The 72089-nt window shown below is 33.9% G+C and overlaps 1 protein-coding gene and 1 pseudogene across 1 annotated transcript; one reads left to right on the top strand and one right to left on the bottom strand.

Moving 5' to 3' along the window:
• Positions 1-36639: 36639 nt before the first annotated feature.
• On the bottom strand, positions 36640-40099 carry LOC111374111 (annotated as a pseudogene).
• A 21521-nt stretch (positions 40100-61620) lies between these two features.
• On the top strand, positions 61621-62715 carry LOC111374101. The gene is made up of 5 exons (XM_022996734.1): positions 61621-61758; positions 61879-62077; positions 62126-62325; positions 62421-62505; positions 62588-62715. Exons 1-5 carry the CDS (start codon positions 61621-61623, stop codon positions 62713-62715), a joined length of 750 nt encoding a protein of 249 aa, XP_022852502.1.
• The last annotated feature ends 9374 nt before the right edge of the window (positions 62716-72089 follow it).

Genomic DNA, 72089 nt, shown 5'->3' with positions numbered 1-72089 from the left:
TTTTCTTCTATTGAAATGGGATTCCAAGTAGAATTTTCTAGGTAGAGCTTTCGAGCAAGGAGAATTTTGGCTAAATTCTATCACTTTGGTTGATACTTTCTTAATTTTCTGAAAATTTGGCTTACTTTTAATATTTATCTTTGTTTATGGTTTAATATGCAATTTGTGCCTTGGGCATCAGTGAGTACTCTAGATAAAATTTCAATTCATAGCCTTTGCTTGCTCTCTCTTGACATCATAATTATATTTTCTACAATATTATCCCATTTTATATCGTGTTTTCAGTATATATGTTGGAATTGTAAAAGTTTTATCTCCATAATAGGAAAATATCACAGTTTTTACAATTTACAATAGTGCTCCGCTATCAATGTAGGATAGTTTAGTTTATTTATTTCCTTATAATATTCCTCAATATGGTAGGAATTACTTCTATATAAACAACACATTCTTTGTAACCAAATCATCGAATAAGAGATTCTTCTTTGACTAACATTATTTTTCTTTGTTATTTAGAATTTTTTGTTGTATCAGAGCGAAGTTACTGAATTTTCCTCTAAATTTACCAATATTGCACTTATAAACATAGCCATCATATCAGAAGGAGATCAAAATACCCAATGTTCCTGCAGCAAAAAAGGTTGAAGTTGCCTTAGACAATTTTTTCTTCATTCTTCATATCATCTTGGACCAACTTTAGTTACATAGCCCTTGAATGGAGATAATTATTCAATTTGGTGAAAATCAATGACCATTGCACTCAGTGCAAAGAATAAAATAGGCTTCATTAATAGCACAGTTGAGAAACTTTCAAAGGCTGTTAAAAAATTTTCTTCTTGGCAAAGGTAAAATGACATGGTGCTTTCATGGGTCCTAAACTTGATAGATCTAAATTTTGGGAACAGTGTGATCTACATAGAAAGTGCATCAGAAGTCTAGTACGATTTGAAGGAATGATTTTCCTAGTTCAATGCACCGAGAATTTTCTAGATTGAAAGGAAAATAGCATCCCTGAATCAAGGTGGCATGTCTGTTGCGACATACTTTTCAAAGCTCAAGGGCTTAAGGGGTGAGTTAGGCCCCTACAATGAAATACCAACTTGTCAATGTGAAGCAAAGGAAAATTGAGGAGAAAGAGCAAAGAAGTAAATTGATGCAGTTTTTAATGGGGCTCCATGTGTCTTATTCAGCTATTAGGGGCTAATTATAGCTGATGCAACCTCTTCCCCCTTTTAGTAGGGTTTACTCAATGGTCTTGTAGGAGGAAAAGCAATGTGAGTCGCTATTGTCAGAGAGCTAGTTATTGCAGTTGTACGAAAGTACAGCTCGAACACTTCTAGCCAACGGCAGAACAAAAGGAAGCAGCCCTATAGCTATTATCAAGACACTGATCATAGAGTCGATAGATGTTTTCACCTTCATTGGGTTTCCACCAACCAGGTCATAAATACCACAAGAAGAATGAAAAATGAGTTACCAAAGCAAACCTCACTCCTCAGGAGGCAGAAGTGGAACTTGAAGCTCCAATTTTCACTACAAAACAATATAAGTAGATTATGGCACTCATTCAAGATGGTAATGTACAGCCTAAAGCAAATTTAGCAGGTCAGAAACCAATTACATGTTTATCCTTTAATCATAAGTAGCATATGTCAAACTTTTGGATACTGGATAGTGGAGCCACTGACCACATCACCAATGCACAAACGTCACTATTAAATCTTTCTAAACCTGCTAGTTCTAGTGTTTTAATGCCCAATGGAACTGGACCTTTTGTCAAGTCAGAAGGCAATATGATACTAAACATAAATCTGGAAATATTTTGATTATATTATGTCCCTACCTTCAATTTCAACTTTTTGTCATTTAGCGAACTTACAAAAATGTTGAATTGTTTAGTCACTTTTTACCTTGATTTCTGTGTGATTCAAGACCTTGCAATGAGGAAGAGGATTGGTTTAAGGAGAATGTATAAAGGCCTGTACTATCTTCCAAGCCAAATACATAATGATAAATCAAGAATCCTCACCAACAACACTTCAGTCAGGTCAAATACCTGGCATCAAAGGCTTGGACACCCCTTTATACTACCCATGAAGTATCTTAATTTTTCAGTTCCAGAAATTGTTCACGACTTTAATAATGTTTGTTAAATTTGTTCTTTGGCAAAACAGAGTAGGTTACATTTCAATTTGAATACCATTTCAACCACTAAATTTTTTTGGGATGATTCATTGTCATATATGGGGTGCATTTAGATTTCCTTCGATTATAGGAGCCTCTTGTTTTTTAACCAATGTGGATGACTATTTAAGATTTACCTGGATATACTTTTGAAATACAAACCCAAAACACAGTTAATATCGAAATCCTTTTTTGCCTATGCTAAAACCCAACATCATAGTTAGGTTCTAAAATTGAGAGTCGATAATGCTCGGGAATTTTTTTCCATGTTAGAATTTTTTAATAATGAAGGGGTAATTTTTTAACATACTTATATTGGTACTCCACATCAAAATGGGATAGTGGACAGAAAACATAGGCTTCTTGTTAATGTGGCCAGGGCACTTAGATTTCAGGAAATTTACCTTTAAAATTTTGGGGTAAAATGTGCTACATGTAGTTTACTTGATCAATCGAGTGCCCACTCCCTTACTGAAAAATAAAATTCCCTTTGCAATCTTTTATCGAAAGCCACCCATATATAGCCATCTTAAAGTCTTTGGTTGTCTTTGTTTTGCTACAAACATAGTTCATGAACACAAGTTTGATACAAGAGTCAAAAGATGCATTTTTCTTAGTTTTCCACTAGGCCCTAAAGTATATAAAGTATATGATGTATAGAATAATAAACTCCTAGCATTTTTCTTGGTTTTCCACTAGGCCCTAATGTATATAAAGCATATGATATATAGATTAATAAACTCCTTTCCACTCAGGATGTTGTTTTTCATAAGAAAAAGTTTCCTTATCTAGCCATTCCGACTTTACAATCTAAGATGCCAGTCTTACCTTTGTCTTGTGAACACATCTCGGATCATATACCATTAGATATACCTGCTAACTGGCCCTCACCAATCTTCATTAGCTCGATCATCTTCTTTACCGTTTACAACAGCATCACTCAAATTACCTCTACAATAACCTAAAATTACAAATAGCCATCAAACACCACCAACTGATCAAAAAACCTTAAAAGATCTGAAAGGGTTCAAAGACCTTCATTTTGGCTAAGAGACTTCACGTTTTCACAGCTCTCGACAATCAACCCAAACCATGACTATTCATTCATAGCTAAGACACACAAAAGAACCAGGTATCCCATTTCTAACTATGTGTCCTATTCTAACTTTTTTACCTAAAAATAAGAGTTTAGTTGTCAACATTTCTCAAACAATTGAACCAACTAATTTTGCTCAAGCTGTACATGATCTGAATTGGAAGGTAGCATGGATACTGAAATTCAAGCCTTAGGGGACAATGGAACTTGGTCTTTAACGTCGTTGCATAAAGGCAAGAAATCAATTGGATGAGGCCCCCTGGGGCACAACTCAACTGGTGGATCAATCAACATTTGTCTTGCTTCCAGCGGTAGGGTGGAGGTTCGAATCCTGGTGGGAACCTGCGGCCAGATTTATTTGGTATGGAGCAATCACTTTGGAGGAGGATCTCTTGTGCGTAGAAGTGTACAGGCGGTGGGGGGAACCTGTGATCCAGTTGATGCATAACCCGCGATTTACCCCCTCCAAGGTTCTAGAGGCAAGGGTCTTGGGGGTCCAGGATTTAGTCTAGCGTAAGCTATGATACCTGGATATAAAAAAAAATAAAAAATCAATTGGATGTCGTTGGGCGCGTAAAATAAAATAAAAGGCAGACGGGAACATCAAAAGATACAAAGCTCGCTTAGTTGCTAAAAGATATAACCAAATAGAAGGCATGGACTACAGGGTAACTTTAACACCAGTTGCAAAACTCACAACTGTACGATGTTTATTAGCCATAGTTGCAGCCTATAAATGGTCTTTAAATCAAATTGATGTCCAAGATGTCTTTATTCATGGTGATCTTGAAGAGGAAGTCTACATGCTCCCACCACCCGATAACAATCGACATGGGAGACTCCATTAGTTTGTCAACTTCACGAATCTCTTTATGGAATAAAACAAGCTTCCGAAAATTGGTATTCTTAGTCTTTGGCTGTTATATGTAAAGCAGGTTTTAAACAATCTCTTGAAGATTATTTCCTATTCACAAAAGGTAACCAAAATTCGTTTACTGTTGTCTTTATTTGTGTAGATGATATGGTTATAGCAAGGAATGATGAACAAAAAATTGCAAAGTTAAAGAATTTTTTGAGCAATGATTTCAAGATAAAAGACTTTAGAAATTTGAGAGTTTTTCTCGGTAATGAAGTGGCACATTCTAGTAAAGGCATAAGCACAAAGAAAATATGAGCTAAATGTACTGGATGAAGAGGGACTATTGGGAACGACACAAGTAGTATATCCAATGGAACCAAAATCTTAAATTGAAGCCAATAGAAAGAAGCTTGTTGAAAAGTCCTCAATATGGAAGAATAGTTGAAAAATCATCTGCTTGACTGTCACGAGACCAGACATCCAATACTCGGTGAATTTTCTTAGTCAATTCATGAACCAACCAAGGAAACATCACTTGGATGTCGTATTTCATATGTTGAAATATATAAAGGAGGCATCTGGTCAAGTTCTTTTCTTCTCATCTCAAAATGATTTCCAAATCAAAGGATTTTGTTATTCAGATTAGGCATCTTGCCCGACCACCAAAAGACCATTTACAAGTTTTTGCATTTTCCTAGGAAATTCTCTTGTATCTTGGAAGATGAAGAAGCAAACTACAGTGTCAAGATCTTCGATAGAAGCACAATACAAGGAAATGGCTTTAGTAACGTGCGAACTGATGTGCCTAAGGTATTTGTTCAAAGATCTACATGTTAATCTTATAGAACTAGCAATACTCTTTTGTGATAATTAGGCACCATTACAAATTGCTGCAAACCCGGTATTTCATGAAATAACAAAACACATCGAACTAGACTGCCATATGGCTAGAGAGAAGATCAAAGCAGGTCTACTGGCAGTGCAGTTCGATAATTCATAGGACAAATAACCTATATGTTTACAAAATCTATTGGAAAGTCACTTTTCAAGAGACATATGAGCAAATTAGGCATTTCAAAAATTCATTCTCCAACCTGATGGGGAGTGTTAAAGTTTTATCTCCATAAATTATCAAATAAGAGATTCTTCTTTGATTAACATTATTCTTCTCTGTTATTCATAATTTTTCAATAATTGCTTTGATATTATTTATTGTATATAAATTAATTAGTTTTCAATGTTCATTAATGAAACTAGGTTCAAGATTAGGTAGCTAGGGAAGCTTTTCCCATTTATTCTATTTGTTTGATATTGTACGAGGAGGAAACACAAATCAGATCTCTTATTAACTATCAGGATATTGTGTCTGTTATCTTTTAATTTAAGTGTTTAATGGTTACTGTTAACCTCAGCTTTCGACTGGAAAATGTGGCCAATATGTCCCCACTTCATTCCCATTTATGTGTCAAGCTATTGTATAATTGGACAAACTATTTTGTGTATGTGGCCTTCATAAGAGGTGGGGAAGGAGGTAGCATAACTTCGTTTATCAAACCAGTCAATTTATATATGATTTTAGGTGTGGATGGAAAATAAATAAGGGCCACAAGTACGTATATAATAACCAAATTTGAAGAGAGAAAATATAATACCAAGCTAAGTCACTATTGAGGGTGTCAATTAGCACTACTAGTGAATGGCATCAAGCGTGAGCTTTTATAGCACAAGAAACGTAGTTGTCATCATTGGATGGATGACACATGACCTCATTTTAACGATCGATGCGTCAATCTCATATGCATCATTATTGTAGATTGAGGGCACGTTAAATGATTCTAAATAGTGCTTAGGTTTGCCATTTGAAAATAGACTAAAAAGTGATTAAGAGACTACAAAGTCTCGAATGTTATATTCTTAAGTTGGTTGGTATAGCTCACTTAAGAAACAAGTTATGGAGGCTCAGCCCATTTAAGGTAATGAAAGCCCAAGCCATAAGTTATTTAAAACCCCAAAGATTTAAGGCATTAGGTCAAAATAAATTTGATTATAAAGATTTAATGAATAATTGGGTTGCCATAATAGTCGTCTGCATGGTATTTCACATAGACAACCAACGTTTGAATCACCATGCATATATTTTTATGAAATATTTTATAAAAACCATTTGGAGTTAAAAACACCTCATTTTTGCACATTAAGAACAATTATATCATGTTAGTTGAATGGAATAATTGTTTTATTAGTGAACATTCATAAAGATAAGTTACAAATCATAATGAATAATTCATTTTCCTCTAATTTTCACCTTATAAACGTTTTATAACTTTTTTAATAAAAAATATTCTTATGGGCTTAAAACTCTTTAAATTCCTACTTAAAGACTATGTTTAACGTGGTTGATGATGATATAACTCTCCCATTAGTTTTTCACTATTTTTCCATACCTCTCATCAAATCTAAAATTTCTTTTAATTTTGCTCTTAAAAATCTATTTTTAGTTAAGTTAAGCTCAACGGGATAGCAAGGGTGTGAAGAAGAAATGTTTCTACACATTTTGTTCATTTATATTTCAATAAAATCGTGGTAGGTGAGGTGAAGTATTTACCTTTTTCGTTCACATATATATACATATACACACACACACACACAAACACACTTGTGATGTGTGTTAGAATTTTTGAAGCTATGAATAAAGAGGTTTATGTATGTTCATAACTGGGTTCTATGATCCTAAGCGATTCATCGAAATCATGAATTTGCTAGTATTCATCTGCATGAAATCACTTTGAGAGTGTGTGAGTGTGTGTGTGGTGTATGATCGAAATGGTGCACTAAGTGACATTAGTCTTATTGAGCTCGAAGCTCATGTCTTCTATGTTGACAAATTTTTTAGATTAAAGGATGGTTGGGATTCTTGTGGATTGCGGAGGATTCAAAAGGCGAAAGATGCTTCATTCATGTAATTAGTCACATTTGAAAAATTTATAATTCTTATTAGTTGTAAAACTTATGTTTAATTTCTAAAAGATGTTAGATTATCTTTAAGTTTTTTAAAAAACTTCTTAGTCCTTTGTCTTAATGTGAACATTGAAATTTAATTGTTTTAAATATACATGTAATTAAATTTACCAAAGAAGTTAAGATTAATCATAAGTCTTGTAAAAGATAATTGTCAGCATACCACCTGAACTTTGTTGCATCGTGTTTAGAGGTTGTCTTTGCTAAAGACTACAAGTAGATACCAAAATCTAGCAAAAACATTAATTTCTAGAGAGAAAATTTTAGAATGGCTTAGAATTTGACTTTCTTTTATGATCAAGTTAGTATGTTTTTTTTACGCACACTAGTGAAAGGTGCTCACGTAAAACACATAAACTGAACTAGCATTAGGGTTTGGTATCTCAGACGGTGCAGACTCAAGGAAGAAGGAAGCTTGGTTCGTTACATTTCATTCCTCCTGGTCATAGAGAATTGCGAGATGTAGCTACGCATTCCTTCCTGGATAGAATTCTTTGAATTTTTGGACAAAATTAGTGAGGTTTGAAATACCTATGAGTCCTCTATCTGTTGGTTTTGAAATCAAGTCAATTGAAGGTCAATGGGATAAGTGTGTTATGTTCAGTGTACCCAAGATTTTTTTTTTTTTGGTACATGTTTGAGTGTCCATTTTTGTGCCTAAATGATGTTAAAAAATCTGAAATTTTACTATGTTGTCACTCCTTAATCCTTTGTTTTAGTTTCATTATTTAATAAATCAAAGTTATCTACCTTAAATCATATGTTTCCAATAATTTTTAGAACTTGAAATAGAATGTAAAGGTAAACTACACAATAAAAAGGAGATTAAGAAAAATTTTAATTTAACCCGAATTTCCAAAAGAACAACACGTTGTTGTTTTTGTAACAATTTCAAATTTCAGGATTTTGATCGTTACAACTTAGTATCAGAGCCCAATGCTTTAAAATTGATTCTGTAGATATTATTAATGTATAATTTTTTTTTATTTATGTACTTACACGTGTAGATGTAATTTAAATGAAAACATATAGTACTAGCATGTTATGTGTTTAAAAATTTTAAATAAATTTGTTCAATACAAATTTTTTTATGTGTTAAAAAAAGTATTAAAAGAAAGATTGGATAAGGATTTAAATTTTCTTTGGTACTCCTCTTCCATATATATATAGGCTATGATAATTATCAGTGACAAATGGCTAGAAGAAGAAGAAGCAATCCAGTCAGTGCCTTAGAAATGACGATTAGTGTGTATTTGGATTTTTTTGAGTTTGATAAGTCCCTAGATTTAGAGGATCATGTGCAAAGTGTTCATGAGTGTTAGGTGACAGCTAATAATGTAGGCTATCAAATTAGCAATAAATAAGCCATTTGAAATTTATTGGATACATCAACACCTCGCGATGAGCGTATTGGCAAACTTTTATTAAAAGAAAGGGGATCGGTAATTCCATCGAGGAATAATAATGACAAAGAATATGTAGATTTTTTCCAATGCTTTTATAGAGTATTAGGAAACCTGTCGTGGGGAAATAATTTCACAATCTAGTTCAGATTTAGGAGTGACAACAGACGATGAGATGTGATCTAAGGAGGGTAAAAATTATCAAGTAATTGAGAAATGTCGAGATGAAGTTAAGAACAAGCATCTAGCTAAGTTCGAGACCTCAAAGAGCCAATAAAGCTGTCCAATTACTTGGTCAAGCTATGGAGTACAAAATGTTAGAGTTGACAAGTCAAACAACAACTTACATGCTGTTCATGAAGGCAAAATCATATTTGGTGTGTTGGATTCAAAGTTTTAGATGATATATGGAAAAACGAGCAGCATAGATTAAAATGGGCATTACTTTCAACTTGGGTGTTGAATTTTTGCCCATGAGTACAATCCCGAATTGTCACAAAGTTTTGCACATGAAAAAGTTAGAGTTGAAATATAAGCTATGGAACTGCATAGCTTTAAAGGCATGCGACCGCATAAAATGTTCCTGAGACAAAATTGAAGGCTGAATTTTGTTCTATGCGATCACATGACTTATAATTGTGCGATTGCATTGTAGAGTTTTGAGACATGAATTTTTCAATTTCGCGTAATCTTCTAATTAAGTTAAAACTCTAATTTTATGGTATTTTTTTGTAATATTTAGACTTCATTTTTGTGTCAACTAGGATTTCATGAGTTTAGCATAAATAGGTTCATTATTTCTCATTTAGAAAAGAGAGAGAGAGAGAGAGAGAGAGAGAGATTTCATTATGAAATTATAGAGATATTTCTTGAGAGTCTTTTTGCTTCAAAAATCCTTTGTTTTTGTTTGAACAAATTTTCGAACTTATCAAGAGTGAAATCTTGTGGCATTCATAATTTGGGTGAGATTCATAAACTGTGTAATCATGAGGTTACAAATCCATCGATTGTTGGTTGCTTGATTCATCATTTTTTGAGTTAAATCCAAAACCTCGCTACTGGCATTTTTGGGATCCGGTCTCAACCCCATTGTGGGTTTCATAGTCACCGTTGCTATGTAGGTTTGCATTACTTGGTATCAGAGATTAGGCTCCAAAATCAAGATTATATCCTTTTCATTTTGTTGAGTCCTTTTGTATTTTTTTCGTTTTCCATGTTTTCTTTTGTGTTCTTCGTGCTCTTCGTGTCTTCATTGTTTTTGAGTCTTTGATCCATAAAAGTCTCGTCATTTTTTCAAAAGTTGTTCTTGGGCTAATTTAGCATCCAAATCAACTTCTGTTTGTTTTGCTGGAATTGCAGTCAAATTTTCTATCAAAGGAGTCAAAAAAAAAAAAAAAGAAGAAGAAGAAGAAGTGTCAAAAAAGTCAAAAAAGACTTTTCATTATCAATTAATAGAGAGATTTCTCAAGAGGCTTTTTGCTTCAAAAATCCTTTGTTTTTTGTTTGAACAAATTTTCAAACTTATCAAGAGTGAAATCTTGTGGCGTTCACAATTCAGATGAGATTCATAAACTGTGTAATCAAGAGGTTGACAAATCCATCAATTGATGGTTGCTTGATTCATCATTTTTTGGGTTAAATCCAAAACCTTGCATATTGGCATTCTTGGGATCCGGTCTCAATCTTGTTATGGATTTCGTAGTCACCGTTGCTACAGAGGTTCGCATTAGTTGTATTGGAGCTTGGGCTCCAAAATCAAGATTACATCATTTTTGTTTTGTTAAGTCCTTTTGTTTTTTTTTTTTCATTTTCAGTGTTTTCTTTTGTGTTCTTCATGGCTTTCATTGTTTTTGAGTCTTTGATCTATAAAAGTCCTATCAATTTTTCAAAAGTTATTTTTGGGCTAATTTAGCATCCAAATCAATTTATGTTTGTTTTACTGAAATTGTAGTCAAATTTTCCATCAAAGAAGTCAAAAAAGGGTCGGGGAAAAAAAGAAGAATTTTGTAAAAAGAAAGTCAAAGTCAAACAAAGACTTTTCATTATGAACTAACAGAGAGAGAGGCTTTTTGCTTCAAAAATCTTTTGTTTTTGTATGAACAAACTTTTGAGCTTATCAAGAGTGAAATCTTGTGTTATTCACATTTCGGGTAAGATTTATAAACTATGTAATCAAGAGGTCAACAAATCCATCGATTGTTGGTTGCTTGATTCATCATTTTTTGGGTTAAATTCAAAAGCTTTCTTATTGGCATTCTTGGGATCCAATCACAATCTCCTTGTGGGTTTTATAGTCACCGTTGATACGTGGGTTCGTATCAGTTGGTATCAGAGCTTGGGCTACAAAATCAAAGTTGTGTCCCTTTTTATTTCTATTGAGTCATTGTTTATTGTTTTTCATTGTTGTTCGTGTTTTTCAATTGTTTTGAGTCTTTGATCCATAAAAATCCCATCAAAATTTCAAAAGTTGTTTTTGGGCTAATTTAACATCCAAATCAACTTCTATTTGATTTGCTAGAATCATATTCGAATTTTCTATTGAATGAGTTAAAAAAAGAGATAAGAAAAAAGAGTAAAAAAGGGTTAAAAAAAAAAAGAACGCCAATAAGCAAGTTTTTGGATTTAACCCAAAAAATAATGAATCAAGCAACCAACAATCGATGGATTTGTCGACCTCTTGATTACACAGTTTATGAATCTTACACAGATTGATAAGTTAAAAAAAAATTCAAACAAGAACAAAGGATTCTTGAAGCAAAATGCCTTTTGAGAACTCTCTCTAGTAATTCATCATGAAAAGTCTTTTTTTACATTCAGAAATAATGAACCTATTTATGCTAAACTCATGAAACCCTAGTTGACATGAAAATGAAGCCTAAAGATTACAAAAGATACCATAAAATTAGAGTTTTAACTTAATTAGAAGATTATGGGAAATTGGAAAATTTACGTCTCAAAACTCTACTATGTGGTCATACAATTACAAGCCATGCAGTCGCATAGAACAAAATTCAGCCTCCGATTTTATCTCAAGAACATGCTCTGCGGTCGCATATCTTTAAAGCTATGCAGTCACATAGCTTAAATTTCAACTCCAACTTTTTCATGTGTAGAATTTCATGCCCATTCCAGATTATACTCATCGGCAAAAATTCGACAAGAGAGTTGAAAGTTATGCTCGTTTTAATCCACGCTACTCGTTTTTCTATGTATCGTCCAAAATTTTGAATCCAACACATCAAACATGATATCGTCTTTATAAACATGTAAGTTGTTGTTTAGCTTGTCAACTTCAACATTTTGTACTCCATAGCTTGATCAAGTAATTGACGGCTTTACTGGCTCTTCGAGGTAGCTCAATTCTTGGTCTTAACTTCATCTCAACATTCCTCAAGTTGATATTTTCTATCCCCATTGGATCACATCATCCCATTTCCCTTCGAAAGGATCCGACCTCAAATCCGTTCCCAAGTTATAGCCCTTGTCTCTAATCATGGCAAGCACATGGAATGGTCTGTTTCCTCTCGGATGCAATTTGGAATTCTTCTGAATTCCTATCCACCTATTTTGTATGTAAACCAGTCACCATCACCTAGGTCAAAATGTTACGCTTCAACGGTTTTCTCCTATAAGTTTGTGATGCTTCAAGAACAATCTCATTTAGAAAGTCATCGTGCGTCCCCCATATCCTCTGCTGCCTTAGTATTTGTAGTAATGACACTACACATGGATTTATTTATCCCTTCATATCACATTTATCTTTCAATCCTCTACCTATGAACTCTTTCCATTGCCTTTGAAACTCCATCGTCTCCCAAGGGACCACAAAGTCAACCTCCGGTAATAAAGAGATTTCCAAACTTTGGTATTCATCTAAAAGTTGATGCTCAATACCCAGATTATATGGTATCCCAATAGGCTTGCCTTCATGGACCAAGTCTTTGAAATCCTATAAGAAATAATTAACAAAGCTAGGGAGGAAATTGTTAGTTCTTACTAAAGCCCTCGCAACTTCACTCTATTTTTCATGTAAGCTCACCCTGACTTTTCTTCTCTTTGAAGACAATATTTCTTTTTCGTCTTGTGGCTTCACCTTTCATTTAGCCACTTATCCACTCTTGTTTTTATTCTCTATTTCTTCTCTCCTATAGCTCTAATATTTTTTTCTCAAACTCATCCACCTTAGTATTTTCTCTCTTGCTCTCTTGTTGTGGAATATCTATCTCACTCTTTTCTCTCATTCTTTCATCTTTCTTACTTTTTAATTTGAGTTGATCTTCATACGCCTATTGTGGTGTCAGCGATGGAAGAATAACAGGTATCCCATCATTAGTAAAACTATACCCATTTTTTGTTCCATCATATTTCGTTTTCCTATCATACTGCCACGGCCTTCCCAACAAAATGTGACAAGTATGCATAGAAACTAGATCGTACAACACTTTATCGTGGTACCTTCCAAGTGAGAAACTTATCAAGACTTGCCAAACTACCCTAACCTCTTCATATTTATCTAACCATTGTAATTTCTAAGGTTTAGGATGTTCCATCATATTCAATCCTAATTTCTCCACAACCTTAGTGCTAACAATATTAGTGCAACGACCTCCTTCAGTAATTGAACTACATAGCTTGTTTTGACAAGGCACATAGTTTGAAAGATCTTCTCCCACTGCTCCACATCACCCACTTTGATCGATGTATTGATAGCATCCATCACAACAAGTGTTTCTTCCATGATCGGGCTATCAACTTCATCTTATTTTCTAGGATCATCTCTGAACTCCCTTTCACACTTATCAGTAGAAGTCCAAGAAATAAAATGAAATTAGGCTATTTTTTTAACGATCTAGTACCACGAGCCTAACCCATTTAAGAAACGAGTTATGGAAGCTCAATCCATTTAAGATTATAAAAGTACAAGCCATAAATTAATTAAAAGTCCAACAATTTAAGAGATTAAGTGTAAATAAATTTGATTACAAAGATTTAATGAATAACTGGGTTGCCACAATAGTCATCTACATGGTGTTTCATATAGGCAACTCAGGTTCGAATCACCATGTATATATTTTTATAAAATATTCTACAAAATTATTTTTTAGTTAAAAACTCCTCATTTTGCACATTAAGAACAATTATATAAAGTTAATTGGATGAACTAATTATTTTATTATTGGACATTGATAAAGATAGGTTACAAAACATATGAATGGTTTATTTTCCTTTATTTTTATTATGTAAATATTTTTATAAAACTTTTTATGTGACTTATTTTTTTATGGCTTAAAAACTCTTTAAATTCTTAGTTAAAGACTAAATTTAACAAATTTAGTGATAATACATCTCCCCCATTTAGTTTTTCATTAAAAAGAAATGTTACAAGAAGAGGAATGTCACTTTTTTCAATACACCCCTCCTCAAATCTCAATTTACTATTGTTTTCTATCAAAAAAATATATTTCATGTCAAGTTAAGCTTAAGGGAATAACAAGGGTGAGAAGGAGAAAGGCTTTTTACACATTTTGTTCTTTTATATTCAAGAAAATTCAAGGTAAGTAGAGGCACTAGTGTTATTTCGTTTTCAAATTTGATTTTTTGTTAAAAGTTTGAATGAAATGGTACTTTCGGTTGGTGCTTTGGTACTACTATAGTTTGAATGACTATTCTCCGATTCTATGTGTTATGATAATGCTATAGAAATCGAAGTTTCATGAAAATATATCTACATGTTACAGTATGAATCTACAAATCGAATTATATAATTTAATAACGAAATACACCGATGATATCTATTGAGTTTCAAACTCATAGATTAATTCCCTTTCTATAGGTTGATTTGATGTGCTTGGGTTGTGGATGGTGGTAGATGGAGATGCAACATGTCATGGAGAAGCCAGTGATTTAATGTTTTTAATTCGATTATGAAATGTTTATGTTTTCTTTTGAATAGATTTCTATAGATGTCGTATGTGGAACTATATTCTACAACGATGAATAAGTTATGTTTAAAAGTAGATATGTGTGCTAGAAATAACTTATGAAACACCGTTGATTTTAAAAATTTGTAACTCAATCGGTATTCAAAATTTTTGATAATACCAGTGGCATTTGATGGCAACATAGGTTAGCTATTGAATAAACTTGGAATCATGTCATTCCGATGTTGGTAGAATTTTATGCCACTTAAAAGTAAACTGCATTGAATAGTATTGCTATTTTCAGCTTTTGCCCTTGGTTTCAAAAAATTCAAAACTCAATTGTTACTTGAATTTTTGGATGAAACCAATGGCATTTTATAGTGTCATGGATTAGCTACTAAATAAACTCAAAATCATGTAATTCCGATGTCTGCGGAATTTTATATGTCATTTTAAGTGAACTACACTGATTTACCTTCCAACCGAGTTGCTGTGAGGTTTTAAAAAATAATTTAATAACTCATATTGCCGACGGAAGTCAATTTTTAGATATATCATAGTATAAGGAGTTTCATACTTTACATTAAATTTTCATGAAGTTTAGGAGTCGATAGCTATGCAAACGAATTTATTTTGACAATTGCCGCTTGAAATATAATGCAAGACAACAATATTTGATCTTATATCCTGCCTTTAATGTTCACGTCAACAATAGACACATGCATGAAAATCATTCCAAAGACATTTTTGAAATTGTTTCCTTTAGTATTAATTTGTGTCATCCAAAAAAAATGATAAATATAAATATATAACACTTAAATAAATTCTTAAATTAAATATTTATGCTTCCCACTAAAAATATAGCTAATTATTAAATTTATGGCCAAAGTAAAGTTAAACTAGTGACGTTCCGGATCATGCAGGTCAGGGTGTTACAGCGTAGTATCAGAGCACAGTTTAGTCGATTCTATAGACTTGTCCTTTTTTAAATATGTTATTTTAAATACAAATAGGAAATTTAAAGATAAGAAAAATGAAATATCTAAGGCAGTCCATGGCATCTCATGTTCACCAATCGATCTCATCCTACGACCTAGGTATACGAAGTTAAAATCTTTATTACGAAAAATATTATGATTCAATTGTTATGTTTCCATGTTTTACTAAGTTTCACATTTTTCTTTATGTATATCTTTTATGTAAAGGTGAAAGTAATTTGAAGAAAATTTGTTATTTAAAGGATATGTATAGAATTTAAGTTGTGGATCACAAATGACTAACGAGAAATAAAATTCTCGGAGAAGGAATAATATTAGTCAATAGGATATAGATATCTGACCTTGCCTAGATTTTGAGGTAGACAAATCCTTAGACCTTGAAAACTATATACGAAGCCTATACTAGCATTTGCAAAAAGAAAAAAATAATAATAATAAAAATTCTGGTCAAGTTGATGAGTAATTCCCTATTTTTTTCAAGAATTTTGGTAATGGTAAATGAAATTAATGAGAGATATTATATCTTATTTCAAGGAAAATATCTCGAGCAAACCAGAACAATCTGATAAGGGACCTCCTGCAAGAAGTTCAAGATCTTACCAGGCTGAATCAGAATCTAGCTCCACCTTCATCACCAGCTCGTATTACTCTCCCGACTCATGCCTTGGCAATTGATTATTTTGAAAGCATAAGCCCACTACCTTCGATGGAGCATTTGTTCCACTATTAGTTGAGGAATGGCTTTTTAAGCTAGAAAGAATTTTCCAACTCATAGACTGCACTGACGCTCAAAAGGTCTAGTGTGCGAAGTTTATGTTTACCTATGATGCAAGTCATTGGTGGGATTCGATGTCCCGAACTAGGACCCCGGAGCAGCAATTGGTGATGATTTGGGAACAATTCAAGGAGAAAACAATGGACAAGTATTTTCCTCAACCTCTAAGGGATTTCAAGGAGATCGAATTCCTTCAACTCAAGTAGGGTAATATGTCCCTGACTGATTATGAGTGAAAATTCGATCAACTCTCAAGATATGCTCCATACCTGGTTGACAGGAAAAATTAAGAAGACTTGAAGGTTCGAACAAGGGTTAAACCCAAAGCTAAGCATGATTCTAATGCCACATCGTTTTATATCATACCGTGAGATGCTGGAACTAGCTCATGCTATTTGGTATTAGAGGACAAATGCTGAGCAACACTATTAATTGTATAACTAACAAGATAAAAGGACAGGTTGGAAAGAGAAAATAGAACGATCAAGACAAAGGAAAAGGAAAAGGCAAATGGCAAAATAAGAAGGCTAATATCAGAGCTAGTACAGTAAGACCATAGTAACTACAGTTGTGACTTGTCCTAAGTGTGGTAAGTCTTATCATGGTGAATGCTTGTATGGAAAGAATGCCTATTTTTAGTACGGTAAGTCAGGACATATTGATAAGGATTGTCCCATATTTACTCAAAAGAAGGATGATAACAGTGATCAAAACAAAAAGGGAAAAGCATGAGTTTTTACAATGACTCAGAAGGATGCACAGGAGAACTCAAACGTGATAGCATGTATTTTAATGATAGTTGATACACTTGCTTATGTATTGCTTGATTCAGTGGTTACTCACTCTTTTGTATCGACATTTTTCATTGCTAAATATAGTATTAGTTGTAATAAGTCAGAGAGTAGACTAGACGCTAGCATCCCCTCAGGGAAAACACTGAACACAAATCAGTTCTCTAGGTTAGTGAATCTTGAAATTGATAGGAAAGCACTAGAAGCTGATTTGTACGTGATAGATATGAAAGATTTTGAATTAATTTTGGGCATGGATTGGTTATGATATAATTATGCAACCATTGTCTTTTCGAGAACCAGGAGAAGAACAATTTTCTTTCCTTGGAATAAAGACAAAACCCCATCTCCAACTAATATCGACCTTACAACCCGAGAAAATATTGGGAAAAGAAACATCTCAAGGGTTCTAGTTAACATCTGAGGAGAAACTCAGATATGATAAAGGTTGAGGATGTACCACTAGTACAAGAATTTATAGACATGTTTCGAGAAGATCTACCTTGTATTCCACCAGATAGACAAATGAAATTCACAATAGATCTAGTTCTAGGAGCGGTATAAAAATTCAGCTACAAGAAATGTTAGATAGTGGCATTATTTGACCAAGTTTATCTCCACGGAGTGCACCTGTCTTGTTCTTAAAGAAAAAATATGAAAGTATGAGGATGTGTGTTGATTATAAGGAGTTGAACCATTTGACCATCAAGAATTAGTATCCTCTTTCGAGAATCAAGGATTCGTTCGATCAATTGAAAGGAACTAAGGTATTTTCCAAGATCGATGTACGATCTAGACATCATTATTTGAGGGTTAAGGCAAGTAATGTACCCAAGACAGCTTTCAGAACTCATTATGGACATTACAAGTTCGGAGTCATGCCATTCGGTTTGACAAATGCTCAAGAAGTGTTTATGGATACAATGAATCGCATATTGTATCAGTATTTAGATCAATTTGTCATAGTCTTCATTGATGACATATTATATACTCCAAGAATAAAGATCAAAATGAGGAACATCTTAGAATAGCACTAGAAATATTAAGCAAGGAAAAGTTATGCGCCAAATTTAAAAAGTGCAAATTTTGGCTTGAGGAAGTTGGATTCCTTGGTCATGTAGTTACTGTCCAAGGGAATGAAGTAGATCCAATGAAGTTGGAAGCAATAACTAATTTGAAGAAATAGACTAATGCTGGTGAAGTTCAAAGTTTTCTGGGATTGATTGGGTACTATTGTAGATTTATAAAAGGATTCTCCAAAATAGTTGGACCAATGACACAATTGATAAGGAAAGGAGTAAAGTTTTTAGGAGCCAAAGCAACGATTTGTTATGGCACCTGTGTTAACCGTACCTGAAAGCTTGAAAGGATTTGTTATATATAGTGATGCATCTAAACAAGCTTTGGGATGTGTACTAATGTAGCATGGAAAAGTGATTGCCTATGCATCACTGTAATTGAAGCAACATGAGCAGAACTACCTGACACATGATCTAGAACTTGCGACGATAGTACATGCACTAAAGATATGGCACCATTACTTATATGGAGGAAAGTACGACATTTACACAGATCATAAAAGTCTCAAATACTTCTTCACACAGAAGGAATTGAATATGAGATAGAGATGATGGTTGGAGTTAGTAAATTATTATGATTGTACTATTCATTACCATCCCAGTAAGGCCAACGTTGTTGTCAATGCTCTAATTAGGAAGTCGATGGAACAGTTGGCATCATTACCTACTACTCAAATAGGGTTAATTAAAGACTTGGAGAATTTAAGAATTGAAGTGATTACCACACCAGAACAAGTCACTGCTCGTTTAGCAACTTTGGTGGTTCAACCTACTCTTAGAGATCGGATTATAGAAGTATAGAGTAAAGACCCATTCTTGTAAAAGATCAAGAGCGAGATTGGTACTGATAAGAGAAAAGATTTTGGAATAGCTTTGGATTGGACGTTGATGTTTAAATGAAGAATTTGTGTACCTAAGGATGAAATTTTGAGGAAAGGGATATTAGAGAGGGCTCATTTCACCCCATACACTGCACATCCTGGTGGCACAAAAATGTATCGAGACCTTCGAGATACATTTTGGTTGAGAAATATGAAAAGAAGTATAGGTCTATTTGTGAAAAAATGCATAGTGTGTCAACAAGTTAAAGCAAAACATCAAAGACTGACAGGCTTGTGAAATACATTGTACATACCTGAATAGAAGTGGGAGAATATCGCTATGGATTTTGGGGTAGGATTTCCAAAGTTAGCAAGAGGACGCAATGCTATATGGGTAATAGTGGATTGTCTAACAAAGTCCGCCCATTTTCTTCCGATAAAATGACATTTAGTCTAGATCGGTTGGCGCAATTGCACATTAGAGAGATTGTAAGATTACATGGTGTTTCCATATCTATTGTCTCTAATAGAGATCTGAAGTTTACGTCAAAGTTTCGGAAGAGCTTACAAGGAGTTATGGGAACAAAATCGCATTTAAGTACGGCATATCACCCTAATGTTGGGAATTTACTTAAACATACACAGAGAAAATAAAAACAATTTCAATTCACATCAGGATTCATCTTTGTATTAGATAGGAATCGTGATAAAAGTTATACCTTTTCTTAGATCTGCAAACTCCTTTGCGTTATCTTTGTTTCAGCAATTTGGATTTGCCTCCCACAACTGTCCAATTATCCAGCCTCCAATGAATTCCACACAGAGAACAGATTGCAGCTACAGGGTTTTCTCCTCTTGTGCTAGCAAGAATTATGAGAAATCTCTACGGATTGAAAACACTAGCCATGTATTTATATAAGCCCAAACGGGCTTGACCTGGTCCGGTGCAATTTTAATTAATCCATTTAATTAAATCCTGTTCGTGAATTAATTAATCCAATTAATTAGTTCTGGCCTATAAATAACCAACACAATTAATTAATTAATTCAACAATTGTTAAATTAATTAATTGACAAATTACAATCTTCCAATTCTCTTTTACATGGAACCCATTAGGTTCCTGACCATGATGCCTAACGATGTGAAATATTATTTTGATCCAATCAAAATTGATAAATTAAAACATCCTTTTAATTTATCAGCAATTCACACTGGATGTCCCAGATTGACATCTAGCAATGTATCAGGGCAATACATGAGACGGGAAATGTTACGTGGTATGATAAAACCAAACATTTTCGTTTACCATGAAATTATAATCCATTCGTCAATATGATCCGATCAATTATGAGATATAGAAGTGTGTCAATCTCGAATATTGATCATATCTTTTATTCTACTATTAAGTCAATATGAGTCGAAAACTTCTTTTCAACTTAATTGAATGAAATGCAGATCACAATCTCTTACTAGCTAAGAGTGATGATTCCTCTATTGGTCATTTACAACCTTCATATGGTTCTTGACATACCCGAACGATGTCATATTAGCGAACTTGGCAGAGCAACATCCAACAGCATCAAAGCATGACCGTCCTTATACAAGGTACTATGACGACCTTAAGTCAAAGAACCAATTCCACTATCAAACGTTAGAGATTAACCACTAACACTCAGATAGTTATCCATGTAGAATCTCTTAGCGGGTCTCCAATGTTTTGTTCTATAACAAAACATCCACGCGTTTATTTAAGTATCACCACTCTTTAGCTTGTGAGATCAGCTATTTACTTCATAAATTAGAAATACTACACGTGATGGTCTATCCATAATAACGATATCTGTATCTTGTTATTACTTATAACCACAAATTATTTAAAATTCAATCATACGTAATTTGCATCTCACAATCACAACTCCTTGTGATTACCAAATTATTGAAACTTGAATCTCTGGACTCCATTATTTAACATTATTAATCAGAATATTAATTTAAATAAATAATATGTTTTGCTAAAAATAAATGCATTAAATATATTAAAAGTGTTTACAACCGGAATCTGTTGGATCTAAGGCACAACACTTACACCTCAATCCAATGGTCAGTCTAAAAGGATCATTCAAACTTTGGAAGATATGCTAAAGGCCTGTATTCTAAATCTAGGAAGTGATTGGGAATTGTATCTACCGTTGGTGGAATTTGCATATAATAATATTTTTCCAAGCAACTATTGGAATTGTACCATATGATTCTCTATGGTAAAAGATGTAGATCGCCCGTTCATTAGGATGAAGTCGAAGAAAAGAGAGTTTTGGGATCAGAGATCATTGAAAGGATAGTCGAAGCCATTGATAAGATTTGTACTAGGACAAATACAACGCAAGATAGATAAAAAAAAGCTATGCAGATACCCGAAAAAAAGACTAGGAGTTTCAAGTTGGAGATAAAGTCTTTTTAAAAATGGAACCAATAAAGGGTATACTTAGGTTCTGCAAGAAAGGTAAACTATGACCTCATTATATCGAACCTTTTGAAATACTTGACAAGGTTGGAAATGTGGCTTATCGATTAGCTTTGTCGCCTGAACTATCAACAGTTCACAACGTATTTCATATATCAATGATCAAGAAGTATATGCATGATCTTGATCACGTGGTCAATTATTAATTCCTAGAAATACATAAAGATTTATCTTATGAGGAATTGTCAATTAAAATACTGGATTGAAAGGTACATAAATTATGGAACAAGGAGGTTCAACTGGTCAAATTGCAATGGAATAATCATGGAGTACAAGAATCTACTTGGGAAAGAGAAGAAAAAGTTAAAGACAAATATGTGACACTCATTGCCAATCCAGAAGGTAAATTTCGAGGACGAAATTTTGTTTAAGGTGTAAGGAATGTAGAAGCCCGAGAAATAAAATGAAATTAGGCTATTTTTTGTGATGATCTGGCACCATGAGCTTAGCCCATTTAAGAAACGAGTTATGGAAGTTCAATCCATTTAAGATTCTGAAAGCCCAAGTCATAAGTTAATTAAAAGCCCAACAATTTAAGATATTAAGTTTAAGTAAATTTGATTATAAAGATTTAATAAATAGCTGGGGTGCCACAATGGTCATCTACATGGTATTTCATATAGGCAACTCAGATTCGAATCACTTTGTAGATGTTTTTATAAAGTATTCCGCAAATTTATTTTTTAGTTAAAAACTCCTCATTTTTCACATTAAGAACGATTATATCAAGTTAATTGGATGAAATACTTATTTTATTTTTGGGCATTGATAAAGATAGGTTACAAAACAAATAAAAGGTTTTTTAGTTTCCTTTATTTTTATTATGTAAATGTTGTTATAAAACTTTTATACAAATTATTTTTGTGGCTTAAAAACTTTTTATATTCTTAGTTAAAAATAAAATTTGACAAATTTAATGATAATACAACTCTCCCAATTAGTTTTTCATTAAAAATGAAGGTTACAAGAAGATGAATGTCACTTTTTCCCTATACCCCTCCTCAAATCCAAATTTACTTTTATTTTCTCTAAAAAAAAATATGTATTTCATATCAAGTTAAACTTAAGGGAATAATAAGGGTGCGAAGAAGAAAGACTTTTTACACATTTTGTTCTTTTATATCCAAGAAAATTTAAGGTAGATAGAGGTGCAAGTACTATTTCGTTTTCAAATTTGATTTTTGGTTAAAAGTTTGAATGAAATGATACCTCCGGGTACAGTTTTTTTTTTAAAGAACGTGTTTGCTTTTATTATGTATTAAAATTTCAATAATCTACATTTTGTTGCTACATTCCTACAGAACACCAATTCTATCATACTCCATCCTTTCATGGCTTCAAGAATTAAAGACAATAATCCAAGAACAAGAAAAGAGGAAAAAGGAAAAGTAACAAAGAAAACGACATTAACTAATTTAGTGAATGGAACATATGAATCTTCTGCTGGTTCAGTGATAGGTACAATAGTTAGGGCTGTACATGCAGCTCTCAGCATATCTTACTAGGTTTTCGGGTTGAGGTAGACGAGTCGCCAGTCCAAGATTATAAGCTTTCTCGACTACTCTAGCGGCGATTTGAGCTTAAATCTTTGGGATTTCGAGAAAAGAGGGTATATTAGTCCGTTCTCTAAGTTTTCTTGACTAACCTACTCGGCTAATGCTTCCGAGGCTACCAGGAGCATATCATCGTGGACACGGATAGTGTTCATGAAATATTTTCTTTCAGTTAAAATCACCGCAAGTGTACGGTTCGTTAACAAGTAATAAAGTGGATTTTTAGAGTCCGAATATCGTCCCACAAAGATTGAATAGCTCAATTTTGCCTAGTGTAGCCTTAACCAAAACGAAATTACTCAATATGAATATCTACCTAAATAAACCCTAATTTTAGAAAGAAAGCCCTAATTATGCAAAATTGAAGATTGGAATGAATTCAAGTATGCAAAACGATATTTTAATGAATTAAAATGCAAATTTTATGTTAGAGTGCGAATTGGTTGTATTCAATGGAAATTAAAAACACTAGGATCACGATTTCCCATGCAATTATCACCTTAACCCTAATTTCATAATGTGACAATACACTTAAATTATTGACGAATCAATCCTCCTAATCTATCCAATACTCTCTCTCAAGATGTATCGAACCTAATTTTTACATACTACCGGCCTATATTTCTATGACAAGTGCATATATAAAAATGCATGCGGTCTTGTGAACACTGAAAACTTCGCATAAGGCATAGCGGTATACTTCTATCCCCTATCGGACCCTACAATGATTTATATTATGTCGAACATATTCCAATTCTCTCGAATGCAAGAATAAGCCACCTAAACTCATACAATTACGGGCCCTTCATTGCGGGAACAAAAATTGCATATAAATCATTCAAAACAATCAAAACGTGTCTTTAATGTCAAATTGTAAAACTAGAAAATTAAAGATCAAATCACATGGTACATCGATCTTCTAGTACATGAAAATCTAACCTAGTATTGATAAACTATAAGAATACATCAGATCTTGAAGTAAGAACATCACCGGATTATGAATACTTGATAAATCTTGAAAATCCTTGTGCAATTCTTCATCACTTGTGCTCAAAATCCTCTCCAATATGTGGTTTCTTGCCTCCCAATGCATTCTCTTTTGAAATATGACGGCTCTAGGTTTTTATATCGCGTCCTAATCAAGTTCCAAAAGAATTATAATGCAAAAAGAAAACTGCAGAATCAGCCCCCCGAATATACCTATGCGATCGCATAGGCTTATGGAAATTGGCGTTTTAATTCCCTACCTTGGTATTCGCGACCGCATAGGAGTTTCTACTATGTGACCGTATAGTATAACAAACTTTCAAGTTATGTCATGTTGGTCCTCAAACTTCATTCCTTCACTTCTTGACCTCCTCTCGTGTTTCTAGTTGTTCCAATATTCCATTATGATTTCCAATTGGTATTTTGCTCGATTAATTGCTTGATGTGTCCATCGGATCAACTTTCAGATAATTGTACTTTGGTCCCTGAACTTTTACTTTGATTCATTTTGGTCCTCTTTGCTTCTTTTTCTCATGAATTCCATCAAGTCCATCATTATACCCTACAATCCAACAATTGAATGAATTTAAGCCACAATTAAATTATTTTGCTCGTAATTTGGTCGTGTTTGTGCATTAAATAAGTGCACAAAAACGCATTTATCAAATCCCCCAAACTTGAACTGTTGTTTGTCCTCAAACAAGATAGTGACTTAAATCTCAACAAATATGGCTTAATAACCTACCTTATCTCAAGATTGGAATTCAGTAATTAACATAGAAAATAGTTTCAATAATGCGAGAATAGAATTTACCTTTACTTGTCGGGTGCAAAACTCATCGTATGTGTCTGTGTACTCATACCAACATAGTCAACTCAAGATTGGTTCAATCCTAATCCCAAAATGGTCAAATATGTCCTTACTTCACTTGAGAGATGCACAACCCTCCAAACTTATCCTTTTCACTCAATTATCCCGGGGTTGTGTTTTAAAGTTAAGGCTTTAGGTAATGGTAGTCCTTACTCTCTCTTTGTTTGGATAGCTCCTACTATTACAGGTTCGCATGTCAACAAGTGAAGGCTCTCCTAGATTTGATTGCTTTAACACTTTAGATTAAACTAAGTTACTTATCTTGCCTTGAAGGTGCGATTCTTATCGACCGAATGTCCAAGGGCTTTATTCATACCATCATATTCTGTAAATTTTTTTATTTTTTTTATTTTATCATCTTCACATTTGCTTTCTATATAACCCCTGTAGTGAGCTTTAAGCCGATGACTCCCAAAACAGTTGGCTTTAGGGCACCAGGTTTCAAACCCTTACAGGCTTACTCACTCGAGTTATAAAGGCTCGATCAGATGACTTTTTACTGACCTCTTTCCCTCTTGCTTTCTATATGACCCCTGTAACGAGCTTTAGGTCGATGTCTCCCAAACCAGTTGGCTTTAGGGTACCAAATTTTGAGATATCCTTAAAGGCTTACTTGCTCTAGTCATAAAGTCTTGGAAAGGTGTCAAATTTTCTTAACCTAGATTTATGCCCCTTTATTTTTTTAGACATTTGGTTTCTAAAATTAAGCTCCAAATTAAGACTTTCTCCCAGTCTTCATCTCATTTGTCTAGGCAATCCACACAGTGTAATTCATACATGGAGCCCCCACTTATCTCAATATTCCCCTATAATTGTTAAACCTTCTCCAAACTATGCATTAAGGCATTTTGGTTTATGGATCTACATTATGGTTAAATCTAGTCGAGGATTTCTGGTTTCTTCTGCGTTATTCAAACCCAATCACTTACCCAACATTTATGGTATGAGTGGCGTGCATATGGAATGTCAAGTATTTCCCCAACAAGTATCAGTTAATTAAATTATGCACTATATTCACAGTTCCTAACACATACCTAGTCCAATAATCACATTATTGTCGGCAAGGCTATCAAACCCACATAGGCATGCAATGAACCAAATATAGTATATTAATGCAATAATCACTCGTCAAGCACACAATGTTCAACCAGTGTCACGAAATTGAAAATTTACATTACATGCCGATAATTGTGTTTTCAAAAGTAAAAGGGTCACGTTCAAAATACGCCACCAACCCCTGAACTTATACATTACATTGTCCTCAATGTGAAAATAAAGGTTTCAAAAGTCATATTTTGAAGACAATTGCAAATTAAGTTAGCACATGAGTGAAATAAACTCCCCTGATCAATATGGAGATGGTGGTAGGAAAATGTTTCCTGCTGTAATACCATCTAGAGGTGGAGGTAGGTGCGCTAAAATCTCTCTCATCATTACTGACTGCTGCGCCATCTCCTCTTAGATTCCACCAACACGTGTCTCCATTCAGTCCAAACGTTCCCAAGTCTCATTCACTCACAACTGGATGCCATCCACCCGGCTCACATACATACTCAGTCGATCGTTCATAGTTTCCATCTCCCTAATGGCTGCCTCTGAATCCAAGTGAGCAACTCGTGCCATATCAATGCCGATGCGGATGTCACATCGAACTATCTGCATGTTAGTTGTCAAAGCCCCCATAGCTTGCTGGAGCCCCTGTATGTCGCGGCTGGTTTCCGTGGTGGTGGTGCTTGTGGCATCTCTTGATCTACTAGCACCTGACCCTACTCTTCCTACTGCCTGCAGCGCTCATTCTCTTGCTTTTCCATGTGCTTTATCCTAGTTCTGTCTTGAGCTTCCAGTGTACTGTGCTTTATAGGAGGGCTGGGTTTTGCAGGTACCTCTCCTTGTGCGATATTGATGCCAGAAGCCATGCATATTCCAGAGATGAGGCTGGGAAAAATCATTGAACTGTGCCTGTCTCCCAGAGTACCCACATGATGGATATTATTATAGTAGAGAGCGGCGAGATCACCTTATTTCCTCGCATTAAGTGATAGATGAACCTGGCTATGGGATCTGTGAATGTGGTCCTATGCAATTTTGGTTCAATGTTATGGCACATAAACAGCCACAAGATGGCTATAGACGGTGTCAACTCAATCTGGTGTCATACAGTGGTGGGGAGTGGCCAAATATTTTGTCGCCCCAATAGGATTTATGCCACTTCATTCCAATTGAAATCGTCTGGGATGGGGGTTATGTTGGCTCACATGAGCTTATAGTAGTCATGAATAACCTCTGGCGAGAACATAATCCACTTTCCCCTGTCTGGTGCAAGTGGTCGGACCCTGGTGTGTCGATTTCTGCATTGAAATTTGCGTAGAATTCTCCCACCAATGATTCATAGATCCGATGTGGTTGCGCCACTACCTTTGCCCACCCACAGTTATCCACCAATGTGATCAACTCAAAAATTTGGAAAATCCTCTAATTTAACCGCCCACTCTGGTGTTACTATCCATCGGCTGACAATGTTTTCATAGCGGGCTGCTGTCTCAAAATTTAAAAATCTTTGTATCCCGCCTTCAAGAACTCGACTACGGGCTGTTCCAAAAGATGATCCAACTTTTTCTTTCCCTTTTGAGGTTCATTTTGGAGGCATCCTGCAAAGTTGTAAAATAGCATTCATTAAATTTCTTGTTGAAAAAAATGATAAATGGAATGAGATCAGTAAATGATGTATTTCACAAATCCCCCAAACTTGCTTCAACATGCATGTTTAACACATTGGTGTGCAATATTCAAAACATGAAATTCAAGATAGTAGAAATATTGCGCCAATAAGAAAAACTAGCAAAATGTGGCCCAAACATACACATTTATGAAATTTTGATCCGTGATCGAGTGCGCACTTTCAACCTCGGGCATCGTTGAGAAATATCGAATTTTTCTCAAGCAATCTCCAGGCATAGGGAAGAATTCAATGAGGTCTAGCACATACTCAATTTTCAAATCAATTGGATGTCGTTTGGTGCGTCAAATGATAGTGTAAATTAGGGGACGTAGGGTGCCGTGACCTAGCCATGTGCCTATGTGTTGCCAAAATGAATATGGATGTTTTTCAAGGCCTTTCATGAGATATCACATTGTTCGATTACTATTAATATCAATTGTGATGCATGACAGGGATAAAGTTCTCTAAATTGCATGAATCTCATCACTTTGGCATTTAATCAAACATATCGCGTGCACTATGATATGTTTCCTATTTTGTCTTTTGAGGTGTTATTATGTATCTCCCACATTCACATGTTGATCCAAAACATAACATAACACTCATTCTTCATCAATTAATGAAAGTTGAGATAATGCAAATCTCAAAATTTGAAAGTTGTAGAGTAGAGTGTAGGGCACTTACCTTGAAATCTTGTGTAGAATTGTAGGATTGGGAGTCCTTACTCACTTTAATGCGTGATGGATCATGATTTGTGTGTGGTTTTTGTGTTGATTTCGTGGGTTGAGGGATTGGGAGTAATGTATGTGCTTGTGCGTGCGTGGGTGCTAGAGCTACGCAAAGAGGGAGGGAAGGGAAGTGATTGAGAGTGAACCGGTCATGGCTTAAATCCATGACCGATTCACTACTATGCAGCAAAATAGTTATATCTTATGTGGTCGTATAGTGATAGAGTTTTCCCCAATTTTTTTTCGGTTGGTGTAGATGCGACCGCATAGACGCCATGTCTATGTAGACTCTGTTGACATGCCTGGATGATCGATTACCTAACTAAAAATGCAGGCGTGAATGTTTCCTAAGCTAATGCAAATGATGATTAAACGAAATAAAGAATACAGTGGGTTGCCTTCCATTTAGCGCTAGTTTGTAGTCTGTAGCTCGAATCCTCCACTTCTGCTTCAATTAGGCATTTCGAGTTGGACGATGGACTTTTGTTTTGAGAAGTCCCTGCCCCAGTAGTGTTTCAGCCTTTGCTCATTAACTGTGAATGTTTCTTTTGTTTTATGGCTAACCTGTATAGCTCCATATGGCAAAACTTTAGTGACAGTGTAGGGTCCCAACCACCTTGATCTTAATTTTTTGGGGAAAAGCTTGAGCCTCGAGTTATATAACAGGACTTTCTGCCCTATCTCGAAATCTCGTTTCTGAATGTGTAGATCATGCCACCTATTGGTGCGTTCTTTGATAAGCTTCGAGTTTTCATATGCTTCCATTCTTAATTCATCTAACTCCTTGAGTTGCAATAAAGCTTTTCACCGGCGGCTTTCAAATCCATGTTCAATTATTTCATAGCCCAGTATGCCCAGTATTCTATTTCCAGTGGAAGGTGGCATGCTTTTCCAAAGATTAGGCGGAATGGAGACATGCCTATCGGTGTCTTGAATTCTGTCCTATATGCCCACAATGCATCATCCAAATTTTTTTACCAGTCTTTTCGGGATGAATTTACTGTGACCTCTAATATTCTCTTCAGTTGTCGATTGGACACTTCGACTTGCCCACTGGTTTGTGGATGATATGGGGTTGCAATGCGGTGTTTAATTCCATATTTACTCAATAATTGCTCAAATTGGCGATTACAAAAATGTTTGCCCTCATCACTGATTATTGCCTGCGTTGTGCCATATCTGGTAAAGATGTATTTCTTCAAGAACCCAATTACCATTTTCGTGTCGTTCATTGGCAATGTAACTGCCTTCACCCATTTTGACACATAATCAACAGCTACCAAGATGTATTGATTTGAAAATGATGGGGAAAATGATCCCATAAAATCTATTCCCCAGACGTTAAATATCTCTACTTCCAATATGCTGCTCAGTGGCATCTCATTCCTTCTTGAGATGTTCCCAGTGCGTTGACATCTATCATACCTCTTAACATATTCAAAGGTGTCTCTAAACAATGTAGGCCAATAGAACCCTGACTGTAAAATCTTAGCTGCAGTCTTTGAAGCCCCTATATGTCCCGCATAAGTAGATGAATGACAATGCTCAAGAATTTCAGGTACTTCATCTTCAGGTTTACATCTTCTCACAAACTGATATGCCCCTCGTCTATAAAGAATAGGATCGTCCCAAAAATAATATTTTAGTTCAGCAAATAACTTCTTCTTCTGGTGACTCAAGTAATCTGGCGATGGGATTGACCTAGCTAAATAATTGACGATGTCTACATACCATGGGGCTTCTTCTGCACTGAACAACTGGTCGTCTGGAAAAATTACGTTGATTTCCACTGACGTTTCTGGCTCTTCTTATTCTAATCTCGATAGATGATCTACTACCACATTTTCACTGGCCTTCTTATCTCAAATTTCAATGTCGAATTCTTGTAACAGTAATACCCAGTGGATTAGCCTCGGCTTCGCATCCTTCTTTGTTATTAGATACTTCAATGCAGCATGATCTATGTAGACTATGACCTCAAACCCTACGAGATATGATCTGAATTTGTCAAAGGCGTAGACCACCACCAAGAGCTCCTTCTCAGTGGTCGCGTAGTTGATCTGGGCATCATTCAATGTTCAGCTTGCAAAATATATTACATGGAAAATCTTGTTCTTTCGCTGTCCCAATACTGCACGTACGGCATGATCCCTAGCATCGCACATTAACTCGAAAGACAACTCCCAAGCAGGTGCTACAATTACCGACATTGACGTGAGTTGCTCCATCAAAGTGTTGAAAGCTTTCAGACATTCCTCATTAAATTCGAAGGGCAGGTCTTTCATTAGCAGGTTGCAGAGGGGCTTGGTGATTTTTGAAAAATCTTTTATAAATCTCCAGTAGAATCTAGAATGTCCCAAGAAGCTGCGAACCCCTTTAACTGATGTTGGTGGTGGTAACTTTTCAATAACTTGAATCTTTGCTTTGCCCACCTCAATTCCTTTTGCTGAGACCCGATGCCCAAGTACGATCCCCTTTTCACCATGAAGTGGCATTTTTCCCAATTTAATACTAAATTGGTTTCCCTGCATCTTTCTAATACCATATTCAAGTGTTCCAAACACTCGTCAAACGAAGACCTAAAGACCGAGAAGTCATCCATAAATATCTCAATAAATTTCTCTACCATGTCTGAGAAAATTGCCATCATGCAACGTTGAAAAGTGGCAAGGGTGTTCCAAATGCCAAAGGACGTCCTGTGGTCTGCAAAAGTACAGTAAGGGCACGTGAATGTACTTTTCTCTTGATCGTCTAGTGCCACTGGTATCTGACTGTAACTCGAATACCCATCGAGGAAGCAGTAATGTGAGTGGCCTATCAATCTCTCTGACATTTGGTCTATAAACGGAAGGAAAAAGTGATCATTCCTTGTTGCTGCATTAAGTTTGTGGTAATCAATGCAAACCCTCCATCCTGTAACTGTTTTGGTTGGTATCAACTCATTCTTCTCATTGGGCACTACCGTTATTCCTCCTTTCTTTGGTACCACCTGAACTCGGCTAGTCCATGCACTATCTGATATCAGATATATGATTCCAGCATCAAAAAGTTTGAGTGCCTCTGCTTTGACCACTTCTTTCATATTTGGGTTCAACCTTCGCTGACTTTCTATGGTTGGCCAGAAATTCTCTTCCATGAGAATCTTATGCATGCACAGTAAGAGGCTAATCCCTTTGATATTTGCTATGGTCCATCAAATTGCTGTCTTATTCTTCCTGAGCACCCTAAGGAGTTTCTCTTCTTCCACTTCGCTGACTGTGTTTGAAATGATTACAGAGAGTGTACAAGATTCCCCCAAGTAAGCATATCTAAGGTGTGGTGGTAACTGCTTGAGTTCTAATTTTGGTGGCTGTTGAATGGATGGTAGTGGTTTCGTAGGTCCTGTTCCAAGCTCCTCAAAATGGCTTTTTTGCGTATAAGGTGGGTTGATGTCCAGAAACCTTGCACACATTTCTATCTCTATTGAATCAGACTACATTGACTGCGAATGTTCAATGCAAGCTTCATATACATCTGATGGGTTGTGTAGCAAAAAGGAGTCTTGGATCACCTTATCAATCATGAGGATTTGGAAAAGTTATCTGTCTCTGCAAGTAGTTTCATTGCCTTGAAGACATTAAACGAGATCTACTCTTATCCTAATCTCAATATCAGTTGCCCGTGTTGAACGTTGATCAAGGCTCTTCCTGTTGCCAAAAATGGTCTACCTAGTATCAATGGAATATCCTTGTCTTCTTCCATGTCCAAGATTAGGAAATTCACAGGGAATATGAATCTTTCCACCCGAACAAGCACATCTTGAATTATTCTCCTGGGACGTGTTAACGATCTATCAGCTAGCTGGAGCGTTACAGTAGTCACCTTAGCCTCTCCCAAGCCAAATTTCCTAATAATAGATAGAGGCATTAAATTAATACTTGCACCAAGATCGCACAAAGCTTTATCAAAATGAACTTCACCAATAGTGCAAGGAACAGTAAAACTCTTTGGATCTTTCAATTTTTGTGGGAGCTTTTTCTGAATTCTGGCGCTGCATTCCTCTATTAGCATTACTATTTCGTGATCCCCTAGCTTACGTTTATTTGATAATATGTCCTTCAGGAATTTTGCATAGCTACGTATCTGGAATAATGCATCGACGAGTAGGATGTTGATGTGGAGTTTCTTAAAAACTTCAATAAATCTCTTGTATTGCTACTCTAACTTCTGCTTTTTCAGCCTCTGTGGAAAAGGTATGGGAGGTTCGCGAGGGTTTTTGTCCGCTTTTTCGGCTGGGGTGGATTCCTCCATCTGTTCATCATGATCTATAGGTTCTTCTATAGTAGGGAACTCTATTTCTTGATTTGCACCTGGCCTTTTTACATGGATTTCTGGTAGCTGCTTTCCAGTCTGAGTTGTAATTGCCTTAGCATGCTCCTTCGAGTTTATTTCCGTGTTACTTGGCAAGTTTCTCAGTACTCTGCCAGTCAATGCTATGGTTAATTGTCCCACCTGAGTTTCCAAATTTTTGATAGTTGCATTTTAGTTCTAAAGTGTAGCTTCAGCCTTCTCCATTAATTTTCCTATCATTTCTTCCAAATGAGGTTTTTTCTCTTACTGTTGAAATTGTCCATGTGGCTTGTTTTAATTCTGGTTGCTCCAAGAGAAATTGGGATGCTTCTTCCAACTTGGATTAAATGTTTCCCCATATTTGTTATTTTGTTGCCACTGTCCCCATTGAGCACAATCTACCTGCTCCACTCCTTGTACCAAGATTGGACATTCTGCTGTTACATGCTCAACTCCACATTCTTCACAACTGGCCTTTTTCGACTGTGCTGCATTAGCTGATTGTGTCATGTTTTTATCTTGTGAAATAATGAATCAATTTTTGCTGACAAGGCGAAATAGACGTCCACTTCATAAACCCCCCCCCCCCGGTGTCTTCTTCTGAACTGCTCATTCTAATGTCCACATAGCTGAAGTGGTGGCCATGGTCTCGAAAAGTTTCAGTGCCTCATCAATTATCTTTGTGGACAATAATCCATTTGATGATGAGTCAACCAAGCTTTTAAATGCTGGAAGGAATCATGCATAGAAGTATTAGACTTGAAGTCCCTTGCTAATCCCATGTGTGGACACTTTCGCAGTATATTCTTGTACCAATTCCAGGTTTCATCGAAATTTTTCGAGTCGCCTTGATGAAAAATAGAGATGTCGTTCTTGAGCTTCACGATCTTAGCACGTGGGAAGAACTTAGTGTAGAATCTTTGTGCTAGATCATTTCATGTGGTGATGCTTGCGATTGGTTGCGAATCCAGCCATTCAATTGCCTTGTCACGCAATGTATGTGGGAACAACCTTAATCTTATGGCATCGTCTGAAATTCCTTGATATCTGAAGTGTTGGCACATCTCCAAAAAATGAGAAACATGCGTGTGTGGATTCTCTTTAGTCCTTCCATAGAATTGATGGTTGTTTTGAAATAATTGTATCACATTAGTCTTCAGTTGGAAGTTCGACTGTCCAAACAGTAGATATACAATGCTTGATTGGCTTTGAATTATCTGAGAGGTCATGAAATCTCCCACAAGCATACTTCCTTCATCCGCTACCCCTTCTTCATTAGTCAGAAAAATTGGATTATTCTGCACGTTAGCCATTCGCTGATGTGCCTCTCTGTTTTCTCGTTGCCTTCGATGGAAAGTTCGTCTGATTTTTGGATCAGCTACTGGCAATTCTCCTTCAGCAGATCTTATCATGCAAATCTACAAGAAGAGTTAATAGGAGTGCTTAGATGTTAAAATGAAATAATAACTAGAACAAATCAAAATGAAATTAATTGAAATAAAATACAACAAAATCACAGGAAATGTAAATAAGGATGTCCGAATTAGTGCCAATTTAGATAAAATTAAACGAATACTCAATCCCTGACAATGCGCCAAAAACTTGTTCACGAAATATTTTCTTTCAGTTAAAATTACCGCAAGTGTATGGTTCGTTAACAAGTAATAAAGTGGGTTTTTAGAGTCCAACTATCGTCCCACAGAGATTGAGTAGTTCAATTTTACCTAGTGTAGCCTTAATCGAGACGAAATTACTCAATATAAATATCTACCTAAATAAACCCTAATTTTAGAAAGAAAACCCTAATTATGCAAAATTGAAGATTGGAAAGAATTCAATTAAGCAAAACGATATTTTAATAAATTAAAATGCAAATTATATGTTAGAGTGCAAATTGGTTGTATTCAATGAAAATTAAAAACACTAGGATCACGATTTCTCATGCAATTATCACCATAACCCTAATTTCACAATGTGACAAGAGACTTAGATTATTGACGAATCAGTGCTCCTAATCTATCCAGTACTCTCTCTCAAGATGTATCGAACCTATTTTTACATACCACGGGCCTATATTTCTATGACAAATGCATATAAAAAAATGCATGCGGTCTTGTGAACACTTAAAAATTCGTGTAAGGCATAGCGGTATATTCTTATCCCCTATCGGACCCTACGATGATTTATATTATGTCAAACCTATTCCAATTCTCTCGAATGCAAGAATAAGCCACCTCAACTCACACAATTACGGGCCCATATGATTCTCTATGGTAAAAGATGCATATCGATTGTTCATTGGGATGAAGTCGAAGAAAAGAGAGTTTTGGGATCGGAGTTCATTGAAAGGATAGTCGAAGCCATTGATAAGATTTGTTCTAGGACAAATGCAGAGTAAGATAGATAAAAGAGCTATGCAGATACCTAAAAAAAAGACTAGGAGTTTCAAGTTGGAGATAAAGTATTTTTAAAAGTGGAACCAATAAAGGGTGTACTTAGGTTCTGCAAGAAAGGTAAACTATGACCTCATTATATCGGACATTTTGAAATACTTGACATGGTTGGAAATGTGGCTTATCGATTAGCTTTGTCACCTGAACTATCAGCAGTTCGCAACGTGTTTCATATATCAATGATCAAGAAGTATATGCATGATCTTGATCACTTGGTCAATTATCGATTCCTAGAAATACATAAAGATTTATCTTATGAGGAATTGTCAATTAAAATTCTGGATCGAAAGGTACATAAATTATAGAACAAGGAGGTTCAACTGGTCAAATTGCAATGGAATAATCATGGAGTACAAGAATCTACTTAGGAAAGAGAAGAAAAAGTTAAAGACAAATATGTGACACTCATTGCCAATCTATAAGGTAAATTTCGAAGCTGAAATTTTGTTTAATGTGTAAGAAATGCAGAAGAACGAGAAATAAAATGAAATTAGGCTATTTTTTGTGATGATCTAGCACGATGAGCTTAGCCCATTTAAGAAACGAGTTATGGAAGCTCAATCCATTTAAGATTATGAAAGCCCAAGTAATAAGTTAATTAAAAGCCCAACAATTTAAGATATTAAGTTTAAGTAAATTTGATTATAAAGATTTAATAAATAACTGGGGTGCCACAATGGTCATCTACATGGTATTTCATATAGGCAACTCAGGTGCAAATCACCATGTAGATGTTTTTATAAAGTATTCTGCAAATTTATTTTTTAGTTAAAAACTCCTCATTTTTCACATTAAGAATGATTATATCAAGTTAATTGGATGAAATAATTATTTTATTATTGGGCATTGATAAAGATAGGTTCAAAACAAATAAAAGGTTTTTCAGTTTCCTTTATTTTTATTATGTAAATGTTTTTATAAAACTTTTATATAAATTATTTTTGTGGCTTAAAAACTTTTTAAATTCATAGTTTAAAATAAAATTTGACAAATTTAATGATAATACAACTCTCCCAATTAGTTTTCATTAAAAATAAAGGTTACAAGAAGATGAATGTCACTTTTTCCCTACACCCCACCTCAAATCCAAATTTACTTTTATTTTCTCTAAAAAAAATAATGTATTTCATATCAAGTTAAACTTAAGGGAATAATAAGGGTGCGAAGAAGAAAGGCTTTTTACACATTTTGTTCTTTTATATCGAAGAGAAATTTAAGGTAGATAGATGTGCAAGCGCTATTTCGTTTTCAAATTTAATTTTTAGTTAAAAGTTTGAATGAAATGATACCTCCGGGTACGGTGTTTTTTTTTTTTAAAGAACGTGTTTGCTTTTATTATGTATTAAAATTTCAGTAATCCACATTTTGCTGCTACATTCGTACAGAACACCAATTCTATCATACTTCGTCCTTTCATGACTTCAAGAATTAAAGACAATAATCCAAGAACAGGAAAAGAGGAAAAAGGAAAAGCAATAAAGAAAACAACATAAACTAATTTAGTGAATGGAAAATATGAATCTTCCGCTGGTTCAGTGATAAGTACGATAGTTAGGGCTGTACATGCAACTCTCATCATATCTTACTAGGTTTTCAGGTTGAGGTAGACGAGTAGCCAGTCCAAGATTATAAGCTTTCTCAACTACTCTAATGGTGATTTGAGCTGAAATCTTTCGGATGTTTGAGAAAAGAGGGTATATTAGTCTACTCTCTAAGTTTTCTTGACTAACCTACTCGGCTAATGCTTCCGAGGCTACCAGGAGCATATCATCGTGGACACGGATAGTGTTCACGGAATATTTTCTCTCAGTTAAAATCACTGCAAGTGTACGGTTCGTTAACAAGTAATAAAGTGGATTTTTAGAGTCCGAATATCGTCCCACAGAGATTGAGCAGTTCAATTTTACCTGGTGTAGCCTTAACCGAAACAAAATTACTCAATATGAATATCTACCTAAATAAATCCTAATTTTAGAAAGAAACCCCTAATTATGTAAAATTGAAGATTGGAATGAATTCAAGTATGCAAAATAATATTTCAATAAATTAAAATGCAAATTATATGGCAGAGTGCGAATTGGTTGTATTCAATAGAAATTAAAAATACTAGGATCACGATTTCCCGTGCAATTATCACCTTAACCATAATTTCACAATGTGACAACTCACTTAAATTATTGATGAATCAGTGCTCCTAATCTATCCAATACTCTCTCTCAAGATGTATCGAATCTATTTTTACATACCACCAACCAATATTTCTATGACAAGTGCATATATAAAAATGCATGCGGTCTTGTGAACACTTAAAAATTCACGTAGGGCATAGCGGTATATTTCTATCTCCTATCAGACCCTATGATGATTTATATTATGTCAAACCTATTCCAATTCTCTCGAATACAAGAATAAGCCACCTAAACTTACACAATTAGGGGCCCTTAATAGCGGGAACAAAAGTTGCATATAAATCATTCAAAACAATCAAAACGTGTATTTAATGTCAAATTGTAAAACTAGAAAATTAAAGATCAAATCACATGGTACATCGATCTTCTAGTACATGAAAATCTAGCCTAGCATTGATAAACTATAAGAATACATCAGATATTGAAGAAAGAACATCACCGGATTATGAATACTTGATAAATCTTGAAGATCCTCGTGCAATTCTTCGTTACTGTGCTGAAAATCCTCTCCAATATGTGGTTTCTTACCTCCCAATGCATTCTCTTTCGAAATATGATGGTTCTAGGTTTTTATATCGCGTCCCAATCGAGTTCCAAAAGAATTATAACGCAAAAAGAAAACTACAGAATCGGCCCCCAGAATATACCTATGCGACCGCATAGGCTTATGAAAATTGGCATTTTGATTCCCTGCCTTGGTATTCGTGACCGCATAGGAGTTTCTACTATGCGACAGCATAGTAGAACAAACTTTCAAGTTATGTCATGTTGGTCTTCAAACTTCATTCCTTCTCTTCTTGACCTCCTCTCGTGTTTCTAGTTGTTCCAATGTTCCATTATGATTTCTAATTGGTATTTTGCTCGATCAATTGCTTGATGTGTCCATCAAATCAACTTTTAAATAATTGCACTTTGGTCACTGAACTTTCACTTTGATTCATTTTGGTCCTTTTTGCTTCTTTTTCTCATGAATTCCATCAAGTCCATCATTATACCCTACAATCCAATAATTGAAAGAATTTAAGCCACAATTAAATTATTTTGCTCGTAATTTAGTCATGTTTGTATATTAAATAAGTGCACAAAAACGTACTTATCAGATAGCATTAGAAATAATCAAATCGAGACCAAATCCTGGGAAGATGTAAACATTATTTGCCTGGCCAGATGGGTAGACTTTTCCATTATATTCAGCAAGCGTAAATAGGCTCCCACTGGCAAAAATGCACCTACCCTCACTTGACTTATAAGCTTCTTCGGTTGTATATTCTGACTGTGAAGTTGGATTGAAGAACACAAGAATAATGGGTTTCTCATTGAATGACGACATAGTCTCGACAATTTCTTTAGTAAAAGTTCTTCCAGCTTCTGATGATCCGATCAATACCGTCGGCTTGATGGACTTAATAGAGTCTGCCAAATTGTTGATAGGTTCGTGTTCGTAGGCCCAGCGACTCTTAAAATGTTGAAGTGATTCCATGCGGGAACTGACAATTAACCCCTTTGAGTCCACAGGACAAATCTTCTTGCGAGTCTCTTCTAATGGAGCTCCTATCTGTATGGATATTTCGAGTGCTATGAGTTTTGCTATGCTAGTGCCAACCTCTCCTGCTCCAAGGAATAAGAACCTACGTTCAGCCAAGGTTCGCCCGACTAATTTCATTGTAGAAATAAGCCCGGCAAGGACCACAGCTGCTGTCCCCCCGTATATCATCATTGAAACAAGATGAGAAGTCCCATACTATGCAAGGAAATCAAATGCATTATGATTTGCAAAGTCTTCAAACTGAATGAGGACTTTTTCCCAATAATTTTACTTGACTGCAGACATAAACTCGTGCAAAAGTACGGAATATTCCTACCCGGTCGCTCTCCTTCGCCTAAGCCCAATATAATAAAATCTATCCTCTAACAATGTCTCATTGTTCGTCTCCACATCAATTGTCACAGGCAAGCAAGCAGAAAGGTGAATGCCTCCAAGACCTGAATATAAGGAAAGCTTCCATACAGGTATCCCCATTCCCTGGCAGCCAAGATCTCCAAGCCCTAAAATTCGCTCACTGTCAGTCACGACAGTAACTTGTATCTTATTTTCAGGCCAATTTTTCAGATCCTCGAGAATTCTTTCCTTTTCTTTCAAGCTTTTAAAGAGACCCTGAGGTTGTCTAGAGATACTCTCATATTTTTGGCAGGCCTCACCAACAGTTGGAGTGTAGACCACTGGGAGCAGCTGTTCAACATTTTCAATGAGAAGCTTGTAGAACAGCCTTTCATTTCTCTCCTAAAGATCCATCATAGCCATGTACCTTTGCAATGGTACTTGGTACTGATGCATATTGTGTATCATTTTCTTAACCTGAATCTCTTGACTAACAATGCCTGGGGGAAGAAGACCACGGAGAAAGTGGGCATCCCTCTCTTTCTCAGTAAAGGCAAGGCCTTTGTTGCAATGTGGATCTCGTAGCAATTGACATCTACTGGTAACAATTACAGTCTAAGGTATGATGTGCATATCCTCTGTGGCACTATCCTCACCATACACGTCTTCAACTCCTCCTCCAACAGTTAATTTGGTGCCTTTGTCTATAACTGATGGTGATGATGATGATGTAGCACTTTTCACCACTTCTTTCAAAGTATTCTCCATCAACACACTGACGTTTCGATCTCCAGAATGCCCATTTGAACTCACAATAGCCACCACTACTGATGGTGCTGCCACTCTTTGTGGAGACCGTGGAAAGACTCTGGGTATCCCAGAGAGCGAATTATTTAGAAAAGTGCTTTCATTTACGGTGAACATGGTGTTGGAAAATGTCAAAAAATCAAGAATACTTCAAGGAAAATGGAGGAAGAAAGAAAAATAAAAATGGAAGAAAGAAAAATAGGAGAAACTTGAAAGGATGGATAAATCTATGTGATCTCTGATTCCCCATTCCCTTTTTCCTTTCTCCATCGGGTACAGTGCTTTGGCACTACTATAGTTTGAATAATCATTCTCAAGCTCAACATGTTATGATAATGCTATAGAAATCGAAATTTGCCAAAAGTCCATCTACATTTTACTGTATATATCTACAGATCGAATTATCTAATTTGATAACGAAATTCACGAATGATATCTATTCAGTTTCAAACCTACGGGTTAATTTCCTTTCTACTGGTTGATTTGACTTGCTTGGAGAGTTGATGATGGTAGATGGAGATGCAACATGTCATGGAAAAGTCGGTGATTTAATATTTTTAATTCGGTTATGAAATGTTTACGTTTTCTTTTGAATAGATTTCTATGGACATCATATGTAGAAATATATTCTATGAACACTTTTGTTATGAATAAGTTATGTTTAAAAAGTAGATATATGTTCCAGAAATTAACTTACGAAACACCATTTACCAAAAAAAAAAAATGGTGTTAGTGATTTAATGTTGCGATTTACTTAATATTTCAGCTTCAGCATCAATTTTAAAAATTTATAACTCAATCGTTACTTGGAATTTTTTATAATACCAGTGGCATTTGATGGCCACATAGGTTAGCTATTGAATAAACTTGGAATCATGTTAATCCAATGTTGAGAGAATTTTATATGCCACTTAAAAGTAAACTGCACTGGATATTATTGTTGTTTTCGACTCTTGCCCTTGGTTTCAAAAAATTCATAACTCAATTGTTACTTGGAATTTTTGGATGAAACCAATGGGATTTGATAATGTCATGGATTAACTACTGAATAAACTCAAAATCATGTTATTCTAATATCTGTGGAATTTTATATGTCATTTTAAGTGAACTACACTGATTTACCTTCCTACCAAGTTAAGAGGTTTTAAAAAATAATTCAATAACTCATATGTTGTCGATGAAAGTCAATCTTCGGATATATCAATGTATAAGGAGTTTCATACTTTACATTAAATTTTCATGAAGTTTAGGAGTCGATAGCTATGCAAACGAATTTATTTTGACGATTGCTGGTTGAAATATAATGCAAGACAACAATTTTTGTTCTTATTTCCTGCCTTTAATGTTTACGTCAACAATAGATACGTGCATGAAAATTATTCCAAGGACATTTTTGAAATTGTTTCCTTTAGTATTAATTTGTGTTTTAAAAAAAAAAAGATTAATATAAATATAATACTTAAATAAATTCTTAAATTAAATTTTATGCTTTCCAGTAAATATATAGTTAATTATTAAGTTTATGGCTAAAGTACAGTTAAACTAGTGACATTTTGGATCATGCGAGTCAGGGCATTACATATCTCTCCTATCAACACCATCTCCAACAAAATTTATACCTCCTCTTTCAAGCCTACCTCCCCTATTTCTCATTATCTGCAAATCAGCCTCAAATAATGCATCTTCATCACTGTTACTACCTTCTCCATACATATCACAAATCTCCATCCTAAGCTCTTATGTACCCTTTCTCCTTACATTGGGCACTTCTCCATATTACCTCCTATGAAAGTTAGCAAGTTTTGTATCAAACCAATCTAGATTGTCGCTTATATCCACATACAACCAGTCAAGTCGTTGTATCACCTCTTTCGACATGTTTGATATGATTTTGGTTCCTGCTTGAATTTGACTCTCGTGTTTTGTACTTTTTTTTTTTACTTTTTTTACCCCTTTTTTACTCTATTTTTTGTTTATTCCTTTGATAGCTATGATTCAACAAAACGTACAGAAGTTGATTTGAATACTAAATTAGCTCAAAAACAACTTTTGAAATTTTTACGAGATATTTATGGATCAAAGACTCAAAACAGATGAAAAAACGAAGAAGACGAAGAATAAAGAAAAAAAACTCAATAGAAACAAAAAGGGATATAAAGTTGATTTTGGAGCCCAAGTTCTGATACCAACTGAAGCAAACCCGCATAGTAATGACGACTATGAAACCCACAACGAGATTGAGACCGGATCCCAAGAACGCCAATAGGTCAAGGTTTTGGAGTTAACCTAAAAAAATGATGAATCAAGCAACCAACAATCGATGGATTTGTCGACCTCTTAATTATACAGTTTATGAATCTTACCTGGATTGTGAACGCCACAAGATTTCACTCTTCATAAGTTCAAAAAATTGTTCAATCAAGAACAATGGATTTTTTAGGCGAAAATCCTCTCGAGAAATCTCTCTATTAATTTATAAAGAAAAGTCTTTCTTTACAAAGAGAAATAATGAACCTATTTATGCTAAACTCATGAAACCCTAGTTGACACAAAAATAAAGTCTAAAGATTACAAAAGATACCATAAAATTAAATTTTTAACTTTACTAGAGGATTACGCGAAATTGGAAAATTCACGTCTCAAAACTCTAATATATGGTCGTACAGTTATAAGCCATGCAGTCACGTAGAACAAAATTCAACCTTTAGTTTTGTCTCGAGAACATGTCATGTGGTCGCATGCCTTCGCTTAAATTTTAGCTCCAACAATCCACACTGCTTGTTTTTTCATATATCATCCAAAACTTTGAATCCAACACACCAAACATGATTTTCCTTAATGAGCAATATGTAAGTTATTGTTTGGCTTGTCGACTTTAACATTTTGTACTCCACAACTAATTGGATTACTTTATTAGCTCTTCGAGGTCTCGAACTTCACTTGATTCTTGGTCTTATATTCATCTCAACGTTCTTCAAATACTTGATAATTTCTACCCCTTGGATCATATCACGATGAGGCAACTCAACCATTGGGGATTTATGAGGTAAATCAACCAGTGGGAATCACCGAGGAAATAATAGAGAAAGTCCTTGAAGAGGATTCGAAAGAAGAATGAGGGGGGATGTAGAAGGCCTATAGCTAGGCAAATAAATAAATAAGAATAATATCAATCGTTATGTTTTTCTTTGCGGTTTCAATTAAGTTAAAGTAACATCTTAAGATTTAAATTTTAGATTGTAAATGGAGTCATGCACATGTAAAATTTTGTTCTTGAATTGATGGTGTTCATGTCTAATGGTTGAAAACTTTTTTTTTTTTTTTGGTCTAAAGAAAATGGTGCAACCAAACCAGAACGATTTGGTAAGATATTTGTTACAAGCGGTGCAAGAGCTTAGGAAGTGAGTCCCGCAAGCGAACCATGTAACTACCCCAACTCCAGCTTTGATTGTGGAAATTTCAAAAGGTATAAACCACCTTTTTTCAACTATGTTCACAAAATAGAAAGTCATTTGTAGGAACCAATGTCCCAAACTAGGATTGAGGCTCAGCAAGAGGCTTTGACTTCGAATCAGTTCAAAGAAGAGGTTATTAAGAAGTTTTTTCCCCAAGCATTGAGGGATTTCAAGGAAACAGAATTTTTAATGCTAAAGTAAGGAAACATAACTTTGATTGATCATGAGAGGCTATTTGACTAGCTAACTAGGTATGCTCCACATTTAGTAGATACTGAAGTTAAAAAAATAATGAAACTTCAGTAAGGGCTTCATGAGGACCTTAGCATGATCTTTTTGTCTCACTATTTTACTACCTATAACAAAATGGAACGAGCATAAGTTGATGCCAACAAGGGTGGGACAATCCCATTCCACCCTGTCCTAAGAGTGGCAAACAACACAGGATAATGTCTTATAGGAAAGAACATTTGATTTTGGTATGGAAAGTCAAGCCACATAGCTTGAAGTTGCACAGAGTTCGTTCATAAGAAGAATGTGGAGTAGGACAATAATAACAAAGGGAAAGCTCGAGTCTTTGCTATGAATAAGCAAGAGGTTGAGAAGAATCCCAACGTTATAACCGGTATTCTTTTGATAGTTAATTTTCCTGCTTATAGGTTATTTAACTCCAGGGCAACGCATTCTTTTATTTCATCATCTTTCAAAGTTAAATCTTGTATATCATGTGATAAGTCTAAAAACTTGCTAGAAGTTAGCATTCCTTCAAGTAGGATGCTAAACACAAATAAGATAGCTAAGTCAGTTTAAATGAAACTTGAAAGAAGAACATTTGAAGCAAATCTATTCATTATAGACATGAAAGATTTTAACATAATTTTAGGTATGGACTGGTTTCATTGTAATAATACTACCATTCGATGCTAAGAAAAAGAAGTGTCCTTTAAAACTCCAGAGAAAGAAGAATTTTTCCTGTTTGGATTAAAGACCAACCCTAAAACACAAGTAATCTCAGTACTAAAGGCCAAAAAAAATGTTTGAGAAAGAAATGAGTCTTGGATTTCTAATAAATGTTTTGGGAACGCAACATCAAGAATATAAGATGAGTGAAGTACCAATAGTGCATGATTTTGAAGATGTATTTTCAAAAAATCTTCCGGGTGTACCCAAATAGGAAAATTGAGTTTTTGATATACTTGGTTCTTGAAGCAGTGCCAGTATCTAAAGCACCATATCGAATGACACCAAAATAGTTATAAAAATTAAAAATCCAAATTCAGGAATTATTAGATAATAGGTTTATTCGATCCAATGTTTCTCTGTAGAGAGCACAGGTCTTGTTTGTTAAGAAAATGACTGTAGTGTAAGAATGTGCATAGACTATCATGAACTGAGTAAACTCACTATTAAGAACAAGTATCCTCTACCGTAATTGAAGATTTGTTTAACCAATTAAGAGGAGTGAAGGTGTTCTCTAAGATGATTTAAGATTAAGTCAAGTGAATTAAAGATTAAGTCAATTAAAGATAAGGGTAACAAAGTCAGTTTTTTGGACTAGAGATGGCCGCTCTATGAATTTATTTTAATGCCTTTTGGTCTAACTAATGCTTCAGTGTTGTTAGTAGTTATGATGAATTGGGTGTTTTATCAAATTTTGGATTAATTTGCCATAGTCTTTATTGACGATATCTTGATATATTTGTAAGACAAAGATTAGCATAATGAATATCATAGAATGGTGTTAGACTCTAAGAAAGGAAAAGTTATAGCCAAATTTAAGAAATGTGGATTTTGGCCCGACTGAATAGGGTTTCTTTGTCGCATAGTTACTAGTCATGGGACTGATCTTGACCCAGCTAAAGTAGAGGCAGTAACTAAGTGGAACAGACAATTTTATGTGGGTAACATTCAAAGTTTTCTAGGTTTAGCTGGCTATTATCGAAGATTTATGGAATGCTTCTCTATATAGTTAAGCCGATGAACTAGTTAACCTTAAAGGGGGTAAAATTTTATTGGTTGGATGAGTGTGAACAGAGCTTCCAAGAGTTGAAATGATGATTTGTCACAACAACAATGTTAACAATTTCAAAAGGATCTAATGGTTTTGTGAACTATAGCGATGCATCTAAGCAAGGATTAGGGTGTGTCCTAATGCAGGATGGAAAGATGGTTGCTTATGCTTCAAGGCAATTAAAATAACATGAGCAAAGTTACCCAACGTATGAACTTGAACTTATGGTAGTGGTTTATGCATTGGAGTAATGGTGCCACTAATTGTATGGAAGCTAGTGTGAGATTTATAGATCATAAGAGTCTTAAATATTTCTTCACTAGAAGAAATTGAATATGAGATAAATGAGATGGTTGGAATAGGTAAAGGACTACAACTGCACTATAATTTACTATCCTGATAAAGCTAATGTGGTTGCAGATGCCTTAAGTAGGAAATTAGGAAGTCGGTATTTTTGATGCCAGATAAAGATCAGCTGATTAAAGAGTTTGAGAAGATAAAAATTGTATGTTGTTGTTTTTGCAAATCAAACTACATCTCAGATAGCTACTTTGATTATTTGACCAAATCTTAAAGATCAAATTATTAAAGCATAGGATAAGGATCGATTTCTCCAGAAAACTAGAGGTGAGGTTCGATCGGATAAAATGAAGGATTTTGAGGTGTCGTCGGATAAGGCATTAACATTCAAGGAAAGGCTTTTTGTGCCTAAGGATGAGGAATTGAGAAAGAAAATTCTAGAAGAAGCTTACTCAACTAATCCCAATGGTACAAAGATATATCGAGACCTTCGAGATATATTTTTGTGGTGGAACATGAAAAGAAATATTGGAGTTTTTGTCAGTGTGTGTGTTTGTCAACAAGGAAAAGTAGAATATCGAAGACCTTAAATATTTTAAATCCTTTGGAAATACCAGAATGGAAATGAGAACATATTTTGATGGATTTTGTAGTTGGTTTTTCAAAATCGGTGAAGGAAAATAATGTCATTTGGGTAATTGTTGATCGATTAAAGAAGATATCTTACTTTCTGTCAGTGGAAATGACATTCGGTATGGATCGATTTGCACAACAATATATTAGACAGATAGTAACATTGTATGCAGTCCCAATATCCATTGTCTCAGATAGAAACATGAGGTTTACCTCTATGTTCTGGAAAAGCTTACATAAAGTATTAGGAACAAAATTGAATTTTAGCATAGCTTACTATCCACTGTCAGATTGTTAATCCATAAGAACTATTCAAATATTGGAAGATATGTTGCATGCTTGTTTATTAGACCTAGGAGGGAGTTGGGAGTCAAGTGCCTTTAGTAGAATTGGCCTATAACAATAGCTTCTCGTCAACCATTGGTATGGCACCATATGAGACTTCTAACGATCAATTGATCACATAAAAGTAGCTCGAGATCGACAATAGAGTTATATAGACAACCACATAAAAGACTTGGATTTTGGAGTAGTGAAATGGTCATCTTGAAAGTGGCACCTATGAAGGGTGTAATAAGGTAAGAAAGGCAAGCTGAATCTTTTTATATAGGATCTTTTAGAACTGTTGATAAGGTTGTAACGTAGCGTATCTATTAGCTCTACTACTCGAACTATCTATTGTGCATGATGTTTTTCACGTGTCTATGATAAGAAACTATGTGCAAGATATCGGTCATATGGTGAGTTATCAAATAATAGATATTCAAAAAGGTCTATCTTAGAAAGAAGTTCCATTTTCTATTTTGGATAGAGAATTAAAAAAATTAAGGATTGAGGAAATTCCATTGGTCAAAGTTCAATGGTGACATCACGGTAGAGGAGAGGTTACTTGGGAAACAGAAGCAAAAATTAAAGCCAAATATCTGACACTATATATTTATTTTAAGATAATTTAGAGGACAAAATTTTTGTAAAGTCTGAGAAATGCAAAGTCCCAAGTTTTATATTCTTAAGTTAATTGGTGTAGTCCATTTAAAAAAACAAGCTATGGAATCTTGGCCCATTTAAGGTAATGAAAGCCCAAGCCATAAGTTATTTAAAAGTCCAAAGATTTAACACATTAGGTTTAAATAAATTTGATTACAAAGATTTAAAGAACAATTAGGTTGCCGCAATGGTCATCTACATAGTATTTCACGTAGACAACTAGGTTCAAATCACCATCTAGATTTTTACAAAAAATTTCATAAAAATGTTTTGGAGTTAAAGACACCTCATTTACACATTAAGAACAATTATGTCACGTTAATTGAATGGAATAATCATTTTATTAGTTGACATTCATAGAGATATATTACAAATCATATGAATAATTTGTTTTCCTCTAATTTTCACTATATAAAATTATAAACGTTTTATAAATTTTGTTATAAGAAATTTTTAATGGATTTATAACTCTTTAAATTCCTACTTAAAGACTAAATTCAACAAGGTTGAAGATGATATAATTTTTCCATTTAGCTTTCAGTAAAATGTAAGGTTACAAGAAGAGGAAAGTCACTTTTTCCACATCTCTCCTTAAATTTGAATTTTCTTTTAATTTTTCTCTCAAAAATCACTTTTTAGTTAAGTTAAGCTCAAAAAGATAGCAAGGGTATGAAGGAGAAATGCTTCTACACATTTTATTTCTTTATATTTCAAGAAAATCAAGGTAAATTGTGCCAAATATTTACAATTTCCGTTCATTTTATGTTATATATATGCTTGTGATGTGTGTTAGAATTTTTGAAGCCACGGAAAAAGGGGCTTAAGCATGGCCATAACCAATTTCTACGATCCCAATGAATTCTTTGAAATAATGAATTTGTTAGTGTTCATCTATGTGAAATGTTAAATTCTTTCCTACCAAAAGGATACACCGGGTGATACTAGTCCTACTAAGTTTAAAGCTCACGCTTTCTATGTTGACAAATTATTCAGATTAAAGGATGGTCGAAGTGGGATTCATGCGGGTTGCGAAGGATTCGAAAAGAGAAAGATATTTCAGTCGTGTAATTAGTCACATTTAAAGAATTTATAATTCTTACTAGTTATGCAACTTATGCTTAATTTATAAAAGATGTTAGTTCATCTTTATATTGTTTTTTAAGAAAGACTTCTTAGTTCTTTCTCTTGATGTGAACACTGAAATTTTAATTAATTTGAGTATGCATGTACTTAAAGTTGTTAAAGAAGTTAAGATTAAAATTCAGTCTTGTAACGATAATTTTCAACATATTCCCTAAATTTTTTTATTCATCATGGACAGAATTCTTGGAATATTTGAAAAAAAAAATTAGTAGGGTTTGAAAATCCTATATCCATTGCTTTGGAATCAAGTCAATTAGAGGTCGGTGGGATAAGTTATGCCCTTTTTCATTTGCTACGTTCAATGTACCCAAGAATAGTTTTTTTACACGTTTGGGTGTCCTTGTGAGTGCCTAAATGATGTTAGAAAACTCTGAAATTTAACTATTTCATACTTCAATGAGTTTGTAAAATACTATAAAAATCTCATAGAATTATGAATCCAAAAAATGGTCCAACTAAAAGTTTGATTGTTGGGTAGTGCGTTGCTGAATTTAACTCCGTTAATGTATGCTAACACTCATTTTAGTCCACCATTTTGGTGTTGTTATTTAGTAAATCAATATTATCTATCTTAAATCATACATTTCCAATAACTTTTGGAACTTGTAATAGAACGTAAGAGTAAACTTCAAAATAAAAAGGAAACTAATAAAAAATTTAATTTAATTTAATTTAATTCGAATTTTTGAAAGAAAAAAAAAGTACGTTGTTGTTTTTGTAACAATTTCAAATTTCAAGATTTGGATCGTTACAAAGACATCTGTCAAGAGATCTCAAATCAATCAATCTTGTAGAAGAACTCTTGGATTACGAGAAGATATGGAAGCTGCCTTGTGAAATGGAGGCTCATCGCTTCGTAAATACACTTTGATAGATTGTGACATCTCATCTCGGACATGGAGGTTCAACCTCTTTATGTCACTTTAGCTATGGCATTTAGCTCACTTCCGCTTCCTTTGTTGATGGTTTCAATTAGGCTAGGTGAGCATGTTGGAAAATTATTAATTTGCCACGTGGGTCGACATATGTAATTAATTGTGTATAAAGGCTATTTTAAAATTAAGTCCAAAATTAAAGTGATCTAATAAAGAACTAAGTAACGAGCGTGGGGTATCTAAATAAAGTTTGACTTTATTATATGTGTAGAATTGTATTTCATGATGGTCGAATACATATAGGAACTATATATGGGGTTATGGTCCCAATTCATATGCAATTTCTTGTTCATTGTATCATCCCATCAACACAAGAATATAAGTGAAGGCATATTGAAGAAAAAGATCCAATAACCACAATCAACAACGAAGATGAAGGAATTCTAGAATTAAGATTATGGATCAAGAAGCAAAATCGAAAACAAGAATCAAAGAATCCAAAAAGGCAATTTAAGATTGAAAGCAAGAAACCACTCAAGAAGGGATTCCAAGTTGATTTTTAAGATTCCAAATCCAGTAATAAAGAATAATTTACAATGTGCTAGGTCTAAAAGTGTAATTGACAATTTTGTGGACAAAATGGGCTTGATTGTATATTTGTACAAGTCAAGGACTTAATTGAACAATGTTGTAAAATTCAGGGACTTAGGGTGCAACTTTAAAAAGTTGTTTGGTAGGGATTAGGGTTTGAGTTTAAGGATCAAAACAAGAATGCAGCGCAGAATTTAACTAGTATCTCGCCCTGCCATCACTCGAGTGTAAAAAGCAGAACCTACGTCGCTCGTTTTTTGTCTCAATTTCGCTCAAGCGAAAGTGTGTCACTCGGTTTTTGCTGGAATGTCGCTTGAGCGATAGTGCTATCCGAAAAATCCTAATTCGCTTTTTTTGAGATTTTTACACTGCCCAAGACACATATTGACCCCAAGTATAAATAACACAAGTTTGGGATGTGAGGGACAGATTGCCACTTTGTGTCTTCATAGCAAAAACATCTTCACGTCACTCTTAAGAGATCCAAGGCGAAATCAACTAGAGAATCCATAATTCTTGTGATCCTGGCAATCAATAGTTAGGTCAAGAGATTTCGTTTGCTACGTTCAATGTACCCGAGAATAGTTTTTTTACACTTTTGGGTGTCCTTTTGAGTGCCTAAATGATGCTAGAAAACTCTAAAATTTTACTTTTTCATACTTGAATGAGTTTGTAAAATACTATAAAAATCTCATGGAATTATTAATCTGAAAAATGGTCCAACTAAAAGTTTGATTGTTGGGTAGTGCGTTGCTGAATTTAACTCCGTTAATGTATGCAAACACTCATTTTAGTCCGCCATTTTGGTGTTGTTATTTAATAAATCAATGTTATCTGCCTTAAATCATACGTTTCTAATAACTTTTGGAACTTGTAATAGAACATAAGAGTAAACTATAAAATAAAAAGGACACTAATAAAAAATTTAATTTAATTTAATCCGAATTTTTGAAAGAAAAAAAAAAGTACGTTGTTTTTGTAACAATTTCAAATTTCAAGATTTGGATCATTACAGAGACATCTGTCAAGAGATTTCAAATCAATCAATCTTGTAGAAGAACTCTTGGATTACGAGAAGATTCCTTCTTAAAGACAAAACACCATGCTTCCTTATATTAGTTGAGGAAGGGACTCTCTCAAAAGGGGATTGAGAGAGGTAGATCAAGGCATGGTTACAAGCACAAGAACAGGAGGTTCTTGGTGTTCCACTTGGAGGGACATACAGCACAGACCAAGAAGCTGTAGGAGACAGCAAATTAGGTTGCAGGAGGTAGAACAGGAGTCTAGCAGGAGGCTAGAGCCATCTACGGCAGTAGATCATAAGACTATGGCAGGGGTTCTTAACGGGTACATGATAGGCATATCATTGTATGCTCTGAATTGTCGATAGTGGGGGTAATTGGTTTTGTCCCGGAGTTTTTTCCACATTGGGTTTCTCTGTCATCAACTTGTGTGTTATTTACTACTTTCCTAGAATTTCTACAATGAATTAAGGTATGTTCCACATTATTAATTTTCTTGGTGATTTGACATGGAGGATTTTGATAATAAAGTAATTAAGTTTTCAATTTCTAACGTTTCCAATTTTGCAAAGTCTAAAGTTTCATAAAGATTAAGCAAGCAGTATCAAAGCTGACTCCATGTTAAACCATTGGGAATAAGCAAAGAATTTTGTGGTCGAAATTCATATATTAAGTTCCAGAATCTTTTAGTTTGGAATATGAATTTTATCCATAAACTTTGGAATTCACAATTTTCAAGCTAGAATTTTATGTTTAAAAGTTATAATTTGGATTCTCCGAGAATGATATGAATTTTAGCCATAAAATTTAAAATTCTAATTTTTTGGAGATTTTTGCGAAAATTCTGATTCAGAACAGCAACCGAGGTGCTAATTGGTGATACAGCACTGATCACTCAATGACACAACACCGGCATGGCACTGTAGTGCCCGGATTGGCATTGCTGCATGTCAATTTTCATAAATTTTCTTTTTTCTTTTGACCACAAAGGAGAAAAAATAAAAGTATGAAGGGGCAATCAATTTCAAATCTTGGTATTTAAAGTTTCTTTTGGATTACTAGTTTTTCAAAAATAGATTAGTTGAAGCAACATATTACCAAAGTAACCTCTCTTGCCTAAATTAATTTATTTGGAATATTAAGAAGGTTGTGTGTATGTAATTCATACGAATATTCACCGACCTAAAGGAAGGTTAATATTTGACCAAATTATTTGCACAGATGTGGTAATGAATATGTGATAATTATAAAGTTTTTCATTATGTAAACATTGAGTCGGCGAAAAGATAGGCTTGATATAACCGGATTTGTTGTCAAACCAAGAGTACCACATACAAGTTAATATTTCTATCAAAAGACTAAATATCAATGTTGTGCTCAGTCTCTTGTGATAGGGCCCACCATTATTTGAAATTATTTATTGTCCAATACGGACTTCCACATGAATATGCTATTTAGGTTTTGGTTCTCTATTTGGTTAATCCATCTACGTCTGCCATATCTTCCAAGATCAATTCAATTCCTATGCTTGAACCAATCTTTTAGGGCTAGAAAGAAAACGTTTGTATCGTTTTTGGCGATATGGATCTACACTTTATGTTATGAACAATCTACTACTTTTAAGGATAAGAGTTTCACTAATAAAATGGGATACGAATATGTGAGATCGTTCAAACTGCATAAGTTTTATGATCATGAAGCTTAAAATTCAAGCAACATTTAGGGGTGCTATGTCCAATAAGGTAACTGCCATGAAATTTCTTAAAGAAATATTACAAAATGCTTTGCAATAAAAAGTGATAAGGTTGAAACTAGTGCACTTTTGGCAAACTAAGTTTCACTAAAGTGTAAGATTAAAGAAAATATACGGGAGTACATCATGGATGGGTCTCATCTTGCTTCAATACCAATGGCACTAAAGTTTAAGTCGTCTGAAGACTTGTTTATGTATATAATTTTAATTTCTCTTCCTGTACGATTTGGTTAATTCAAGGTCAATTCCATCTATAAAAAAGAGAAAGTAGACTCCTGATGAGCTCATTTGAAAGAAGAAGAAGAAGAAAGTCTAAAGTAAGAGAGAATTGGAAGTACTCACTTGACAAGTACCTCTAAAGACAAGTTAAAGAACAAAAAAGTTGTATTCGGTTCAATTCAAAAGAAACAACAAATGTATGAAAAGGATAAATCATCTAGCCATTACTTTTGTGAAAATCTAGGACAGATGAAGAGAGATAGCACAAAGTACCACGCTTGGCGTGTAAAGAAAGTACACTTCTCACTTTGGTTTGTTCTGTGGTTAATTTAGTTTGAACACCAGGATGTAGATAGGTTCTAGTGCCACTACTTATATAAGTGTGTCTATATAGGTTTGTCTGAATTACCAAAAGCAAAATGATGCTGAAAGATTCATCTACATGAGGCGATGAATTAAAGTTGAAACTACAGAGACCTTTTAGGTTATCATTAAAGACTGGTGTTATTTCAGTTTGCCAAAAAAAGAAAAAAAGACACTTGCGGTACTATTTTTTAGACCAAATTTGATTTCTATTTCTACGTTGAACAAATTTGGCTACTCTTGTTCAATTGTAAATAGTCATTTTGATCTTTTTCTTAATTTAACTATTGTGGGTATCAATTCTTTATCTGGTTATGATAACCAATATCTACTTATTACGATTTCATCTTATAAAGAAATCTTGCATGTGAATTCACATTGTATTAAACATAAATTAACAAATGAAAATTTCGCTTCATTATGGCAAAAGTGATTAGATCACATCTCTCAAAAGTGAATGAAAAAACTTATTTTAGAAGAAATTCTTGATCCCTTTATTTTTCAAATTTAAGTGTTTATATTAATCACATTAAGGGAAAACAAACAAACATAAGGAGATTGGGAGCCAATAAGACTTCGGACGTCTTGGAACTAATTTATACGGATATCTGTGGGCCATTTCCTTTGATTTCTTAGAATGATCAACAGTAATTTATTATATTTATAGACAAATTTTTTTCACTATAGCTACCTATATCCCATCTATGAGAAATTCCAAACATTGGACATGTGCAAGGTATATAAGGTTGAAAATCAATTCAGCAAAAGAATAAAACACATCAAATTTGGTTGTGGTGATGAATACTATGATAGATATGACGATTCAGAAAAACAACGTTCAGGGCCTTTTGCTAAATTCCTAGAAAAATGTGGAATCATCCCACAATACACCAGAATCTCTTACTCCAGATCTTGTTTAAGAAGCAATTTCAGATCAAGACAATATTATAAAATCTCTGGTACACAATCAAAAGATTGTTTCAAAAGAACAACCTCAAGAAAATGCCACTAAGGAAATCCACTAAAGAAAGAAAGGTAATTTGGATAATTATCATATTTTTCCAAGAGAATAAGGATGGTATTGTATTGATGGAAGAAGATCTGATCAATCAACATTCGTCGTGTAATGCAAAGGAATAATTTTTAAGAATAGATTGATGCCATGAATGAAGAGATAATGTTCATAAGTAACAATAACATTTAGGAACTCATTACATTGCCTGAAGGTACAAAACCCATTGGTTGTAAATGGATATTTAAAACCAAAAGGGGTTTCGAAGGGTAATGTAGAGAGATATACGGCTCGTCTTGCTGTAAATGGCTTTACTCAAAAGGAAGGTATTGAATTTCTCTCCGATTTCTTCGAAAGACTCTTTTAGGCCTATTAGGGCATTTGATCTTAAGCAACATCTAATAGTTTACAAATTAAAGAAATCCATATATGGGCTTAAGCAAGTTTCACATCAATGGTATCACAAATTTCATCAAATAATTATTTCGTTCAATTTTGAGATGAATTCAGTTAATGAATGTGTATGTCATAAGTTCAGTGGGAGTAAGCATATTTTTTGGTACTAGATGTCAATGATATACTATTTGCCTGCAATGATTAAGGATTACTGGATGAAATCAAGAGATTTCGATTATGGAATTTTGAGATGAAAGATCTTGATGATGCCTCTTCTATGTCAGGAATACAAATACGCTAAGATCGTTCTCAGGGTAGATTCAGATTATCACAAAAGAACTATATCGATAAAGTTCTTAAAGGATTTAGGATATACATATGTAAACCAGGTGATATCCCTATTACTAAGGGAGATAAATTTAGTCTCAATTAATGCTCTAAGGATAAACTTAAAGAAACAAAAGTATAGAAAATTCCATGTGCTTCAGCGGTTGATGGTTTAATGTATGCTAATATTTGCGTATGTCTGAATATGACATTCATTGGTTGAATGCCAGGCAGATATTTAAATTGCTCTAGGATGGATATTTGGAAAGCAGCCAATTAGGTTATTCGGTGTTTATAAAGAATTAAGGATCACATGATCACATTTAAGAAAATCAGACCAATTGGAGATCACTGGATATTCTGAATTTGATCATGGAATATAATTGCAAAATTTTGTCACTAGGTTGGATATTTTGGATGGATTTGAAACATCACTTTAGTTATTCTGTTGTAATAGTAGTCTTGTATTCCAAAAGGTGCTTGATGATGTCAAAGTTTATAGATATTAGTTTCTCATTGTTGAGGAAATAATCCAGAGTGTTCAGATTTCTATGGAATAATTAGGACAAACTTTATAATTGCGGATCTGCTTACTAGGGGCTATTACCCCAAGTCTTTCATGAGCATATTATTCACGTAGGTGGTTTATTTTTTATAATATGCCAGTTTATTAGGAGTTTGTATCTGGATGTTGTCTTTTTGACCCATGATTTTGATTGTGCACATTAAAGTTTATTTCAGTAATAAAGTATTCAGATCAGTTATTACTCTGATTAAAGTTTATGGTTGATCTCAATAAAGAATAAGGTAGGACCAGTTGGAAATAGACATGTTTGGATCATATTTCATGCAATTTTCATACAACACATCCATACGTGCTCTATTGATTTGATTGTGCTGTAATACATGACCATCGATAAGTTTAGTTTTGATATTTATAACAAAAATCGCTTTGATTCTATATTAGCATAATTAATGGATGACATTGTTCAGAGATGCTTTTTGGTTATGATAGCAAAAATAAGCTCTTAAAGTTATACATATATATAAAGGAACATATGCGGCCCAAGTGGGAGACTGTTAGGAAATTATTAACTTTTCATGTGGGCCAACATATGTGATTAATTATATATAAAGGATATTTTAAAGTTAAGCCGAAAATTAAAGTGATATAATAAAGAATTAAGTAATTGGGCTTAAGGTATATACATAAAGTGTGGGCCGGATTATATGTGTAGAGACCGGATTCTTTTAGAATTATATTTCATAATACGTAAATTACATATTGAAACTATGTATAGAGTTATGGTCCATAATTCAAATTCAATTTCTCGCTCTTTGCATCATCCCATCAAGATAAGAATACAAGAGAATATATTGAAGAAGAAGATCCAATACCAACAACCAAGAATTAAGATGAAGGAATTCTAGAATCAAGATCATGGATCAAGAAGCAAAATCAAGAATAAGAATTAAAGAATCCAAGGAGGCAAAATTCAAGATTGAAAGCAAGAAACCAGTCAAGAAGAGATTCTAAGTTGATTTTCAATACTCAAGATTCAGAATCAAGATCCAGTGAAAAAGAATCATTTCCAAAGAATTAAGGTGTGGTTTGCACTATTCATTTTCTTGGTTATTTGGCAAAGAGAGTGTTAGATTTTATGTAATTGGCAATTCTGTGAATAAAAGGACTGAAATAAATACGTTGTAAAAAGTCAAGAAGTTAGTTGCAATATTGTAGACTTGAGATAAGTAAGTTAAGAATTGAGTTCGGAATAAAGAAAGAAGTGACAACGCAATTTTGCTAGCCTATATCCTGGACATTGCTTGAGCGACAGAAATAGAAACCCCATCACCCATCTCTCGCTGAGCGATAGACCATCGCTCGCCTGTCACTAGCTCTTTTTTTGGGAACAATAGTGTTATGCGTAAAACCCTACTTCGCATTTTTGTAGAATTTTAAACGGCACAAACTACCCAATTGCCTTCAACTAAAAATATCTAATACCTTGCATGAAATTTCTATGATTGTTCATTGTGTTGTCTCTCCACATTATTCCTAGAAGATTCAATAATACAATCTATTGGTGAGATCATTCGATTCATTCTTTAATTTAGACTACCATATTAGGGGAAAACATCAAATCTATTGTATCCAAAACACCCACTTCCTAAACACACTTAAAAATGTACTTTCTCAATTAAACTTTAGAGACTGTTGAAGATTGAGAGAGGTCGGACTATAAGTGCAGGAAGAGTACAAGAATTGGTCATTCTTGGTGATTCACTTGAAAGAGACAATTGTTAAAGATCGGGAGCTGGTGGTTTTAGCAGGATCTCGGAGGTTATAGGAAGTAGATTGAAAAGCCTAGTGGAATTGGCTTGGCAACATCTAACTATAAATCCATATTGTCTATAATGGACGTAACTAGCTTGGTCTCGGAGTTTTTATCTAGTTGCGTTTCTCCGTCAACATATCTAGTGTTGTTTACTGCATTCTTATTACAAACTGCAACAATTCAACTTAGGATAAGTAGACTATTTAATTAACCATTTAGAAACAATTAAAAAGTGACTTTTTGCTTTTAATTGTCTTAATTTTGTAAGGTCGAATTAAATCGATAATCTAGATCCTTCTATTAAGCTTTTTTCAAGTGATATTAGAGCCTAAATCATTTCGTGGCCTTAGTTTCTCTAGATGAGTAGTTTGTTATACGTCCTGCCATATTTTGATGGCATTAATTATGCCCATTGAAAGGTTCGAATAAGAGCCTTTTAAAATCTATGGATGAACGCATTTGGTTGACTGTTGTTAATGGCTTGGCTGTCCCTAGTTCTATGGTTGATAATGTAGCAATCCCCACTTTCATTACGAATTGGACTAAAACAAACCTAGATAAATGAACTTGGAACAGCAAAACTTTGCATGCGTTGTTTACAACTATGTCCCTTGAAGAGTTTAGGTGAGTGTTCCATGTGTAAGGTAGCTAAAGAGGTTTAGGATTTTATCAACTATACATGAGGGAACTCAGGCTGTAAAGTACTCTAAATTGCATATGCTGACCACTAGGTTTCAGCAGGTTAGGATGAAAGAGGATGAGAGCTTTGATGAATTCTGTGCTAGCCTAAATAACATATTTAATTCTAGCTTCAAACTAGGTAAAAGAATCTTGGAACCTAATATAGTCAGAAAAATCCTTAGATCATTAACTGAGCGATTTAGGCCTAAAATTACGGCTATTGAAGAGAGTATAGATATAAACTTTGTTAAGGTAGAAGAGCTAGTTGGATCTCCCCAAACTTATTAACAAACATTAGCTAAATCTACAAACGATAAGTCCTTGACCTTAAACACTGTGAGGAATAGTTGTAGAGAGTCTTTAGAATCAGATTCTCCTAATGAAGAGGAATTAGCATACTTTGCTAAAAAATATTTGAAAAATGTTTAGAAATAAAAAGAAACCTCAACAAAAGTATAGAAATGGCCCTAATGAGTCTATGAAGAGTTCTAATTCTAGAAGATGTCATAATTGTTGAGATTATGGCCATATTAGGAGTGAGTGCCATAGTAGTAGGAGAAATCTGGATAAGGCTTTGAATGCTACTTTCACTGATGAGGAGTCTAGCTTGGACAATTAGAATGAGAAATTCACATGTGAAGAATGGAGGAAATATATTGCCTTTACGGTTAGGTTTAGGAGTGGATCTAATAAGGGGAGGACATGGTTGAGGACATAGATAATGGTGAGGAATCAGAGGAAGATTTTGATAGTGAGAGGGATTTTCATTAGGCTTATGATCAAATCTTTGAAGAGAGTATTAAGATTCTAACTATAAATAAAGCCTTAGGTACAAAGATTGATGAACTCGAGTGGAAGAAAGAGAAATTGTTAGCTTTCCTTTAGGTATCTACCTCAACCCAGAGTAAGCTGAAATCCATGAACGAATCTTTAGATACTTAGGTTAAGAATCTGGCAAGTGAGCTTGAGAAGACTTATTCTCACCATTGAAAATGAAACTTTAGAAATTTAGGCTAAGAATCTTCTGAGCAAACTAGAGTTTTCCAAGTCTCAACTTCTTGTCTTTTCTAGTGGTTCTATGAAGTTAGATAACGTCCTAGGAATGGGCAAACCTGTTGGTAATAAGGGAGGTCTAGGATACAAGGAGAAATATCATAATGTTGCTGGTACGTCCAAGACCATGTTTGTCCCTACCATGACTAACCTAAACATGTGCTTAACCCTAAATAACAAAAAAATTGTAGGACAGAGGCCTACTAGACAGTAAAGGATCCACCAATCTAGGAATGGAAGTCAACAATCACATAACTTTGGTCCTAGGTTTATCCTTACATGTTGTCATTGTGAAGAGTTTAAATTCGATCTTGAAATGTTTACGTTTGTTTTTTTAAATGAATTTCTATGGATGTCATAAGTGGAACTATTCTAAGAATATTTCTTCAAAAATAAGTTATGTTTAAAAGTAGATATGTGTTATAGAAGTTAATTTACAAATCACTGTTTACCAACAAAAAAAAAAGGAGGGGAAGTGCTAGCAAATTTATGTATTGTTGTCTCTTTAAAATTTTCAATTTCTGTTTTGACTTTAAAAATTCATAACTCACTCATTACTTGGAAATTTTAGAAAAAGCAATGGCCCTGGGTAGCTACATAGGTTAGCTACTGAATGAATTTGGAATCATGTCAATCCGATGTCGGTAAAATTTTATATGTCACTTTAAATATACTTTACATGGGTAGCGCTGCTGTTTTTAAGCTTCTGCTATTGGTTTCAAAAATTCATAACTCACTCGTTACCTGAAATTTTTAGACAAAACCAATTGGGATTGGTAGTTTTACGGGTTAGCTAATGAATAAAGTTAAAATCATGTCGATTTGATATGTGTAGGATTTTATATGGCACCTTGAGTAAGCTTTGCGGGGTTACCTTCCAACCCGAATCACTGAAGGATATTGAAAAAATATTTTAATACCCTATATGCTGCCAATGGAAGCCGATATTAGGATATGTCATCTTATGAGAGGTTTTCTACTTTACACTAAAATTTTACAAAATTTTGAGGTCAAGCGCCATACAAGCAAATTTATTTTAACAATCACTGTTTGAGATAAAAACTAAAACAGCGTCATTATTTTAGAAGTCTTGCTAAAAATTTCACGTCAATAGTGGTTACTTGCATGGAAACCATTCTAAAAACATTTTTGAAATTGTTTCTTTTAGTATTGAATTACTTTGTTTTAGTAGGAAAAAAATTGAATTAAATTCTTAAATTAAATCATTATACTTTCCGCAGTTTACGGCTAAAGTACATTTAATGTAGTGACGTTTCAATCCTTGTGGGTCGTGTCGTTACAGCGTAGTATCAGAGCACAATTTTAGTCACTTTTGTAGACTCAACATTTTTTTTAAAAACTAATATTATTTTAAATACAAATAGAAATTTTGAAGATGAGAAAAATGAAATATTTAAGGCACTCCATGGCATCTCACATCCATCAATCAACCTCATCCTACGACCCGGGAATATTTAGCTAAGTAAAGTTAAAATCTTTCTTATGCAAAATGTTACGATTCTATAATTATGTTTTTCATGTTTCACTACATTTTACATTTTTCTTTATGTATACCTTATATGTAAAAATATATGTAGTTTGAAAAAAAAGTTAGTTATTCTAAAGACATGTATTGGGAAAGAACTTAAAGTTATGGGTAACAAATGGCAAATGAAAGAGGAAAATTCTGGGAGAATGAATCATATTAGTCAATAGGAGATAGATATCCAAGCTTACCTAGATTTGTGGTAGACGAAACCTCATGCCTTGACAATCATATACGAAGCTTGTACTAGCATTTGCAAAAAATAAATTAATAAATAAACAAATTAATTTGTTCAAGTTGAGAAATAATTCCCTTTTTTTTTCAAGTGAGCTGGTAATGGATAAATGAAGCTAATAAGAGATATTGTATTTTATTTCAAAGAAAATGTCTCGAGCAAACAGGACAAATTGATGAGGAACTTCCTACAAGCAGTTCAAGACCTTGGCAGGCTGAATCAGAATCTAGCCCTACCCACACCACCATCTCCTAGTACTCTCCCGCATCATGCCTCGGTGGTTGAGTTATTTCAAAGGCACAAGCCTCATTCCTTTGATGGAGCATCTAGTACACTAGTAGTTAAGGAGTCGCTTCATAAGTTAGAGTGAATTTTTCGATTCATCGACTGCACTGATGCCCAAAAGGTCCAGTGTGCAAAGTTTATGGTAACAGGTGATGCAAGTCACTGGTGGGATTCGATGTCCGAAACTAGAACCCTGGAGGAGCAATTTGCATTAACTTGGGAACAATTTAAGGAAAAAGTGACGGACAAGAATTTTCCTCAGTCTTTAAGGGATTTCAAAGATAGCGAATTCATTCAGCTCAGGTAGGGTAATATGTCTCTGACTGATTACGAGCGAAAATTCAATTAATATCTCAAGGTATGCTCCACACTTGGTTGACACGAAAATTAAAAAGACTCGAAGGTTTAAGCAATGGTTAAACCTAGACCTAAGCATGATTCTTATGTCACATCATACCATGAGATGCTGGAACGAGCTCACGCCATTTGGTATCAGAAGGCAAATGCAGAGCAACACTGTCAATTGTACAACCAGCAGGGTAAAGAGCAAGTTGGAAAGAGAAAATGGACTTGTCAAGACAAAGGAAAAGGAAAATGGCAAAATAAGAAGGCTAATATCGGATATAGTGCCAGTAAGGCCATAGTTATCGCAATTGTGCCTTGCCCTAAGTGTGGTAAATCTTATCGTGGTGAATGCTTGTATCGGAAGAATTATTGTTTTCGTTGTGTTAAGCAAGGACACGTTGCTAAGGATTATCCCATATTTACTAAGAAGAAAGATGACAATAGTGATCAGAATAAAAAGGAAAAAGCACGAGTTTTTACAATGACTCAGAAGGATGCTGAGGAGAACTCAAATGTGATAGCAGGTATACTAGTGATATCTAATACACTTGCTTATGTACCGTTTGATATAGGAGCTACTCACTCTTTTGTATCAACATCTTTCATTAATAAATCTAGTATTAATTGTGATAAGTTAAAGAGTACACTAGAAGTTAGCATCCCTTTAGGCAGAACATTGAACACATATCAGTTCTCTAGGTCGGTGAATCTTAAAATTGAGGGAAAAACATTTGAATCTGATTTGTGTCTGATAGAGATGAAAGACTTTGATGTGATTTTGGGCATGGATTGGTTAATATATAATTATGATAGAGAAAGGGAAGTATCTTTTCAGAAAACAGGAGAAGAACAACTATCTATCCCTAGAATAAAGATCAAATCCCATCTCCAAGTAGCATCGGCCTTATAAGGCTGGAAAATGTTGAGAAAAGAAACATCTCAAGGGTTTCTAGTTGACATCTCAAGAGAAAAATAGGCAACGATAAATATTGATGACGTACCAGTGATACAATAATTTATAAATGTATTTCTAGAAGATCTACCTGGTATTCCACCAGATAGACAAGTGGAATTCACAATAGATCTGGTTTCCCGAGCGGTACCAATATCTAAAGCTCCATATAGAATGGCTCCAAAGGAACTTCACAAGTCAAAAATTTAGCTACAAGAATTATTAGATAGTGGCTTTATTCAACCAAGTACCCCCATGGGATGCAAAGAAGAAAGATGGAAATATGAGGATGTGTATCGACTATCGGGAGTTAAATCGTTTGACCATCATTAATAGGTATCATCTCCCGTGAATCGAGGATTTGTTTAATCAATTGAAAGGGGCTAATATATTTTCCATGATCAATTTACGAACTAGATATCATCAATTGAAAGTTAAGATGAGTGATATACTAAAGACAGCTTTCAAAACTCGTTATGGACATTATGAGTTTACAGTTATGCCGTTCAGGTTGACAAATGCTTCGGCAGTGTTCAAGGATCTAATGAATCGTGTATTTCATCAGTATTTGGATCAATTTGTCATAATTTTCATAGATGATATTTTGATATACTTCAAGAGTAAAGATCAACATGAGGAACATTTTGGAATGGCACTAGAAATATTGCGCAAGGAAAAGTTGTAAGCCATAAAAAGAGTGAATTTTGGCTTTAGCGAGACAGATTCCTCGGTCATGTAGTTACTACCCATGGAATTGAAATACATCCAATAAAGGTGGAAGCGGTAACTAATTGGAAGACATTGATATACTTCAAGAGTAAAGATCAACATGAGGAACATTTTGGAATGGCACTAGAAATATTGCGCAAGGAAAAGTTGTAAGCCAAATTTAAAAAGAGTGAATTTTGGCTTTAGCGAGACAGATTCCTCGGTCATGTAGTTACTACCCATGGAATTGAAATACATCCAATAAAGGTGGAAGCGGTAACTAATTGGAAGACACCGACTAACGCTAGTAAAGTTCGAAGTTTTCTATGATTGGCTAGGTACTATCGGAGATCTATAGAAGCATTCTCCAAAATAGCTGGACCAATGATGCAATTGATTAGGAAAGGAGTAAAGTTTCAATTGACAGATAAGTGTGAGCAAAGCTTTCGAGTGCTAAAGCAATGATTGGTTGTAGCACCCATGTTAACCATACCTGAAGGCTCGGAAGGGTTTGTTATGTATAGCGATGCATCCAAACAAAGTTTGGGATGTGTATTGATGCAACATGTAAAAGTGATTGCCTATGCGTCAAAGCAATTAAAGCAACATGAGTAGAACTACCCAACGCATGATCTAGAAGTTGCGGCGATAGTTCATGCATTAAAGATATGATGGAATCATGTCAATCCGATGTCAGTAGAATTTGGAATTATGTCAGTCCAATGTCGGTAGAATTTTATATGGCACTTTATGTAAACTGCACATGGGTAGCGTTGCAGTTTTTCAGCTTCTGCCATTGGTTTCAAAAATTCATAACTCACTCATTGCTTAAAAATTTTGGACAAAACCAATTTGGATTGATAGCTTTACGGTTAGCTACTAAATAAAGTTGAAATCATGTAATTTGATGTGTGTAGAATTTTATATGGCACCTTAAGTAAGCTTCGCTGAGTTACCTTCCAACTCAAATCACTGCGGAGTTTTGAAAAAATATTTTAATACCCTATATGCCATCGACAGAAGCTGATTTTTGGATATGTCATATTATGAGGAGTTTTCTACTTTACACTAAAATTTCACAAAGTTTCAAGGTCGATAGCTGTGCAAACAAATTTATTTTGATAATTACCGTTTGAGATAAAAACTAAAATAGCAATATTATCTTTAAAGTCTTGCCAAAAATTTTACGTCAATAGTGGTTACCTGCATAGAAACCATTCTAAAAACATTTTTGAAATTGTTTCTATTAGTATTGAATTATTTTGCTTTAGAAAAAAAACCTTGAATTAAATTCTTAAATAAATTTTTTTTTTACTTTTCGCAAAAAGTATAGTCAATTATTAAGTTTACGGCTAAAGCACATTTAATCTAGTGACGCTTCGACCATTATGAGTCGTGGCATTACACTTAAAGATTTAACAAGTGGTATCAGAGCTGACTCCATGTTAAACCATTGGAATTAAAGGATGACTTTTGTGGCTTAAAGTGAATTCTGGAATCTTTTAGTTTGGAATATGAATTTTAGCCATAAACTTCAAAATTCAGAATTTTTCAAATTAGAATTTTAGGGTTAAAATTTATAATTTGGCGTTTCCAATGAAGAATAAGAATTTTAAACCTAAAATTAAAAAATTAAAAAAATTTTAGGGATTTTTCAGAAATTCTGATTCAAAACAACAGCCACGGCGCCTCAGCACCTCGTCCGGGCACTGCCGTAAAGCAGGGCAACCGACGTGGCCACCCAGCAATGCAGTGCTGGCTTGGCACTGCAGTACCCGGATTGGGTGTTGTAGCAAAGCCGATTTTTTGAAATTTTTTTTGCCACAAAAGAGAGAAAAAAAATAAAAGTATGAAGGGGCAATCAATTTCAATTCTTGGTATTTAAAGTTTCTTTCGAATTACTAGTTTTCTAAAATAGATTAATTGAAGCAATATGTTGCCAAAGTAACCTCTCTTGCCTAAATTAATTTATTTGGGATATTAGGAAGATTGTATGTACGTAATTCGTGCAAATATTCACAGCCCAAAGAAAGGTAAATATTTGTCCGAATTATTTGCATACACATGGTAATAAATATGTGATATGTGACAATTGGAAAGTTTTCCATTACGTGAACATTTAATTAGTCCAAAGACGACTTAATGTTTAATCGAATTTATTGTCAATATTTAATTACTACACTAAGAGTATCACTTACAAGTTGATGTTTATGTCCAAAGATTAAATATCAATGTTGTGTTCAATCTATTGTCATGGGGTCCACATTATTTGAAATTATTGATTGTCTAATACGAATTCTCATTTGAACATGTTATTTAGGTTTGGATTTTCTATTTAGTTAATCCATCTACTTCTGCAATATTTGCCAAGATCAATTAAATTCCTATGCTTGAACTAATTTTTAAGAGCTGGAAAGAGAACGTCCTTATCGTTCTTGGCTACATGGATCTTGTTACGTCCCGACCTGCATGATCCGAAACATCACTAGATTAATTGTACTGTAACCATAAACTTAATAATTAACTATACTTTTAGCGAAGCATAAAGATTTAATTTAAGAATTTATTTGAGTATTATATATTTACTTTTATCTTTTTTTTTAACGACACAATTTAATGCTAAAAGAAATGATTTCAAAAGTTCTTTAGAATGATTTCCATTCATGTATCTATTGTTGACGTGAACATTAAAGGAGGAAATAAAAACAAATATTGTTGTCTTGCATTACATAGTTATCAATCTCGAAAATTTACAAGATTTTAAGGGAAGGTAGCAAAATTCTTTTATTATGACATATCCCAAAATCTGCTCCCGTCGGTAATATGTGAGATGTTTAAATATTTTTCAAACCCCTCTAAAAATAACTAAAACTTGTTGTTTCCCTTTTCTTTTCCTCGTATAGCAAGTACAAATATAAATGTATTTGCATAGCTATTGACTCCGAAACTTCATAAAATTTTAATAAAGTAGGAAACTCTTTGTGATAAGATATATCCATAAATTGACTTCCGTCGACAACATATGAATTATTAAAATATTTTTTTAAAACCTCGCCATGATATGGTTGAATGGTAAACCAGTGCGGTTCACTTAAAATGACATAAAACATTCCACAGACATCGGAACAGTGTGATTTCAACTTTATTCAATAGCTAATCCATGAGACTATCAAATCCTCTTCGTTTCATCCAAAAATTCCAAGTAATGATTGAGTTATGAATTTTTGAAACCAAATGCAGAAGCTGAAAACAACAACATTATTCAGTGCAGTTTACTTTAAGTGACATAAAATTCTATCGACATCGGATTGACATGAAGTTTATACAGTAGCTAACCTATGAAATATCAAAAGTCATTGGTTTTGTCTAAAAATTCCAAGTAAAGATTGAGTTACAAATTTTTAAACTCAAGGCAGAAGTTTAAATTTTTAAGAAACAACAACATTAAATCGCTAACGCTTTTTCTTTTTGTAAACGGTGTTTCAAAAGTTAATTTCTAGAATTCATACCTACTTTTAAACATAACTTATTCATAAAGAAATGTTCGTAGAATAGTTTTACACACGACGTCCATAGAAATCTATTTAAAAGAAAACGTAAACATTTTGTAATCGAGTTAAAGACATTAATTCACCGGTTTCTCCATGGTATGTTGCATCTCTGTCTACCATCATCCACTCTCCCAAGCAAATCAAATCAACCTATAGGAAGGGGATTAACCTATGAGTTTGAAACTCAATAGATATCGGTGCATTTCGTTATCAAATTAGATAATTCGAACTGTAGATTCATATCATCTCAGGTAGAAGGATTTCTAGCAAAATCCAATTTCTATAGCATTATCATAACACATAGAGTCAAAAAATGATCATTCAAACTATAGTGGTACCAAAGCACTTTCCCGAAGATACCATTTCATTCAAACTTTTAACAAAAAATCATAATTAAAAAACGAAATAACACTTGCACTTCTACCTACCTTAGTTTGACACTTTTGAATCGATGAAGTTGAATGTAAATATGGCCTCTTGAATCCAAACAATGCTTAAAAAAATCTGCTTGTCTTTTCTTTCACTTACTTTGGAAAATTTTCTTACTCGTTCAAAGTGTATGTATTTTTATGTGTGTAAACTATAGTAGAAGTGGATATAAATTATTTAGGGAAAATGAAAATTAAAATCCAATTGTCCTTTCAAAAGCAAAACGTTGGCAGCCATAAATTGAAGAAAATTAATAGCATTTTAAAAGAGTTTAAGTTACATTCCATGCCTGTAAATTTGAAAATGAAAGGTAAAAAAAGGGTAGCATTCATGCCTCCCAATTTAAAGAGAATTTAAATTGTTTATTTGATTAATTGTAAGTTTCATTTCAATAATATTCTGGTACATTGAAAACTGCAATAACTGTGTGTGTGTGTGTGTTTTTTTTTTTTAATTTAAATGGTTATATATATAGTTTGTCATTTTTTTTATCTTTGGTCCCTAATTTAATAAATTACTCAAAATAATGAAACAACAAAATCTCAATTAGAACTTAATCAACTCTATTTTATTTATAACTCTATTTTTCTTATATTTTTGTCCTTTTGAAAAATAACGCATACAAAATCAAATCTTAGAAAATTTACTATACATAAATTTCCATCGTCAGGTCAAATATTTGGGAAAACATTAAATTCTGTCCATCTTCATTTAAAAAATCATTTAAGACATATTGGACTAGTAATGGGATTTCATCTCTTATGCCGGTTGAGCATAAGGTTTGTCTATGGTCTAGGCTTGTAGATCACATAAAAATATGAGCCAAATTTCATTTTATTTTTTGGGCTTCTACAAATCTAGACTTTGTGTTAAGTACTGAACCATCTACTACTTTTACGGATAAGAGTTTCTTTAATAAAACGAGACTCGAATAAGTGAGAACATTCCAACTGCATAAGTCTCATGATCATGAAGTGTAAAATTTCAGCAACGTTCAGGGGTGCTGTGTCCAATGATGTAACTGCCAAAAATTTTCTTAAAGAAATATTCCAAAACGCTTTGCAAAAAAAAGCGACGATAAGGTCGAAACTAGTACGCTTTTGGCAAACTAAGTTCACTAAAGTATAAGACTAAAGAAAATATACAGGAGTACATCATGGATGTATCTTATCGTGTTTCAAAATCAATAGCATTAAAGTTTGAGATCTCTGATGACTTGTTTACGCATATGATTTTGATCTCTCTTCCTGCACAATTCGATTAATTTAAGGTCAATTTCAACTATAAAAAGGGGAAGTGGATTCTTAATGAGCTCTTTTCGTATTGTGCGCAGAAAGTCGAACAACATTCAATTATTCGTTGCTTCAAAGGAGGGTATTAGACCTTTGTAATCTTCACTAAAATATGTTTCAATTGAATAATTAGGCTTGGCACCTACATCTTCACTCGGCTTAACAGAAGTACTCACTTGACAAGTACCTCTAAGGACAAGTTAAAGAATAAGAAAGTTGCATCCGATTTGTTTCAAAAGAATAGCAAACGCACGAAAGGGATAAATCATCTAACTATTACTAAATACCATGCTTAGCATGTAAAGAAAGTACACTTCTCATTTTGGTTTGTTTTGTGGTTAATTTAGTTTGAATATCAAAACACATTTGGTGGATAGATTCTGGTGCCACTACTTATATAAGTGTGTCTAAGTGGGGTTGCCTCAATTACCAAAAGTCAATTGATGCTGAAAGATTTATCTATGTAAGATGATAGCAAATCAATTAAAGTTGAGACTAAAAAGACCTTTTAGGTTATCATTACAGACTAGTGTTATTTGAATTTCAAAAAAAAAAAAAAAAAAGCTAGAGATTTCAAATAAATCAATCTTGCGGAAAAACTCTTGGACTACACGAAAATATGGATGATTCCTTGTGAAATGGAGGCTCATCACTTCGTAAATACGCTGCAATAGATAGTGACATTTCATCTCAGACATGGAGGTTCAACCTCTATATGTTGCTTTGGCTAGGGCATTTAGCTCACTTTGGCTCCTTTGTTGATGGCTTCAATTGGGCCAGGTGAGAATGTTGGGAATTTATTATTTGCCATGTAGGCTGATATATGTAATTAATTGTATATCAAGGCTATTTTAAAGTTAAACTCAAAATTAAAGTAATTTAATAAAGAATTAAGTTATTAGGCTTGGGGCATCTAAATAACGTATGGCCCGAATTAAATGTTTAGAGACTAGATTCCTTTAGAATTGTATTTTATGATGGGCGAAATACATATGGAAACTATATATAGAGTTATGATTTCCAATTCATATGTAATTTCTCGTTCTTTCAATAAAAGAATACAAGAGAAAGCATATTGAAAAGGAAGATCCAATATCCACAATCAACAATCAAGATGAAGGAATTTAAGAATCAAGATTATGGATCAAGAAGCAAAACTAAGAAAAGATCAAAGAATCCAATGAGTCAAAACTGAAGATTGAAAGCAAGAAACCAATCAAGAAGAGATTCTAAGTTGATTTTCAATATTCAAGATCCGAAATCATGATCCAGTAATAAAGAATCATTTCCAAATAATTAAGGTATGTTCTGCATTATTATTTTTCTTGGTGATTTGACATGGAAGATCTTGGCAATAAAGTAATTAGATTTTCAAGTTCTAAAGTTTCCAGCTTTACAAATTATAAAGTTTCAAAAAGATTCAGCAGTGCAAAATAATGTGTGAGTGCCAGCCTTAGGTAGATTCTTTTCTTTCCTAGATGGCTGCAATGTGGTCAAGAATAAGAGCCTCGTAGTACAAGGCATAATAGTTACTAAAGATCATGAAGAAGAAAGCGTACTTAGTTGATTAAATTCATTGCACAACTTCACTTAGCCATGGAAATAAACAAACAGTTTATATACTTATTTCTATTGTAAACTAGGGAGACGATGGATCTAGACCAATAAATCTTTTTCTAATCAAATTGTCTTGGTTTACCAAATGTTTAGTTGTCTTAACTATGAGAAAAAGAAAAATAGAATGACTATGCAGATAAAAAAACACGCTAGACGGTTGGGTGATTCAATTGTACAGAATTTTATTCCTATCCTCTTGAAATGTTAAAGAATATTGTTAAACTTTCTAGTTTATATTATTTGTTTGCTTGCTGTCAAATTAGATGCAAAGTTGATCCTGAGCTTTTGATCTTGTGCATCTATTTGCACTCTAAAGGGAGAAAAGAATAAATACAGTAATAAAAATATGAAAGGTACAATAATTAGAGGGATAAAGTAACATTGTAAAGCTAATTAATAAAGTACGAAAGGAATCAAATAAATTGATTAGCAAGTTTTCCACATCACGAAACATTAAACTATAAAACTATGCCTCGTTCTCTTCATTATTAATTATCAACATAAAACATAAGAATTCTGTTTCTACACTTATTCATGAGATTGCCCTCTTACCAGTTTCCATTATCTATTTTATTTCCCACTCATTATACATATTTCAACCAGACTGGAAAGCTCGTGTCATTGCAATAGGACTGTGGCATCCTCGGATCACAAGGTGATACTTCCCGTGGTTTCTTAATTATGTTTATTCAGTCTTCCCCCTTTTATATATTTATTACAGCATGACTCTAAGTCAATTAATTTTTTTAAGTAATATTGCTCATTAGAGTGATTGGGCATCCTCGGGGAAAAAAAAAAAAGGATCTACCCAAGTGGGGGGAGCGTTACAATAAGTACCAAAAAAATTCATTAATCCAAACACACAATCTAAATATGAATAAAAAGTAAAAATGACGGAAACATACTAAAGAATTGCAAAATATTAACCTAGGTCAAACGAATTTATAACTACTTAAATGCAAACTTTTTAGTTTAATTTTATTTATTATTATTATTATTATTATTATTATTATTATTATTATTATTATTATTATAACATAGGAAATGAAGGTAGAAATTGACTCTAGTTAGAATTATAATGAATGTCGAAAAATTATATATTTATAAAGTGAACTTTTCAGTTCTTTTAAATTCATTTCTTTATTTGAATTAATGTTTTAAAAGGAATGAATGTAAAAGTTAATTATTGCTAGAAAATAGATGTAAAAAAGTGAACAATAAAAATTTAATGCAAGAATTAAATGTAACTTATGAAGAATGAACAAGGGCATTGTTGACCAAAAACTAAAATTATAGGAACAAAAGGGGAAATCGAATGTTCTCACCTATATTTTTAGGGTACTTTGATTGCGAGCATGGAATTTGTATGAAAAGAAAATAAATAATAGGCAATTCAATCAATTAAAACTTATTTGTATGAAAATTATTAATTAAATGTGTTCGATTAATTTGATTTTCAACCTAGAAAATATTATATTTTTTCATTTTTAATTGGTAGGTAGATGAGAGAGGAGATAGATGAGAGAGAAAAAGAGAGAATGAATTTCCTATAAAATAAAATCATACTCAGCCTAAAAAAATATTTTCTTTAATTTTGAGAAAAATATGTTCATGTAACCAAAATTATGAACATATTTTCATAAAAAAATGTTAATCAAACAGAACAAAAATAAAAATTTGGGTTAAAAATTATATTTTTCATAGAAAATATTGGCAATCAAATGTAGGGTTGGCAACGGGGCAAGGGTCGGGCAGGTACGTTGGGAGTGGGCTCCCCCATCCAACAAGGCATTTCCCTCCTTGTTACCTGTTTAAGAGGAGACGATTATAATAATAGAGTTATTAAATTTTTTATTTAATTATTTTATTTTTTTAAGTTAACTATTCAAATATATTTAGTAAATTAAAATTTTTATTATTTATCATATCCCTTAGATAATCTTAGTTGCCTTCATCTATTAGAATTAATTAAATTTCGTGGAGTTTT

This window comes from Olea europaea, chromosome 2 (assembly GCF_002742605.1).
Source record: "Olea europaea var. sylvestris chromosome 2, O_europaea_v1, whole genome shotgun sequence".
NCBI classification, from domain to species: domain Eukaryota; kingdom Viridiplantae; phylum Streptophyta; class Magnoliopsida; order Lamiales; family Oleaceae; genus Olea; species Olea europaea.
This window is presented reverse-complemented; position numbering and strand designations above follow the sequence as displayed.

Bases quoted from the DNA above. Each gene is read 5' to 3' on its own strand.
- LOC111374101 (XM_022996734.1), top strand. From the start codon at position 61,621: ATGGTTAAACCTAGACCTAAGCATGATTCTTATGTCACATCATACCAT. The intron at 62,078-62,125 runs GTATACTAGTGA...CGTTTGATATAG, and splicing joins GAACTCAAATGTGATAGCAG to GAGCTACTCACTCTTTTGTA. The intron at 62,506-62,587 runs GTTGACATCTCA...ATGTATTTCTAG, and splicing joins AAACATCTCAAGGGTTTCTA to AAGATCTACCTGGTATTCCA.